At 40.4% G+C, this 72,089-nt stretch overlaps 1 protein-coding gene and 1 long non-coding RNA gene across 2 annotated transcripts; one reads left to right on the forward strand and one right to left on the reverse strand.

The window, feature by feature from the left end:
* Window positions 1-18,859: 18,859 nt before the first annotated feature.
* arglu1b (arginine and glutamate rich 1b) lies at window positions 18,860-60,253 on the reverse strand. The gene is made up of 4 exons (XM_069890629.1): window positions 59,715-60,253; window positions 25,462-25,687; window positions 21,958-22,041; window positions 18,860-19,731 (listed from the first exon to the last, which is right to left on the reverse strand). The coding sequence occupies exons 1-4, from the start codon at window positions 60,017-60,019 to the stop codon at window positions 19,564-19,566; spliced, it is 783 nt and encodes a 260-aa protein (XP_069746730.1). The 5' UTR covers window positions 60,020-60,253; the 3' UTR covers window positions 18,860-19,563.
* Window positions 59,452-60,475, forward strand: LOC138739131 (uncharacterized). The gene is made up of 2 exons (XR_011342024.1): window positions 59,452-59,705; window positions 60,275-60,475. It is a non-coding gene; the product is annotated as an uncharacterized lncRNA (long non-coding RNA).
* The last annotated feature ends 11,614 nt before the right edge of the window (window positions 60,476-72,089 follow it).

Here is a 72,089-nt window from a genome sequence, read left to right on the forward strand (position 1 = left end):
GATAAAGTGCAAGGAATTGTTCAGGTTGACTATGCCTAAAGGAGAAAAGATGCTCAATCTGAACAGGATGCATCTCAAGCTGTTAAAAGAAATGAGAGTGGAGATAGCAGCTGCTCTTCTCCAGATATTAAACACTGTGCTAGAGAATTTGAGGAATCTTCTTAAAAGGAGAAAGGTTCTCAATGAAAAATCTCTCTATATTATTGCTTTTGCACACCCCTCCCCAATGGATGATTATGTTCAATTCTGGATGTTACAGAAAAGGAAGAGAGAACATGGAACAGGTTTAGAGATTTATTAGAATGGTCTGAGGGATATGAAATGTTAGTTACATAGCAGATCGAGAGAAACTGGAACTGTTCCCCTCAGGGCAGAAATAATCAATTGAGATGCTGAAATTGTGAAGGATATTGAAAAAAAATCAAAAATATTTTTAGCAACAATATTGTCAGTCGCCACAATATATAGATTTCAGGTAATTGGAAAATAAATCAGAGATGTGTTGCTTGCCAACAACCGAAGGGTTAATCTGTGTATGTCACATCTGCCAGCCCCCTCTCAATAGGATATATTAAAGCTAAAATACCTGCTGATTAATACCATCAAAATTCCATTTGGTGCATCATCATTTATGTACCTTTACACTGCTACTGAGATTATAACAAAAGGACTACAGAACTTTTTAATGTGAAGTTGCTACCTCAATGGAACTGAAAGGGTCTATACTGACAATGTGGTCAGATGCTTAGCTGTCAAAATCAATAAAGAACCGTTGAATCCTGTTGCGTGCTGAAACCCAAGTGCGAAATATAACAGCACAAGATTACAAGCTGTCATGCCTCCCATGGGAAGGTTTGGTAAGCACACCTTATGGCCTTTAAGTTGCAAAACACAATGATTGCAAGTTATTTTGTTAAATAATTGAGTGTATATATTTTAAAGACAAACTTTTCCCAGATTGTGTTTAGTTGATGGATTGAACACCTCTAATCTATGACCCCACACATATTAGGAGGCACGTGATAGCAAATCTTTGCTAAAAGAGTTCCGTCTTCCATGAGAAAATCAGCTAATTTCACACGGTACCTCTTTATACTTCATATAATAGATTTATAATTTTCAGCATACCAGATTGCTGGTGTAAATCAAGGTCATGTGTTTCCAGGAAATTAAGTCTTTCTCTCATCCATGCACATAAATATTTATTTAATATAAACGATTTGAATATTTCTTAAAACTTGTTTTTGCTGACAAAGCTGACTGTGAAGTATTAGTGGAGAGCCTTCTTGAACTGTTTCAGTTGTGTATTCTAAGTATTTAAACAAATACTTGAACAAATAGGCTGTTCCAAGATGTCGACCAGTGAAAAATAAGTGAACAATGTTGGAATATCACAACTCACACACCTGGAGTCATTTCTTTCTGATCACCTTGAGTAGTTTGACTTGACCTCCATGTGGTCACATCAGAATTAAGATCTGCAATGAGGTTTTGAAGTTTATGGTCCTGGTGGACCTCAAACTCAGAATCAGTGATAGTTATTGATGATATGGTTTATTGTCTCTGGAACACAGGAGGTTGAAGGATGACCTTAATGAAGTTTATAAAATGATGAAAGGCAAAGATATTTTTTTTTTCCCAGGGTAGGGGAGATATAGAACCAGAGGATAAAGGTCTAAAGTAGAACCATGGAACACAACAGTACAGAACAGGCCCTTTGGCCTATCCAGCCCATGTTAAACTGAACCCAGACTGTAGCCTCTATATCCTCCCATCCATGTACCTATCACTTTTCCCTACCACATCTGCTGGCAGATTGTTCCACACTCTCATTTCCTACTGAGTAAAGATGTTTCCTTGAAACATTTCACCTTTCATCCTTAATCTATGTACTCTCATTCCTGTCTCACTCATTCTCATTGGAAAAAAGGCTGCCTGCATTTACTCTATCTATAAACTCATAATTTTGTACATTTCCATCAAATCTCTCCTCATTTTTTGAAGATCTAAGGAATAAAGTACCTACCTATTCAACCTTTCCTTTGGGATGGTGGGAGGGGAGGGGGGGTGGTGTGTGCCACATGATGATGTGGGGCTAAACTTGAATTATCTGGTCTCTCCCAAAAAGTTTTTAAAAAGAGTTAAGAAGCTTAAACTGACTGAAAAAAAATAAAATTGGAAGCTATTGGAAGACCATCGGAACAATAAACAATGCCTCCTAAGAAAGATAAACTGACTGTTACATTTCAAGATCTTGAACAAAAAAAGTTGATAAAGATGAGAGGCCTACCTTGAGAGGATCCTGGAGTTCTCTGGAAGGCAATTTCCCGTGGTGACAGACCTGGAGCTAGGGAGACCTTAGACATTGCTGTACAAGGTCTCCCCCGACAATGGCCGATTGCCACGGGTGAAGAAGTGATACTGTGCATGCGCAAGGTAATTTTTATAAAAGCTCAAGAAGCCTCCAGCTCCAGCGATGACGAGGAGGAGCAGGAAAAAGAAGAAATCTATGTGAACACAGGAGAAAATAAAGGAGTCTTAAATACCTACAACTGAAATGAAGAAGTACATGGATTCTTTCCAGCAAACTTTGTTACAGTTAACAATGGAAGTTTAAAAAGTGTAATGAGGGTATTATTGAAAATAAGGGTTCTACGAAGAAGGTGGAGAGAATGCTGTCACAAATGGAATAAAAATTTAAAATGATGGATGTAAAAATTAAAGGTAATGAATTTGAAATTCAGTATGTTAAAGAGCAAATGAAGAAGATTCAAGCTGAGTGGCTCTAATTGAAGAACAATTAACGAAGGACAAGATATGAAGAGATTTTTACAACATTGGATTCCGCAAAATTTGGGGGTAACTGAATTTCAAGGAGATATTGAGACTGAGAAAGCTCATCGAGCATTATGACCTAAGCCACAGCCAGATCAGAAGCCATGTTCGATTCAGTCAAGTTGCTTCAATGTGAAGTGAGGGAGAAGATCTTGGAGCTGGCTGCAAAGCAAGCGAAGGGGAGATTTATAATGATAATAAGTTTTTTTTTTTACCCTGATGTTTTGATTTGTTGAAAAAAAAAGAAAAGAATTTAATGCTGTTAAAAATGTGCTATGGAAAAAAAGTTACTTTTGTTTTAAGGTACCCAACAGTGTTAAAAGTTTTTGTTTCTGGGGTAAAAATAGATTTTTTACAGAACCCAATGAGGCGAAAGTGTTTGCAGATTTGTTGCCTGACAAAATGAGACAGATCTGGGAGTTATTTGAAAAGAGAGAGGAAGTGGAAAGATTGCAGTTGGGGATGTGTAATGAAATAAGTTTTAGGAGGAGAGAGAATATTAGAGAGATCTGTGTAAAAAATGAATTGATCATTGTAAGTTTGAGTAGATTGCAGGCATAAGAGGTAGTATAATTTTGGGGGAATTGGGTGGGATATGAGCCTGGCCTCCACAGAATCTAGTGGGAGGGTGTGGTTTTCAATTACAACTCCTATAGATCAGGGGTATAAAGTATGCCGGGGGGGGGGGAGTTGTAGGGTTTCTGTTCTTTTCTTTGTTTCCTTTCTTTTTTCTCATTAATACATCTAAATTTAATAATTGTATTATGAAATATTTAGTTAGTATTTTGGATGTGGGTGTGGAGATGGAATGTTAGACTTAGATTTTGAGAATGTAGGTGGCTGATAAATTGAATTTTGTTAGTATTAATATTAATGGGATTCAGAATCAAATAAAACAGAAAAAAAATATTAGTTTATATGAAAAAAATTTAAAGACAGCTTTTTTTTTACAGGAAACACTTTTGACAGAAAAAGAACATCAAAAATTAAAGAGATTGGGTAAGAACAGTAATAGCATCATCTTTTAATTCTAAGGCTAGAAATACAGCAATATTAATTAATAAAAAATACCAGTTAAAACATTGGATTTTAGATATTAAAATATAGATGTAGCAGGGAGATATGTTATGGTGAATTGTCAGATTTATTCAGAACAATGGACCTTAATAAATGTTTATGTACCAAATGTAGATGATGGCAAATTTATGCAAGATGTCTTTATTAATTTATCAAATGCCAAGGGAAAAGTTATATTGGGAGGGGATTCTAATTTTGCTTTAGACCCTAAATTAGGTAAATCACAAGATAGAATTATGAGAAATCAGGTAGCAAAAATGGTAACTGATTTGATGAAAGATGTGGATTTAGTGGATATATGGAGAAAAATCCACCCAAATTCTTTTTGATTTAAAACATATTCATGGATAGATATGTTTTTAACATCTGCACAACTTCAATATAGAGTACAAAGAGTGGAATATCAAGCATGGGTTTTGTCAGATCATTCACCTTTCATTTTGTCTATTTCATTGGAAGAACAAAAGGTAGGTTAAAGATGGAAGTTAAATACTATTTTGTTGGAGAAAAGGAAATTTTGTGATTTTATGAGACAACAGATATTTTTTTTTCTAGGTACTAATAAGGATTCAAAACAGAAAGATTCCCATGGTAGTGGTAGCATTAGATGCAGAGAAAGCATCTGATTGATTCGAATGGGATTTCTTTGAGACACTTAATACTTTTGGGATTCCAAATACTTTTATCAACTGGATAAAGGCATTGTATGATCAACCAAAAGTAAAAGTGATTATGAATAAACATATCTCACAATTTTTTTTGCTTGAAAGATCTTCTAGACAAGGTTGTCCATTATCATCCTTTTTGTTTGCATTAGCGATTTAACCATTGGCAGAAGTAATTAGAAATGATAATGAAATTAAAGGATTTGAAGTAGGTAACAAAGAACATAAAATTAGTTTATTTGCTTATGATGTTATAGTATATTTAATGAGACCAGAAATATCTTTAAATAAGTTGAATGAGAGATTTAAAAAGTATGGGTTAGTATCGGGTTGTAACGTGAATGTTGATAAAAGTGAAGTAATCGATATGGATTATTCTCAATGTAAAAGATTGACAAAATTAAGAAATTAAATACTTAGGAAATAAAATTAGTAGAAATATAAGTAATTTGTTAAAACTAAATTATTTGCCATTGTTAAAAAAATTGGAAGAGGATTTGAAAAGATGGAAAGATTTACCAATAATGTTGATAGGTCGACTGAATTGAATGAACATGAATATTTTTCCAATACAATATTTGTTTCAATCATTGCCCATTCAAGTACCAGAAATTTTCTTTCAAAACTTGAATAAAATAATACATGAATTTTTTTGGAAAGTAAGATGTCAAGAATTGGTTTAGAAAAATTAATATGGAAATTTGATCAGGGTGGACTAAAACTATGAAATTTTAAGAATTATTTTAAAGCAGTTCAAATGAGGTTTTTGTCCTCATCCCTTATCAACGGGATGAAAAAACAGCTTCGATTCAAATAGAAATGAATAAAATTGGTGAACCTATTCTTGAGTTAGCATTGTACAAATAGAATAGTGAGTCATTTAAAGGAACTGAAGATTTTTCTGTATTCAAATATATTTTAAATATATGGAATAGAATTCATATTGAGAGAGGAATTAAAAATTATCAATAAAACAAAATCAACTTCTTCCTCTTACTTTGAATAATTCTTTATTTGATCATTGGTATAGTAAAGGTATACAGAGAAACAACATTTTTCTTAGGAATTTAATTTTTGATCAGTTAAAAGATAAATACAATATACAAAATAATAGTTTTTTGCATATTATCAATTAAAAATATATTTGAGAGACTGGGAGCATATTTGAAATTCCCTTAACAAAGTCAATTTTAAGATATAATAACAGATACATTTGTTGTTAAGAAATTTATTAATTATTGTATATAAAATTATAAAACTATGAAGAAAAATATTTATATATATCAAAAATCCGATGGGAGAAAGGTTTAAACATACAAATTCAAGAGATTTGGTCAAAATTATGTTATGAAAGTGTTACGAATACAGTAAATGTTAGATATCAAAAGTTTTGATATCATTTTCCTCATCAATTGTATTATTCTCCACATGTTAAATGGATTTGATCCTAATTATTCAAATAAGTATTTTCAGTGTGCAAAAGAAATAGGGGCTTTTTTTTTTTGCATTCAGCGTGGTCTTGTGAAAAAGTGGAAAGGTTTTGGAATGAATGGAGTTTATTATTAAGGAAAATAATGAAGCTAAAGATACCAAAGGATCTAATAAAATTTTTAGTTGGAGATATTTATGAAAAGGATAATAAAATTGAAATCAGACAAATACCAAGAATTTTTTTTAAGTATTGCAATAACTGGAAAGAAATGTATAGCAATTTCATGGAAAGATGCAAGAGAAGTGTTATTAAATGGATGGTATAATGAGATGTGAGATTGTATTCCTTTGGGAAAAAAAACATATAGTTTAAGGAATCGAGTTGAAAATTTTTATAATATTTGGAAACCATATATGGATTTTATGGATAATTTTCCATCCACCTCTTCTATCTTATCCACTCCTCTTAATTAATTTTTAACAACAATTAATGATTGTTCAATAATTCAAATAGATATTTGAAGAGATATTTTGATAGGAAAAGCATTCGCCGAGGAAATAGGATTAGCATCAATTGGCACCACAGTTGAAAGTGTCGGGTGTCACTCATGCATTCATCAAAGTTTTTTGGACCAATTTTTCAGCTCACATTTGGGCGGGGGGGGGGGAGGGGGAGGTGTCGACTTTTACACTGGTCATACTTTTAACCGCGATAAGTATCTGTGGTAAGGTGTCAGAAGATTGGATGGCTGGGCAAGGTGGTAAGTCCATGTTCGTGGCTTTAGTAGCGTGGATGGGCAGCTGTTGCCGAGGAGAGAGTCTGTGGCCAGGGTGTTCAGAGCTTGGATGGGTAGGTAGGCGGCTGGGATAAGGGTTCACGGTTGAGAGAGTTGGAAGCTCTAGTGCATGGGCAGCCAGGGCAAGGGTCTGTGGTCAGGGCACTGGGAGCTCCGGTGGGTGGGTGGCCGAGGCAAGGGTCCACTGTCAGGATGTCAAGAGTTTTGAGGGTGTGCAGCCAAGGCAAGGGTCTGCTGTTGGGGTGTTGAGGACTCTGGTGGGAAGGCAGCCAGTGCAAGGATCTGCGGATAGGGTGTCAGATGGTGGATGGTTAGGGTATCAGGAGTTCAGGTGGGCGGGATGTCAGATGTTGGATAGGCAGGCAGTCAGAGCCAAAAAATTGGGGATCAACTTTTACATGGGTCATATAAAAACACTAAATTTTTGGGCAAAAGTGGTGGTCAACTATCACATGATATGATTACATGAAAATATTTGGTAATGCTAGACTTTAAAAAAAGGTGTAACTTAATTTTATTTTGCAAAATTATGGCCCTCATTCAATCTTGTATATCTTTTTAATTTGTTCACATTTGACAATTATTTGTTGACTATATAGCATACCAGGTTACCATAACTTGGCACTTTTAGTTTTTGTCCACTTGACATGACTCTTTTATATAATGGACTTGGGAGAAATACATTTAATGTGTGACACCAACAAAAATTGTATTGTGAAGGATACAATATATGGCTTTAATTACTGTACATGGGTATTTATAGACCAACAATCAGTTTCTACAGCCAAATAACATGAATATGCTTGAGATTGTCTGATCTCAGAAGCTAAGCAGGCACAGGACTGGTCAGTACTTGGAGGGGAGACCATAAAGGAACATCAGGTGCTGTAAGTTTCTGTGAAGGGCACTAGACAAAGTGGTGGCTCTGCCTTATGGTAGACAAGTTTTTTTAAAAGATCATGTAAATTACATTCTAAATGTAGTATGTGACAATAATGGGGCCTTTCTTTCCTCTAATAAAGTGTCTTTTCTTCCCCCCTCCCCCCCCCCATCCACAGTAACACTTTAATCCAAGAAACACAAGAATTTTTAAAAAAATCAGTGGTGAGGTAGACATACTCAGCAAAATCTAATGTTAACACCTGCAGATTATGATTAGCTGCTGATCAAAGTATCTTTTTGCCTTAAAAGAAATACCGAAATATCATTATTTTGCAGAGTAATTACTTTTGATTCTACCATTCATGAGAACTCAATGTGTAAATTAAATCCAATTAGCACAAATAAAGTATTAACTAATAGAAAAGGTGTAGCAGAAGCTACACTGCTCCTGCAATAACATACATAACCAGACGGGTTGAGCACAGTGAGCAGACTCATTTATTGCAGACTGTTGGGCTGCACTTATTCTCCCAGCCCAGACTTGGCTGAGAACTGCGCTGGAGGACGCTGACGTCACTCAGGCATCATGCGGTCCTCCAGTGCGGGTTTTTGAGCCCAGTGCTGGAAGGAAGCAAAACCCCCGATGGTGCCATTATGGCCAGCTGCCCCGCCGTGTGGCCTACAAGCGGGGCCGGTTCGCCTGACTTGTTGTGAGCCGCCACAAAGGCAACATTTTAAAATTTTAGCAAATATCTGTCTTATGAATTTTTGAATTATATGAGAAAACAAGAGACAAACTAATCAAGAGACAGATAAATTAGACTAACTTTATCATACTTCAAAAATATCCTTGAACCAGAAGATCTCACCTACCAAAAACAATCACTTCTCTTCTGCCAAATTTTTGAGTTAACCCGATTTTTGTAACAAAATTTGAATGATTTGCATAATTTGTTATCCTAATAACAATTTTGGTACTTTTCTAACTTCTTGGAATATTGGTTCTTTTGGGAAAAGAAATGCAAATTGTCTAGAGATTTACCTACATCTCATATAACTAATGAAGTCGCTCCAATGAATGTTGAGGATGGAGCAGAGACAATGCTGGTAGAAGCGTTCTAGGAGCCGTAGGTGATGCCGGTAGAGGACCCATGATTCGGAGCTGAACAGGAGTGTGGGTATGACAATGGCTCTGTATACGCTAATCTTTGTGAGGTTTTTCAGTTGGTTGTTTTTCCAGACTCTTTTGTGTAGTCTTCCAAAGGCACTATTTGCCTTGGCGAGTCTGTTGTCTATCTTGTTGTTGATCCTTCCATCCGATGAAATGGTGCAGCCGAGATAGGTAAACTGGTTGACCGTTTTGAGTTTTGTGTGCCCGATGGAGATGTGGGGGTGCTGGTAGTCATGGTGGGGAGCTGGCTGATGGAGAACTAAAGCGGCATTTTCCACAAAACAGGACATCAAGCGCTGAAGAGCTGGCTCTGAATGGGCAACTAAAGCGGCATCGTCTGCAAAGAGTAGTTCACAGACGAGTTGCTCTTGTGTCTTGGTGTGAGCTTGCAGGCGCCTCAGATTGAAGAGACTGCCATCCGTGCGGTACCGGATGTAAACAGCGTCTTCATTGTTGAGGTCTTTCATGGCTTGTTTCAGCATCATGCAGAAGAAGATTGAAAAGAGGGTTGGTGCGAGAACGCAGCCTTGCTTCACGCCATTGTTAATGGAGAAGGGTTCAGAAAGCTCATTGCTGTATCTGACCCGACCTTGTTGGTTTTCGTGCAGTTGGAATTGGAGCGACTTCATCACCAACATCAAAGTGCTCGAGATGGCAGAGGCCGACAGCATCGAATCCACACTGCTGAAGATCCAACTGCGCTGGGTAGGTCACATCTCCAGAATGGAGGATCATCGCCTTCCCAAGATCATGTTATATGGCGAGCTCTCCACTGGCCACCGAGACAGAGGTGCACCAAAGAAGAGATACAAGGACTGTCTAAAGAAATCTCTTGGTGCCTGCCACATTGACCACCGCCAGTGGGCTGATATCGCCTCAAACCATGCATCTAGGCGCCTCACAGTTCGGTGGGCAGCAACCTGCTTTGAAGAAGACTGCAGAGCCCACCTCACTGACAAAAGACAAAGGAGGAAAAACCCAACACCCAACCCCAACCAACCAATTTTCCCTTGCAACCGCTACAACCGTGTCTGCCTGTCCCGCATTGGACTTGTCAGCCACAAACGAGCCTGCAGCTCACGTGGATATTACTCCTCCATAAATCTTCGTCCGCGAAGCCAAGCCAAGCCAAAGAAGAATATAACTAATGCAATAATATGATAGAAACAGAATGATATCAATGTTCTCCAAAGAACATTGTCATTTTTCCATTGTATAGAATTTGACAGTACTCACAGAAGAATGTAATGCATGTAGGTCTGCATTTGTCACTCAACAGGGAGGAAGAGGAGAATCATATTTATGGCCCAAACTTGATCCCTTATCTATATCACATCACAGACCATTTCCAATCACTCATTCTATTTATCATCACACACCATCAGTCTCCCAATTCAACTGCCTCTGTGATTTAGAGTGCCCTCCATTAAGTTTGGGACAAAGATGTATATTTTTTTTGCTTTATTTGCACCTGTGCTTCAGTTTTAAATTTATAATTGAACAATTCATATACAACTAAAGTGCACATTCCAAATTCAATTCAAGGTTATTTGTGTATATTTTGGTTTGACCATGTAGAAATTAGTTTTTTTTTATACATTGTCCCCCTCATTTCTGGGCTCCACAATATTTGGGACAAAGCAACGGTATGTATTTAAAAAAAAACTATTTATTCATTCAAAAAACAAATAATCTATGACATATAGCAATTAAACATGAACTTTATACATATATATATTTAAAAAAAAAGAAAAGACCCCCCCCCTTCAGCCAACTCTCTTAAGGAGAGCCATAAAAAAAAGAAAAAAAGAAAGAATATAAAAAAAAGTTAAATATACATGTTAAAATCTAATCAATAAAAATTGAAATGTAAATATTCTGAGTATAACAGCCACTTATTAATAAAAAAATATATAATTATCATTATTAAACAATATTTAATCTCATTATGCCATCTATTAATATCAATCATATTTGTATCTTTCCAAATACTAGCAATACATTTTTTCACGATGGATAAAGCTAAATATACAAAAGCAAGCTGGAATTGATCTAATCCCAAACCTTTCAGAGGTTGCAAACTACCAAATAAAAATAGTGTTGGATCTAAAACTATTTTAATCTTATACAGATATTCTAAAAACAATTGAATTTTCTTCCAAAAAGACTGTATATGTATACATAACCAAACAGCATGAAAAAAAGTTCCAACCATATCACCACATCTAAAACACAAATCTGATTCATTAAAACCCTATTTTTTTAAATTTTTCAGGTGTCAAATATAATTGATGTAAAAAATTGTAATTAATCATTGCATAATGTGCATTTATCACTCTAGTTACACTATCATAACAGATATCTAACCAATCATCTTCAGAAAAAATAAAACCAATATCCGCTTCCCATTTAATTTTAGACCTATCCCAACCCTTTTTATCCATACCATCCTGTAATATTTGATACATAAATGAAATATAACCCTTCTCTGGTACCTTCATAAGAAAAGTCTCAAATTTAGTAATTTTAGGTAAAATCATATCTCTTCCAAACATACATTTTACCAAAGATCAAATTTGATAATGAAGAAATAAAGAATTCTTATCAATACCAAAATCTTCCCTCATCTGATTAAAAGACAAAAACTTACCCTCTTTAAAACAATCTCCAAAATTTTTCACACCTTTAAATCTCCAACGCAATAAACTTTGATTATGTATTGAAAAAGAAATAAGTTGATTATATGACCGAGTCAAAGCCAATAATTTACTCCTAGAGCCTATCATTTTATTTTTCTTTATCCATAACTTCATTAAATGTTTTAGTATAGGCACATTATATTTTTGTAACAAATTTATATTCCACCAAAACAAAAATTGATGTATTTCAAATTCAGAAATATTTGCCATCTCGATTTTAGCCCAACTAGGAGGCCGTACCAAATCCATCAATGAACTAATAAATTTAAATTGGGCTGCCTCATAATAATTTTGGAAATGTAGTAAATGTAGTCCCCATACTCATATTTCCAAGTTAATTTATTCAAAGCTACTCTCAAAAATTTACCCCTCCATAAAAACTCCCTAACCATTTTATTTAAATCTCGAAATATAATTTTATCAAGTAAATACGGAATAGATTGAAACAAATATTGTATACGCGGAAAGATATTCATCTTAATTGTATTTATCCTTCCCATTAACTTAATAGGTAAATCTTTCCATTTAATCAAATCAGTTTTTTTTTTTCATTAATGGAGCATAATTTAATTTATATAAAGATTGATAATTAACACTCAAAATTATACCCAAATATTTAATTCGATCAGTCCACTTCAAATTAATAATATTCTTATAAACTGAATAATCTCCTTCACTTACCTGTAATATTTCACTTTTTTCCCCAATTAACTTTATATCCAGAAAGACATCCATATTGTATTAAACATTCCTTCATGTGCAAAAGTGACTGAGCTGGGTTTATTAAATAAACCAATACATAATCACCAACTAAATAAATTTTATACTCCTCATCTAAAACTTTCATACCTTGTATCTGTGTATTTTGTCTTATCAACTGTGCTAAAGGTTCAATCACTAACCCAAACAAAGCTGGCGATAAAAGACAACCTTGACGAGTTGATCGAGTTAACTTAAAAGATTCAGAAATCAAACCATTCGTCAATACTCTAGCTACCGTTTACTATATAGAGCCCTAATCCAACCAATAAAAGGACCAAACTTAAATTTCTCCAAAACTTTAAACAAAAAATTTAATTCAACTCTATCAAATGCTTTTTCTGCATCTAAGGATATCATCATCAGATGATCTAAAGTTGTCAAAATCTATTAATCAAACTAATCACATGCAAAATGTTATCTGAAGCATATCTATTCTATATAAAAACTGTTTGATCAATATGAATCAACTTTGGTAAAAATTTAGCCAATCTATTCGCTAATATTTTAGCTATTATTTTATAATCTACATTTAACAATGAAATTGATCTATATGAAGATACTTTCAAAGGATCTCTATATTTTTTTAGGAATTACTGTAATTAAAGCTCTAGAATTAGACTCAGGTAATTCATAACGTTCTCCAACTTGACGTAATACATCCCCAAACACTGTAGATATATCATCATTAAAAAATTTATAAAATTCAACCGAAAATCCATCATCACGAGGCAATTTACCGTTCGGCATTTCCAGCATAGCCATTTTAATTTCCGAATCAGTAAATGGTTCTTCTAACTCCTGTATAACTCCATCCTCTAATATCAGTAAATTCAACTGTGATTAAAAAAAATCAATCGATTCAGTTTCTTGTTTTCCTTCAGATGTATATAGCTTTTTTTTTAAATGAATAAAACTCATTAATCTCACAAGGTTTATAAGTAATAAGAGAATTCCGTCGAACAGCATTAATAGTCCTTGATATCTGTTCTTTCTTTGCCACGCCAATACCTTATGTGCTTTCTCTCCCCACTCATAATACCGTTTAGTCCTATTAATCACACATTCAAATTGATAAGATTGCAAAGTATATTTCAATTTCAGCCAAGATAATTCTATTTTCTGATCTTCTGTATCATCTTTCTGAAATTCCTTTTCTAACTCATCGATCTGTTTCTCTAATTCAAGACTCTGATTTAATCGATTATTTTTTTATTTTAGAAGTATAACTAATTGTTTGACTTCTCAAATAGGCTTTCATAGCATCCCATAATACAAACTTACTTTGAACAGAATTAGAATTTTCTCTCAAAAAATTTTTTTTTCAAAAAATCAATAAATTCCATATTTTTTAACATTGTATGAAATCTCCAATAAGCTATTTGAATTTTCTCAGAAGTCTCATATGTAAAATATAAAAGAGAATGATCTGAAATCACCCTACTTTTATATTCCGCTTGTTGTATTTTCTCTTATAAATGTGCCAATACTAAAAAGAAGTCAATCCTTGAAAACGATTCATGTCTAGATGAATAAAAGGAGAAATCTTTCTCTGTCGGATTAAGACGTCTCCAAATATCTACTAAATTAAGATCTTTCATCAACGCTTGAACCTGAATTGCCATCTTGGATTTTTTAACTTTCTTCGGAGATTTATCTAATAAAGGTTCCAAAATACAATTAAAATCACCACCAACTAAAATATTATCATTAGCCTTACCCAAACATAAAAATGCATCCGAAATAAATACTTCATCATCTGCATTTGGAGCATAAATATTTAAGTAAAGTCCAAAATTCACTAAAAATCTTATAATTCAATTTAAGAATACATCCTGCCTTTTCCTCCATTGATTGTAATTCAAAAGATAAATTTTTATATATCAAAATTGCTACACCTTTAGCTCTAGAATTAAATGAAGAATATACATGCCCAACCCAGTCCCTTTTTAATTTCACGCTTTCCTTCACATTCAAATGTGTTTCTTGTAAAAAGGCAATATCAATTTTCATTTTCTTAATATACACCAAGACTCGCTTGCGCTTAATCGGACTATCCAATCCTCGAACATTAAAAGTAACAAACCTCAACTTTGACATATCTACTATTATTACTAAACACCAACAATATATTTATATGAAAACTCAAATCAACGTATATAGGCCCTCTAATTAAAAAAAATCACAAATTAAAAACTAAAAAAAATAAAGAAAAAAATGAAAACCCCCCCAAAAAAACTACCAAAAGGTAGTAATCCCCTAAACAAAAATTGAGTGTGGGTCACCCACCAGTGGCTGATGACTAGTAAAGAACTTAGAGCAAATCTCTCCCTCCCCAGCCAAACAGTCAATATCATCAAAATATCATAATAACAAAAGAAAAAATAGAATATGAAAATTCTTCTTTTCATCCAGAAGATTCCAATCTCAAAGATCCCATTTCAGAAGGATTTGGACTCTTTCCATTCCCATTTTTCCCATTTCTGACATTTCTTCCGTTTCCAGAGCAACCAGATTTTTCTTTAGGAGATAATGGTGGACTACGTCTTTGTCCTCTTATATCTGGCAATGAATCAGCAAAAATCATTGCTTCACGATCAGTTTCAAAAACCAAAATAGTCTCCATAAAACACCTTCAACACTGCAGGGTAATGAAAGGTAGACTTATAACCTTTACACTACAAAACTTCTTTAACTGGATTGAATCGACGTCGACGTTGAATGACCTCTTGACTCAAATCAGGATTAAAAAAAAGACTCTGCTATTCTGAATCAATAATGGGGTTTGTCGTCTCGCATTTTGTATTGCAAGTCGAAATATTGCTTCTCTGTCCAAATAACTCAAACATCGAATTATTACTGGTCTCGGTGGTTGACCAGCTGAGGGTGTTCTTCTTAAAGCTCTATGGGCTCTTTGCAGTGCCAATCCCCCAGAGAAAAATTCCTGCCGTAATATTTACAGAATCCAGTCTTTAAAGAAACGAAGAGGATCTTGTCCCTCTAAACCTTCTGGCAAACCAACAATTTTCACATTATTCCTTCTGCTTTGATTCTCCAAATAATCTATTTTTTTTTTCTAGCTCCTTCTCACGCACTCCTAATTCTATGACTGATTTCTGTGTTAGAAGTCACTTGTTCTTTACAGTCCAAAAAAGCAGTCTGAAGTTTTTTTTTAAATTCTTCATAAGATGCATCCACACGTGTCTTAACCATATTTAATTCTCAACTTATACCAGCATTCATTTGGACCATTTCATTCGAGATGTCAACAAATCCATTCCAGGTTTTATTACAGCTTGAATAAGAGCATTCCTTTGCATACACTGTGATTCAGTAAAGCTCGGCTCTGCTCTCTGACATAGTGGCATAACAAGGTAACTGCAGCTCCTGCTGCAACTCAACAGAAGGCATTTTAAAAGTTTTACTGCGGGTCTGGACTCCCAGTGACAGCACCCCGACTTCCTCAGGGGGTCGCTGCTGGTCTCCCCCGTATCTCGTTTTTTTCATCAATTCACCAAGAAAAATGATTTCTTCAGATTGAAAGGCTACGTGTTGCATTTCCAAAAATGGAGTTGTCTTCCTGTGAAATCGAAAGGGTTTCCAATTCGGGGTCCACTTCTTGGGAACACGCACCTTCTTTCAGAGAACGGGTAATTCCAGGGCCATCCTTCATTTGGTGAGCAATAGATTTTTTTTTTAGCCCCCACAGGCGATCTTTGGGGTTTAGACAATGGAGAGATGGAGCCTGGGGCTGTATCAAGTCATCTAGGCCCCAAATCTTCAGCACTTCGAAAATGTAACTTCTTATGAACTTGAGGTTAGTCTTTTTACCATTAGTGGCCATAGTAATTCCTTAATACTTTGAACTAAAATTTTAAAAGTTTAAACTTGAAAACAAAGGGTTAAAAAAACAGGTATTTAAAAGTCTGGCCAGAGAGGTCGAGATTGCACATCTAGACTCTACGCCATCTTGCTACGCCCCCAGCAATGGTATGTATATTAAAGTGGTCATGTTCAGTACTTTGTTGCATATTCCTTGCATACAAATGACTGCTTTAAATCCGAGATTCAGATATATATCACTAGATGCTGAGTATCCTCTCTGATGATACTCTGCCAGGCCTCTACTGTTCTGCAGCTGCCTTCAGCTCCTGCTTGTTTTTGGGTCTTGTCCCCATAATTTTTCTCTTCAGCATATGGAAAGTATGCTCAAATGGATTTTGATCAGGTGACTTACTTCCCATTCAAGAATTATCCAGTTTTTAAATTTTGAAAAACCCTTTTTTCCCCACCACTTCTATTCATGAAGTCTTCTGTGGACACATCGTCTGCCTCCTTCAGAGTGTTTCTGATCTGTCGGACAAGTGTTTAGGGAGTTTTCATTATGATGAGAATTCTTCTGTCATCATCAGAGGCCTTCCTTCATCTACTAGTCTCTGTGATAACTGAGCTCACCAGTAAGGTCTTTCTTCTTAATTAGGATTACCAAAAATCAACTGTTTGGAATGTAAGGTTTGGACAACAACTCATATGGTTTTATTCATCTTTTTTTAATCCTCATAATGGCTTCAATTTTATTGGCAGAACTCTGGTCATCAAATTGAAAAATAGCAACTACAGACTCCAAAGATGATGAAAAGCTTAAAAGCAACTTTTAAATTTATTAAAGTGGACCTGAGGTTACTTGAAATCACTTTGAAAAGCATGAGAACTCCATTACAGTGAGAAGCACAGCCACAAACAGCTAATCCCACTCCAAGTTTCCACATGGCTTACAAAAAACTTATACATGCCAACCCCTAGGCTTCTCCAACATTCGAACAGACTGCTCCATACAAGTACATATTTCTTAGAATTCTCTTGGTATTCATTAATCAGGACTATGTCCTTTACCTAATGGTGAATATTCTTTTACTACCTTACGAAATAAGGTAGTTAGTGGATAACAAGAAAGGAATGCAGCTTACTTCTCTTCCAGTCAACATTTTAAAACTTGCATTCTCAGAGTAATCAAAAGTGCTGTGATTTTTACATGGTCAAACCAAAATCTATACAAATAACCTTGAATAGCATCTAGAATGTGGAATTTAATCATATGAATTGTTTGATTACAACTTTAAAACTGTGGAGCACAGTAGTTAAGGAAAACAAATGTCTCTATCCCAAATATTATGAAGGGCACTGTAACCTGAAAGTTTTCCATGATTGCGCTTGAAACATTTAAATTGCAGAACTTATTCGTTTGATCTATTTTGCAACCTCCAATCTATCAAACACCTCATCAAAAGTCATTACTCGCCTATTTTCCTGGCTTATCCAGAATAAAATACTCATCTGTTTTTGGGAATGTGAGGGACCGACTTGGTCATCAAAATCAAATCTGAGTGAACCATAGGCGATGGACTATCTTATACTTAAGGTTGTTTATTATTCTATACTTTTCTCAACTGTCAATCATCTTCAAGGACATACAGATGTTAGATCAATGAAGTCACCTCTTATTCTTCTAAATTCTAGATTATTTATTCACATTCCTTGCAGGATGTGTGAAATGTAAAAAAAAAATTCTGCTCAGGTTCTCTCCTTTTCCATTTGGTATTACTTTCTCCTGTGACACACTTGAAAGTTTCATCACCTTGCTCTCACTTTTATGGGGCCCATTGTAAGAGATTTTCAAGCAAAATTACAACAAATTGGATTAGGCAACTATTCCACTGTAGATTGAGGATTAGTTCATATTGGGAGTCTTAAACTAGCCAATACTGCAAAGATTACTAATGATGGCATTCAAGCTGCTTACAATCAACATCATTGATTTGGGTGACGGAACCAAGTACAATATACCCATTTTGTGCTATTTTTATCGACAGATGTTGTTCGACTCACTAAATTTCTCCTGTGTCTCATTGCACAATAGTTTTTGTTTGCTCATGATGCTTTCCATTGTCAATTATGAGAAGAATGCTGTGAGCAGATTTGTTTTGGCATTAAAAATAAAACTTTTTAAATAGCAAGAGGTTAAAAGTTGCTATATGAGGGATGTGTCCTTGTACAACAGTCACAGATTTAACATGAAAGTACAGAAAAGTAATTAGCAAAGCAAACAGAAGGCGGGGGAATAAAAAGTGTCAGTGTTAACAAGAAACTGGTACATGGATGAATCTGAATGGATGGCAGTGATATTTCCCAGGTTGAGCAATGAGTAAGGTATTCCAAGGAGATTTTTTTGACACAAAACCTGAAAATAGAGAGAACAATGAAAAGTGTAAGACTGATGGTTATGGGCAGGTATGTGTCAGAAGGAAATTAACACAGAAAAGAGTACATGATACCATTTGGTCAGAAAAGGGAAAAGGTACACATCTAAAGGGGGTGCACCAACAGAGGACCTGAATGCATCTAGGCATAAATCTTTCAATAATTTACAAGTTTAGAAAATGCATACCGGTTACTGTACATGAAATAAAACCGTTTTCAGACTTACTGCAATTGCAATATTTTGCTAACTGCTTTGAATTTAAAAAAAATACACCAACTCTACTATGCATTTAAGATCTTATTTTATTTGTGAAGTTTGTACATTTACAATAGGGGAAAAAAGCAGGCTAACTCTTGCTAAATGATGAAAAACAAATCAGAACATTAAGAGGTGTGTGTACTGCAGATCCAGAACAATAATTCTTCTCACCCCAGAAATGTGGTTATTTCCTTACCTGTGAATGACGGGAGCCATTCCATTAACAATAGTATTATATTTGTTACACACCACAGAGACTCCAAAGTTCATTCAGGGTTGGTTGGACAGTCAATTTTGATTACAGATCCAAAAACATTTTTATAATGATATTTTTTCCAATTGGTTTCATTTACAGTTGATATTACTACATCATTCCCAATACTACTTAACATTTACATCACATTGGGTTTGCTAAATTGACTACAGGGGAACCCATTTTTTAGATCATCTCTGCAAAGATCCCCATAATCTTTAAAGTCCCAATTTGCAGCAGCCAATTTGTTATGGAAACTGATGATGATCTCTGCATAATAACATTTTGACATTGGCAAATCAGAGATGCTCTATATAGGGTTCTATAGCTGTTTTAATTTCAGTTTTAAAATCACATTTCTCATTCTGTTAAGAAATGTTGTAGAGCACAGCCCACATCTGATCTTTCGAACTTTGTCTTTCCCAAAAACACTTCAACATGAAGCTACAAGGTTTAAAAAAGAACACAAGCACAAAGTTATCCAACAGAGCTTTTCAGTGAGAAGGACAGCTTTGGCCTGGACTTCCCCTTGCCCAGGATCAGTTTTTGTTCTTCTTTTTGTTGACGCTGTCTTTCTTGCTCAAGCTTCATCCTTTCTTCATGGATTTTTCTTTGCTCTTCAACAATTTTCAATTGCTCCTCAGCCTGTGGATTTCATAAAAAAATGTTTACCAAATACATTATTTCCCCAAACAGTAAATACTTAGTTAAAAATAATTGCTTATTCTCTAGAACTACTTTCATTTCCACAATCACTGCAACAAGAAAATGATTTTATAATCATTTCAAATGTATTCTGAAGGATTAAAACATTTCTGGTACCTTCCATACCCCTGACTTTTGACCCACCATCAATATTGATGGTTACAAATCTTAAATTGGATAATTCCACCACCCCTAAATTTCTTTCAACCTATGTATGGAAAAGTTCCCAACTATTCAATTCTCTTTGATTGCTCCCCACCCCCCACCCCCACCCTCAATTCACTGTATTGGGGCATGTCATATTAAAATTATTACATGAATGTTTATTATTATCAATTAATTAATGTAGAGGAAGTTTAGGGACCACTTGTGCAGCATTCAAGATAGGTTTGTACCACTGAGACATGGAAAAGATGATAGGAAAAGGAAACTGTGGTTGACAAAACAAATGAGTTAAGATGCAGAAGAAAGCATACATTAGATATAGGAAGAAGGAAATAAGAAGGGCCCAAGAGAGGTATAGAGTAGCCTAGAAGGATCTTAAGAAAGAACAGGAGAGCTTTAAGAAGGCTTGAGAAGGCCTTGGCATGTCGGATTAAGATGAACCCCAAGGCATATGTGAAGAACAGAAGGATGATGAGAATAAAGGTGGGCACAATATGTGCCTGGAGGCAGAGGAGATCCTAAATGAATGCTTTGCTTCAGTATTCACAAGAGAAAAGGTCCTTGATCAGGGTGAATTCATAATAGAATAGGCTTGTGTGCTGGACGATGTTGAGATTAAGGAAGAAAAGAGTATTATTGATAAGTCCCAGGGCTAGATGCAATATACCCAAGGTTGCTGTGGGAAGTGAGGGAAGAGATAGCTGGGGCAGTGGTTATGATCGTTGAGTCTTCTCTGGCCACAGGGGATGAGTCAGAGGATCAAAGAATGGCAAATGCGGTCCCCTTGTTTAAAAAAAAAAGGTAATAGGGAAAATCCTAGGAATTATAGACCAGTGAGTCTTGCAGTGTGGTGTGCGAACTATTGGAGGGGATTCTTAAGGATATGATCTATGAGCATTTGGAGAAGTAGTCTACTGAAGGATAGTCCACATGGCTTTGTGAAGGGAAGGTCATGCCTCATGAACCTAATCAAATTTTTTGAGCAAGTAACAAAAGAAATTGATAAGGGTAGGGTGGTAGATGTGGTCTACTCATTCAGAAAGTCGGGAGGCATGGGATCCATGGAACCTTGCCTGTGTAGATGAAAAAAACTGGCTTGCACGTAAAAGGAGAGATTAGTGGAATGAAATTATTCTGCCTGGAGTTCAGTGACTAGTGGTGTTCCCCAAGAATCTTTTCTGGGACCCCTGCTTTTTATAAATGACCTAGATGAAGAACGAAAGGATGGGTCAGTAAGTTTGCAGATGATACGAAGGTTGGAGTGGATTACAAAAGGATATAGACATGATAGAGTTGGGCAGAAAAGTAGCAGATGGAGTTATATCCGGACAAGTGTGAAGGACAAACCATAAAGCTGAGTCTTGGAGTCTAAATCCATACATCCCTCAAGTTTGCTGCAAAGGTTGATAGGATAGTTAAGAAGGCCTATGGAATATTAGGCTTCATTAATATGGGGATTGAGTTCAAAAGTGAAGAGGTCATGTTGCAATTCTACCAATCTCTGGTGAGACAACATCTGGAGAATTGTGTTCAGTTCTTGTCACTTCATTATAGGAAGGACATGGAAGTTATGGAGAAGGCACAGAGGAGATTTACCAGGATGTGGCCTGGATTAGAAAATAAATCTTAAGTGGAAAGGTTATCAGAGCTGGGTATTTTTTCTTTGGAGCATAGAAGGATGAGAGGAGACTGACAACATTTATGCTTCTTCCCCTTCCTCACACTCAACCCACTGTATTGTCCTTTCCACCTTCTGTGCTATTCTTTACCCTCACATTCTGGTAAGCAACTTTTTTTTTCCATACAATGAATGGTAAATATCTGATGAGATGACAGAAAAGTTTGTGGAAGCAGATACAATTACAATGCTTAAAAGGCATTTGGAGAGACACTTAGATAGGGAATCGCAAGAGTCCATCCGCATGGATAAGACAGGCTGAAAAGGCATGTTTCAGTGCTTTATAATTCCATTAAACAAAGTAACCAGTCATTCATACTTACCAATTTAGCCTGAGCTTCTGCTATTTTTCGATTATTTTCCTCCAATATTCGCTCAAGTTCTTCTCGTTTAGCTCGTTCTTCCTCCTAAATAGGAGACAATAGATGTTAATGGAGTGAAGTCATTTTAAGATTGCATCTAGACTAGCTGTTTCTTCCCTTAGTATCCTTTCCTACTTCGCTATGCCCAAGACAGCCACTTTTTATTGCCATTCTGGTGAACTATTTTGCCCCTAGTTACAAATCTTCCTGCACTACATCATTCCCCCCCCAACCCAGCCCTCAAACATCAATGACCCACACCCTTTTCTTCAGTGCTGCTGATATTACTATCTTTAAACCACACATAATACAACTTCTAAAGAAACTTTACCAATTACATTAAAAAATAAAAAAAAACAAATTTTTTCATCAATTACAAATACCTACGTATGCTTTACCTATAACTCCATTAATCAGCATTAAAAGTTGAATATTTACTGTCTCGTCCAGTGTCCTGCAGAGTGTGCTCCTCGGCTGCCATATGCGCCAGCTTCCTCTTTAAACTGATTTGTACTGTTAGCTTGGCAACACCTGCATCAGCAGCTCAGCCAATAACAAGAAACACAACACAACGCAGGCTGAGCTGAGGAATGCAGATGTTTACGGTAAGAAGAAACAATATAAATCACCATTCCTAAGGCAAACAATTAATAAGAAAAATACATTTACTGTTAGTGAAAAATACAAACTTTAATCCATCCTTTTGTGGAACTGAGAGCATCTTTCACAGTGGAAAGAAATGATTTTTTTTCTGTTCTGAGAACAATTTACTTATGATCTACTAACTTTTCAAAATTAAGGTAATGTTTGCTGTTACTAGTCTAATGAATATTGGTTAAAGTCCACTGACTCTCCAATAAAGGAGCTTTATTGCAGACTTTAAATTTCAAGATTATCCTTCAAAATACAACTAAACACTGCAAATAAAGAACTCAAAATTAAAATTTCCAGAACAGAAAAATTACACTTTCAATACTGTGAATGGCCCTGGAAATTTGCCCTTTGTCTGTCGGATGACAATGTAAACATGAAGCCAAGCAAAACTATCAGAGACATGAGAAAGAAAAATAATCTTACTATGAATAGTAACATGCTACAAGCCGATACTCATCAACCCTAGAAATTCAAATAATCTGGATACAAATGAGAAAGTAAATAATACAAAAAGCTATTACTTATGGCATAATGCACTGAACTTTTAAAAATGGAGCATTTTTATAAAATTAAAGCACATTACAATAGGTAGTACCATCATGCAACTTATAATAAAACACTGTTCATAACAAAACCTTGATCTGAAGGCATTTTATAATTTCATTAAAGTACCATGTAAATTTCCTAATAAACCTCCTCTCGTGCCTCTATCAATGCAAAATTGATGGAAATAAATTCTCACTCTGGCAGCTGATATTTTATAATTAAAATTTGTCCAACAGGCTAACTGACATGGTAACAAAAAATGCTAATACTTTTTCACAATGTCAAATATTGCAGGGCGAGTTCATAAATACAAAAAAATGTCAACATCAAATTGTTAGGCACTGTGGCCAAAAACATTGGAGTTTATTTCTGAAACAATTAATCAAACAATACATGCATGATAACAAACTACTAACTAACCTTGTCAAGTCTTCACAGAATTTTAAGATACAGCCACACCTACTTTCAAAGGGTGGCAATCATACTAACTTTGTCAACTCTTGTGTTGACAGATGTAATTCAAAACAAACTATTGTATAAAACTGACAGGCACAGCCTATAACCTTCTTTCAAAAGGAGAAAACTGCTTTGAATCAAAAAAAATCTGCATGGGACACAATATGGCACAATAATACCCAGCCCTAGGTGGCATAATGGAGATATGAGGATCAAATAGCTGACTAGACCTTCCAGAGGATGTAAATGAAAACAATCACAGTGTCAGTTCCACTGTAGAGAAATCTGTAGCTACTTATCTTCATTATTAATGTGGCCTGTGACCTAGCTTGTGTGGAGTGGTGATGGAAAGGACAGAGAGAAGCTTCTTGGTAATGATGAGAAGATGACTACTCAAGGTTTCAACATACCTTGATGAAGGGCTCAAGCCCTAAACTTGGGTTATGTATTTTTAAACTTTGGTATATTCAGGACACTGTTTGACCTGCTGAGTTTCTCCAGCACTGTGCTTGTACTTAGAAATTAATGTAATCATTCTTCATTTTGCATCTAATATTTAGAAACAAATCTGATGGAGAATGCATATAAAATTTAGAAAGGGCCAGTTCACAGTAAGGAAGCATGCAGAAATTATTTTGTTGTTGACATAAACATTAAAGATAACAGAACCATCTTCTTGTCAAAATGCTATGTACTGACATGGGACAGAACTAAAAATATTAAACTTCATTTAATAGTTTTAACTTCTTCAGAGCTTACAATTATTAAAGCACTTTTTTGTGCTACTTTGCTCTTTCCTAATTCCATTTTAAAATACTCAGATAAGCAAATCACTTCAAAGAAACTATGTGCAATAATAAAACTGAAATTATTTCATACAGGATTACAGTTAGATTTTTAAAGTTGTATTGAGAACTAGGCACTACACTGTAAAATATTATTTCATTTCAGAATCCAGAGGTAATGAGTGTCAGCAAATTTCAATCAAGTAGCAATTCACTATTTCACAGGAAGACATTTTTCTGCTTTTGCTACTGTGACCATGTAACACAGAATGTCTAACTTTACATTAAGGAGGGACTCACCAGCTGTTGATAGCTCTCATGCGAAGAAAAAGTACTTACAACTACACTCTGGAGGAGGGTAATAAAGGCCTAGTTCCAGTCCCACAAGAATCCTTCCAATAAAATGGAGGCTGATGTCAGAAACCTAATGGTAAAAGTGCCCCAAGTGAATCTTATTTAAGATAAATAGGCAGCAAACATTTGCTGCATATTCATCTTAATAAAATATAATAGGGGCATTTGCCAAAGTACTGTCGGCTCATCCACTTTGACCTATTTCAGCACTGGAAAGACCAAGTCATGGAGTCAGAATGGAATACAAGTGATTACACAAATGAAGGGCAAATCATTATCTGGAAAGAGCCTTTAAAAAAAAGTGTTTTGCATAGTTAGATAATAAAGTCTGCAGCCATGGCAAAAGTTTCAATAAACAAGTATGAAAAGAGACTTTCAACAGGTACACTAGTACATTAGTAATATTTCTTTCAAAATTCCTGAATTTAAACAGGAAATGCCATGGCAAAATGGTTTGTGTCGCCTAATTATTAAATACTCCATTCAGGATCATAGGTTATAATGCAAAAGAAATTCAACTTAAAAAACAATGTTGTGGTACTGCCGACTCTGGAAAAGGGGTAGATGCATTCTGATTCCATTTACTGATGATGATTAAGTGGTGATCATTGACTGTGACTGAAAGTTTTGCCATGGACTGTCGTTTGCTTTTCCAACGATCGAGCGTTACCTCTCTAGCTTTCTGTGCAGCAAGCTCAGCATGTCGCTGTCGCTCAAGCTCCTCCAACAGTTGCTTTTCCATAATACGCTTGGCCTCCTCGACACGTCGGAGTACCTCACGCTCAATCTCATCCTTACGTTTCTCTAACTCTTCTTCTACTCGTTTAGCCACAAGTTCTTCCACTCTTCTTGCTGTTTCTTCTTCAATCAACTTTTCTTCTATTTCCTGCTGTCGGCTTCATGAAACAAGGGAAAATAATTAGTAAATAAATCTCTACAATGATCACATCAGACAAAAAAACATCTCTTTAAAGAGCTGTGACCTTGAGATAGACTAAGGCAGCACCACGCATGTGGCAAGAATATCACACAAAAGTGGAAGGAAAAATATTTTGGAGCATTATTCAAGTGACAGCAGAGCTTTCCATGCTCTGCAACCAGTAATTATAAATTATCAGGGTTTAAAAAAAACCCTTAGCCAGAAGTTAATAAAACAGTTGATGGGTCTCCATATGTGTTAAGTAACAGCTATTTCATGATATTGCCACATACACTTGAAAAGTACTTTGTTGTTCTAGCTTGGTGTGTCCCCAAAATCACAAGATTTATAAAGATGCACACACAAGCATAGATATTCTCCCAAACAACTTTTTTTGAAAAAAAAAGTTCTTTATCAGTTATTTTCTTCCTTGACATTTGGCTTTAGGGGAACTGGACTTCAGTATGCTTGAGCTAGAATATCTAGAATTGCCCAAAAAAAACTGATGCTGAATTACCAAAACTGTTTGCTGTCATAAATTTTGTTTAGTACTGCTGTTTTCTCCTTCAAGCTCAAACATTCCTCAGAATGGGAAATTAGTTGATAGAGTTGCCAAATAACACAAGGACATATAGCCATTTCCTGACAGATCGGTCAGATCTCAAAATGGTCTCAGGTCGGATGTGTTAGCATGACATGAAGTCCCCATGCCATCAGTCCCCACACTGATCCCACTGCCCTGCGCTCTCTGACAACCCACTGTACCTGTACAGTATTCTTTTATCCTGAGAACGGAGATCTCAGGCCTAGTGTAATGTATGCAAATGATATATGTGTGTGATGTCAATATGTGACATTTTTAGTATGTGTTGAAGGCCCTCCATAGCTGCAAACTCCACACAGTTAGGAGTCTAATAAAGCATTCCCTTTGAACCTTCCGACCAATGAAAGTGAGTTATTGTATATCAACATACTCAACACTGGCGACAAGATTAGGATGGATGCTGCTGGACTGAATTTTTGAATGGGAAGTGAAGTTTGCAGCCGTGTATGGGAGCAAGTTTTGCACCAATCTTTTTTTTCTCTTCACTGTCGTGTCAGCACGCTGCAAAACTAGGTCCGCTCCACACTACATCTCACTTGTTCGTTGGCAGGTGGAGGAAGTACAGGTACACAATCCTTTATCCGGAACCCTAGAATCCTTTATCCGGAACCCTTGGGGGACAATGTGTTCTGAATTTTGGATTTTTACGAATTTCGGAAAGCCAGATTTAAGCCCACCCAAATTGTGCTGCTGTATCCACCCCCAGCCCCTTCTAGTCACATTCCTGTCTTCCCCCCCCCAACCCCTCGCCCGCCCGAGTCTGGCTGCCGTCTCACCCCTCGCCCGCCCGAGTCTGGCTGCCGTCTCACCCCTCGCCCGCCCGAGTCTGGCTGCCGTCTCACCCCTCGCCCGCCCGAGTCTGGCTGCCGTCTCACCCCTCGCCCGCCCGACTCGCGCTGCCGGTCCCTCGCCCGCCCGACTCGCGCTGCCGGTCCCTCGCCCGCCCGACTCGTGCTGCCGGTCCCTCGCCCGCCTAACCCGCGCTGCCGGTCCCTCGCCCGCCCGACTCGCGCTGCCGGTCCCTCGCCCGCTCGACTCGCGCTGCCGGTCCCTCGCCCGCCCAACACGCGCTGCCGATCTCGGTCCCTTGCCCGCCCGACTCGCGTTGCCGGTCCCTTGCCCGCCCGACTCGCGTTGCCGGTCCCTTGCCCGCCTGAGTCTGGCTGCCGTCTCACCCCTTGCCCGCCCGACTTGCGTTGTTGGTCCCTTGCCCGCCCGACTCGCGTTGCCGGTCCCTTGCCCGCCCGACTCGCGTTGCCGGTCCCTTGCCCGCCTGAATCTGGCTGCCGTCTCACCCATGGCCCGCCCGACTCGCGTTGCCGGTCCTTTGCCCGCCCAACTCGCGTTGTTGGTCCCTTGCCCGCCTGACTCGTGTTGCCGGTCTCTCTTCCCATTTGCCGGATTTTGGAGCTTTCCGGATTTTAGATGTCCAGATAAAGGATTGTGTACCAGTATAGAAAAGAAGAAAAGGCAAATTTGTGCATTTTATTTGGGTAAAAGAAACAACCAGAGTAGGCCATTAAGAACGGAACGCGCGACACCCGATGTGAAGATTGCCTGATACTGTGCACTACTGAGATATCAGTCACATGTCAGAACATTAAGAATTGTAATTTTAATCGGACATTGGATACGTGTACGGGATGAAGACAATGTTGATGATGGCTTAGATTTTTGAACAGTTCAAACCTCAAGAAGGGAACATGAACTACTTTGATAGACTAGAGCTGTTTTTTTGTTGCTTTGGACACAGATGATACTGAACACAATGGATCTAAATGTCAAGCCATCTTACTGAGTAGTGTTGAGGACGAGCTGTACCAAACGTTATAAAATTTGGCATTTCCAGCAAACTGACTAATAACTGACTAGCAATGATGTATCTTGCTTAGAGAGGATTATTGACCCAAGAGATTGGCAGTGACTGAGAGACTTGTTTTACAATACATCACAGTGTCCTGGCCAAAGTATATCGCAGTACATTTTGCATTTGAAGAAAATGGCATTGCATTGACAGAGGTGCTGTGGGATTGATTTGTTGGTGGTTTGGCATCTAACAGCATTCAGAAGAAATTTCTGGCAAAGAACTATTCGTTTGCATAAGCTGTAGAAGTGGCACTGGCTGATGAAGCGGTAGTCCTTAACATGGCAATGAATGATGACGAACCAGTTGTCCAAGGGATCAAAAGGCAGGCAGTCTGGTTCTTCAGGATAGGTGAAGAAGAGGTGTGATCGCTGTGGTATGTCAAATCATACACGGGATTTGTGTTGATACAGGAATGCAACCTGTTATCTATCTCAGAAGATGGGCATCCTCAATCAGAATGTCACGCTAACCTGTTGAACAAGTCTAGGGCAAGACCTCTTCAATCAGGATGATGAGGCAAGGTAGCACCAGGGTGACGAAAAGGAAATGGATCCATCAAGCAAGTTGATGAGCGCAGTTTTGTGGAGAATTTGTTTAACATTGATTTGAAGTCATCAGCCATAGCATTCAAGGTGCTGCTGCAAGTGAATGGATAGGACCTGGAGTTGGAACTAGATACAGGGGCAGCAGTATCTATCATCAATTTCAGAGATTATAAGGAGAAATTCAAGCATTGTCCTCTTGAACCAAGGAGAAGTTTACTCCATACCTATAAGGGAAATCAACTGGGAGCATCAGAGAAATTTCAGCCAATGTATGCTATCAGGGACAGAAGAAGGTACTTCCTCTGGTGGCAGTCCAGGCTGATAGAAATGCACCTCCTTTGCTAGGACACTCATGGTTAGCTAAGCTCCAGTTAAGATTGGTCAAAGATCTTTTTACGAGGACAGTATGCTATCAGCATAGATGTTGGATCAGTGCTACAAGTATACTGACATATTCAGGCAAGAGTTGGGTACAGTGAAAGAATTCAAGGCAACACTCTACATTAAGGAGAATGTGGTTCTTGTTTTCCATAAGGCCTGCGATGTAATATATGCTCTACGTCCTGCTGTTGAAAAGGAATTGGATCGCATGCAACAAGAAAGGGTGACTGTTCCAGATGAATTCAGTGAATGGGCAACCCCACTAGTGTGCATTCCTAAAACAGAACGGCGAGTTAGATTGTGTGGTGATTACAAGGTAACCGCCAAGAACATTCATTGTGATTGGTATCCAATTCCCACCCCAACAGAAGTGTTCAGCAAGTTGGTAGGAGGGAAGAAGTTCTCAAAAGATTGATCTCAAGTGTGCCTATCAGCAGATTCTGCTGGATGAGAAATCTCAACAGTTAGTGACCATCAACATGCATCAGGGGTTGATCTGATACACCAGGCTTCCAATTAGGATCTCATCCAGTCCTACAATATGGCAATACTTCATTGAGCAAGTGTTGGTTGGATTGGAGGGTGTTTGCGCAATCTTGGATGATGTGCTCGTCACCCGAGCTGATGATGAGGAGCACAGGCAGAACCTAGACAAGCTCTACACACAATTCTCCAAGTATCATCTTACTGTCAGTGTGAGAAGTGCTCATTCATGCAAGGTGATGTCATCTATATGGGAAGGAAGCTATCAGCAAAGAGGATCCAACCAATGCAGGACAAGGTTGATGCCATTTGTCAGGCTCCTGCACCCAAGAGGTTGAGTTCATGGCTAGGGATGATGAACTTCCAAGTTCCGTTTCTCCCACATATGTCCACAATGCTACACCCACTACTGGGTGATGCACCATGGAAATGGACAGATAAGTGTGAGAAGTTGTTCAATGCTGTGAAGGCGATCAGTTCAGACACACTGCTGACTCACTAGGAACTTTCAAAGGTGATGGAACTGAGTACGGATGCCTCTCCCTATGGCATAGGAGCAGTTATTTGCCATATCGATGACGAAGGAAGATGCCCATCGAATGCCTATGCATCAAGAAGTTTGAACAAACAAGAAAATGGTTATGCACAACTGGATAAGAAGGTGTTGGCTATCATGTTTGGAGTACAATATTTCAGAACTTATTTGTATGGATGAAAATTTGTCATTCGCACACATCATAAACCACTAGAAAGTGGTCCAAAGACATCAAATTCCAGCACTGGCTGCTCAGAGACTGAAGGGCTATTATATTGTCCACTTTTGACTATGAGTTGAAGATTGAGGCTGGGAAGGACAACATAGTGGCAGGTACTCTGTTACGTCTCCTGCTACCTGCTACGTATTATATGGCGAGCTCTCCACTGGCCACTGTGACAGAGGTGCACCAAAGAAAAGGTACAAGGACTGCCTAAAGAAATCTCTTGGTGCCTGCCACATTGACCACCGCCAGTGGGCTGATAACGCCTCAAACCGTGCATCTTGGCGCCTCACAGTTTGGCGGGCAGCAGCCTCCTTTGAAGAAGACCGCAGAGCCCACCTCACTGACAAAAGGCAAAGGAGGAAAAACCCAACACCCAACCCCAACCAACCAATTTTCCCTTGCAACCGCTGCAATCGTGTCTGCCTGTCCCGCATCGGACTGGTCAGCCACAAACGAGCCTGCAGCTGACGTGGACTTTTTACCCCCTCCATAAATCTTCGTCCGCGAAGCCAAGCCAAAGAAAAAAGAAAAAAAAAAAAGAACCTGAGACAGACACAGGAGATGATGCCTTGTACAATATCACGATTCATTGTTTGGAAAATTTACCAGTTACGCGTGATGCTATGAGAAAGTGGACGTGTACAGACCCAATATTGTCACAAGTGCTCGGATGGGTCAAGACCAGGAATTGGCCTAATGATATCCTCAATGACCAGTTGAAGCAAATCATACATTGCCATCATGAGTTAACAATGGAGCAAGATTGCATCCTCTGGGATGCAGGATAATAATTCCCCAACGGCTCCAAGAAGTCATGTTGTTGGAACTACACACATCACATCCAGGAATAATACGGATGAAAGAAATCATGCGGAGTCACGTGTGGTGGCCAAACATTGACAGGGACATTGAGGAACTAGTGAAACAATGTGTAACCCAACAGACTCAATGTCCCAACAGTGACACCATTGATGCAATGGGTCTGGCCAAGAAGCCCATGGAGTCGTATCCACATTGATTTCACCCAAAAAGAGATGCAGGGCTTCCTAGTCATTGCGGCTACACATTCAAGTGGCCAGAAATTGTCATGATGACTCAGTAACACCAAGTGCAACTATCAGAGGGCTGAGGGACTTGTTTGCCAAGTACAGCATACCAAACCAAGTAGTGAGCGACAATGGACCAGAGTTTTGTGGTGAAGAGTTTCAACACTTCCTGAAAAGGAACGGTGTGAAGCAAGTGCTAGTTGTACCCTACCGTGCTGCAAGCAATGGGGCGCCAGAGTGAATGGTCTAATCGTTCAAGCGTTGATTTAGTGCCATCAAAAACACGAGTCACGACACACAGCAGTGTCTGGACAGCTTCCTGCTGTCATATTGATCAATGAAGTGCCTAACCATAGAATAAACACCATCCAGTTTGTTCCTGGGACATAAACCTTGCACGAGATTGTCCGATTAAACCTAGTATGGAAACCACAGTAGAAGTCAAGCAGAATGATCAGAAGCAACACCACAACAAGAGGTATTTGCAAGAATTCTACCCAGGAGATAAAGTACTGGTGGAAGTTACCTGGCAAAGGGGTACAATCGCTGAGCACACGGCGCACTAGCCATATATTGTCAGCATGGATGACGGCCGTGTGTGGAAACGCCCCACTGACCAGATGAGAAGGGCAGATTTCAACTTGTCTTCTGCACGCGATGCGCAGATCACCAAGCATGGAACCATCTACCGCTGAACAAGCACTGTAACAAGATAATCAAGAAGCAGGAGCGCTATCTTCTGAACCCGGAGACAAGGTACGATCGCCACTGTCGCAGCCAGTTGGAGAGGACATGGCAGAATCCGAGAAGCCAGAACCTGAGAGACTTGATATAAATTTGGGAGAGTCTGTGCTCCAGACTACCCAGCTACCAAGATATTCTGGCAGGATAAGGATAAAACTGTGAGGCTTATTGAGGAGATATAATAACCAGCCAAAAATTGTAAATGTAGATAAGTTACTCTTGCAGTGTGATGTTCTAAGTTTTTTAAAAATATATATATAAATAGGTAATGTGCAATACAGGTAGATGGATAGTTAATCTAGTTTCCATTAAAAAGTACGGGGGGGGGGGGGGGAGGAAGAGAAGAAACATTATGGTGGGAAGTTAGATAGTTCTGTCATAGGACAAGAAAGCTTAGGAGGGAGGAGTGTAATGTATATAAATGATGTGTGTGTGACATAATTACATGACCTTTTTAGTACGTGTCAAAGGCCCTCCATGGCTGCAAGCTGCACTGTTAGGAGTCTAATAAAGCATCCTGTTTGAACGTTCCTATGATTGAACATGCAAGTTATTGTATATCATCATACTCAACAAGTACAAAATACCAAGATATCGTCTTACGGTCATTATCGTACGCACGCAGCCATTAATACAGGTGGATGTACGACCAGTGTAATTTTTATATTTACACAATTTTTCTTTATTTTTTTTTTAAATTATACCTTTTTTTGGTTGTATGTACAGACAGTTGTAAATCGCATAGATCATAAGTAGGAGAGAGGCTGTATAACAGGAATTCAATGTGGAACAGTGTCAATCCCAACAGAAATCTTATTCAACTATTTTTGTAAACTTCTCCGACCTTATAACTTTTGGAGAAACCTTGTTCCACCAATTCCGATAATCACACTTAAATTTAGCTGCTCTACAACTTGGCTCCTGGGAAGCCAAGCTTTGGAATTGTCTCCTCACATCTTCTGCATTCCTCTAAAAATGCTTCATTTATCTTAGACATTAGTCCTCACAACACAATTTATAAAACATCTTGATACAAGTTGTTGCTTGTATCAAACAGTACCTTTTCACTTGCATTCAATAGATGAAAAGTACATCGAATTATAGCCTTAACCAGTCTAAGAGAAAGCCTTCATATTTTCACTTTAAAGTATACTAAGTAACATAAATCTATTTTGCAGGTAAATCACATCTCCATCAAGTCCTATCACAGCCAAAAGAATTGAAGTGGTGCAGGTTTTGTATACTTTTATCAGATCCATTCATGCTGATAGTCTGTTTCAATCAGTACAACAAAAAGCTTTACCTGATTCTCCATCCATAAAATTACTATTTTCTTCTTTCTCAAAATAAAAACTTAACTCATACTCAATACTTTTCAGCGATTGCTGTAATCTTATGGAACTGACTTGGGGTCAACTGTATTGCCCAATGCTTTCATTTTCCCCTCGCAAAATCTTTACATTTGCAATCTCATTTAATTTATTTCATGGGGCTGGATTGGAGCCCAGAATTATACTCACCTCAAAGTACCAATTACAATCCAGCAGAATTACATGGTTTATTTTCCTTCATGACTATGAAAGTTTTGAAAGTAAATCACAGCTATATTTTCAGACATTGCCTTCCTTTCTTTGCAATGTCTACAACTAACCTTTTTTATTCAGTCCCATGCAAAACTGTGCAATGTTGAATGGGAATTTAAGACATCAAGCCTGTTTCATATGAATAAGTAACCAGATTAAAGGAAATTGCTATGTTATCTATGTATTTGTTGCTGTGTAAAATGGAGAATGAAGTTTTTTTTGGGTCATATATACAAGTACAATGTATACATGCGCTGTTGGTTCAAAACTGTCAAAGCGGAATATGATGTATTTTTCCTTAACATTCCTTTAGGTTTGGCCTCATCCTGGGCAATGGATGAGGCTGCAAACAGTTATGTTTGTCTGGGAAGGGGCAGGAAAATTAAAATGGAACCACAAAGCACATGCGCTTAGTCTCACTGATGTAAATATTACATTGAATTCAGTAGATTAGGTTGGATGACATGCAGGTAAAAATCCACCTTAAATTCAGTGAACTTGGTACGAAATGTTGGCATTTTCATGCATTAGCATTTTTCAGCAAAACCTAGATCAATGCATCAAATTAAATTAAAAATTAATTGAGAATAGAGAAACAATAGCTTTATATACTTGACTTTTTAAAAGTGGGCATTTGAGCACTAACAGTGGTTTGTCACTCTAGATCTATACTGTATTATGTTCAATGTACCAGTAAATTGGAAAAGACAATGTAGTCTATCAAATATTTATGATCAATCTTAATGCTAGAAAGCATCCTGAAAGAGAATTTTCTAAGAAGTAGGAAAATGTATAAAATACAAAGAAAAACGTAAGGTACCAAAATTAGGTTGTGAGCTCAGTGTCATCAAACACACTCACATTTTCTTTACCTATCTTTAGTTCGCAGTAGTTTCAACCTTAATGCACCTTTTAGACATCGTTTTGAAATACTGAAGGAAATCACTGATAACCTTAGGCTAGATGAACATATGTAATCAGAAAAAAATAGATAATTTCATATTGATATTCAATCACCAATACCACTGCTGAATTTATCTGTATTGACAAGAATGTATCTAAACCAAACACAAATTATAGTATGAACACATCAATAATTCTCCAAAGCCTCTCTCACCAGAAGTTTCAAAGTCAAGGTTCTGTTTATGAAACATTTATTAAATATTTTGATTTTTGCCTGTGCAAGGCAAAGATGCGCCATTAATGTGGGCTGGAGCCCCTTACAGAATGAGGGAAAGAGAAGCAAAAGAGAGTCAATGAGTATCCGTGGATTCGCCTCCAGAGCTCCCTCTGCAGTCCCACAGACTACTATTCAATTTATCAGTAACCCAAGCTCCAAACCAAATCTCAAACATGAGCAGGAAGGCTCCAGCACCTGAGCTCCTTCCTGAATCCTTCATGCCCTCGAATCCCACCTCTGAGATATTTGGTTCCCATAAGCCAGTATCCAGCAGGCTACAGTCTGCTGGCCCCCCAACTGCATCACCCGCAGCCTATGTGGGTCCCTCAGCTGCTGAGCCCCTCACTGGTCTGACGCTGTGCTCACCTTCCCTGTAGGGCCCTTCAATTACTGAGCCACTCACTAGTCCGTTGCCACAGTCACTGCCCTGTAGGATCATCTCCTCTGATTCCATCTCTCAATACAGGGTATTCTTTCTATTTCTGATGTTGTGTGCTGGTCCGCCGCTCCCCCGGAGCCTGCAACCCCTTGTGGCTGCTGTGGAGCACAGCACCACCATCTTGAGCACAGACATCATGTTTGCAGGATCTTACAAACACCGTCAGATCCTTTAATAAGCCATTTAAAGCCAAAATATTGCCATCGTATACATATTAACATAACTAAGAAAGAGAACCAAGCTAGTCTATGTAGAAGAGAAGGTAGGGAAGGGCAAAGTACGGCACAAAAGAATTTCTCTGATAGGATGAAATATATGGCAATTAAGCGTTTGGTTAAACAATGTATGGCTTATGTTTATTTTAAAAAATTTATTACAACATGACAACAGGCCCACACCAGACAAATACGCATGTGATCAACTAACCCCATATGTTTTTGGAATGCTGGAGAAAACCAGTGCAAACATGGGGAGAATGTACAAAAAAATGACAGTGTGGTATTTGAATCAGGGTCACTAGCATTGTAACTGCTACACTATGTTGCCCTTGTTGTGAAATCTGTTTAAAGTTGCAAAGTCTGTTCTACTAGGACATGCTCAGTAGGCCAGAGTATAAAAATGAAAGGAAAAGAGGATTAAGGGGAAAAATGGTCAGTCCTAATGCAAACAAAATTTGCAAATTATCGTGCGTTGGAAAATTCAATGCAACAGACTGTCATGAACTCAATCAAAAGATGAGATGCTGTTCCTCAAATTTGTTATTGGTCTTTTTATAAATGTTCATAATGTGAAAGATACAGATCAGGATGAGATGGTGAATTAAAGTAGCAGGCAAACAGCTCAGAGTCACCCTTAGAGTCAGTGAAGGTTCTCCACAAAGTAATCACCAAAAATTAACTGAGGGGAACGTCTGTTAGATTTTGCTATAGCTGGCTTAAAGTGCAAATGATTATCTGTTGAATGCAGAGGGTAGTGGGGAAGAAGGCAAGACTTCTTTTATCCAGGTGAGATCAGAGGAATGAAAAATAGCTAAAATGCAATCAACTGTCCTTACCACTAGAGTAATGGGATGCAATGATCAAGGAAGGAAAACACTTCAGAGGCACCTGTGTCTCAATAACAAGAACAAGTTCTGTGGAGTTAAAAGAAAAAGAATAATGAAATGGAGTCAATGCAGGAGAGAGTACAATGAAATATAATCAAGGTAGATGTGGGCTTAAAGTGGATATTAGTGACTGACCTATACCTGGAGATGGTGAGGTCCAGAAATAATCATATATGAATCAAGTGGAAACTGGTTGTAAGTGATAAATTTTCACATTATGTATGTGTGTAGGAAAATACCAAGACATTCATCAATATCCTTAAAAAAAAATAACAGAATGGGCAAATCCAGCTAAAAGTTACAACTTCTGAAAACAAAAACTGCAGGTGCTGAAATATTAAGCAATGAGAAGCTAGAGGAACTCAGCAAGTTAGACAGATCCATGTGTAGAAATGGTCAGTTAACAATTCTGATCTAACAGGCAATAATGTGGGCAAATTCAAATGCCTGTAGTTATACCTTTCATCTCGAGAATGACTGGAGTTGAAAGAGAAGCTAGTTGAACAAGAAGTTCAACTAGGTGAAAGAGTTGTTTGAGGAAAATGCAAATAGCTTACAGCACCAAGTTTTTTGGAGTCAACTTAACAAGTGATCCATCGTGGACACACAATATCTCCTCACTTGTCAGGAAGGCACAACAGCAACTGCACTTCCTGAGAAGACTGAAGCGGGCTAGGCTACCAGCCACCATCATGTCAACCTCTGCAGGAGCTCTATTGAGTATGTCCTGGCCAGCTGCATCAGTGTTGTATGGCTGCTGTAGAGGATTGGATCGGAGGACAATCCACAGGACCAACCATAAGAGGGGCAGAGAGGATGACTGGGGTCTCCCTCCCTGCATCGACATGATCTACTAGGAATGTTGTCTGAAGAGGACATGCAAAATCATTGAGGAGCCCTACCACCCTGCACACAGTATCTTTTAGCTACTCCATCAGGAAAGAGATCAAGAGTATCAGAATCACCACCAGGTTGAGAAACAGATTCTTTCTGCTGGCAGTGACAATGCTGAACAGCCAAAGGAACTGCTCACACTAACAATCAGAGTCTCGAACATTCACTGAACTATTTTTTTAATATTTGTGTGTATATGCACGTGCGTGTGTCTGTTTATCTGTCCTGTTTATATATTGTCTGTCTGTATGTCTGGTTACCTTTTGCAGAGGCCAGAGAATGCAGTTTCGTTGAGTTGTACTTGTGTAATTGAATAATAAATTTGAACTTGGGATGGAGAAATTTTACATAATTGGAAAGATAAACTGGTTAGGATCAGGAGATCAGCAATTGTCAACGAGGCAGAAGACATTCAATGTGGGATCAAGGGAGAACAAATGGAGGTCAAGTAGGAATATAAAAGATCGGTTGAAATCTCTCAGGACAGTTCTGCTTATAGATTTTGAGCTGGAAATAATATGTGAAAGGCTGGGGCACCACATAGCTGAAAGCTATGGAGGGAAGATTTCCTGAAGAAATTAAATCTGGTGACTGCATTGGAGATATTCAATAGTGGGTCATGGTACAGAGAAAGTTATGAGGATGTGTCTGAGAGACAGATGGTACTTTGTGTATAGGCAATATATTACGCAAAGGACCTTAAATGCCATGTTATTCACCCAATGAGAAAACTTTCTTTGGTTTCTCTCTTTAACCCCTACCCCCGCTTCTTAGATTAACTTGTTTCATTTTCAGTTCTGTTAAAGGCTCCACACCAAAACATTATTTTTTTTCTATTTACACAGATGCTGCCTAACATGCTGAGCCTTTCCACTATTTTCTGTTCTTATTTCAGATTTTTGATGCCTGTAGTGTTTTTGATTTTCATTTCTGGAAAGATTTTAGAATGGGAGGAAACCAAAGATGAAATTCAATTAATTAGATTCTGCTTTCATAATTTGAAAAAGGAAATAAATGGTTCTTATACAGAAAAGCCAAAAGATTTGAAAGTTTAGGATTCTCCCTGAGAAGCACTGTGGTCTCAACGTGCTTCAAAGCCGCCACCGTTGTCCTCGTGCCGAAGAAGTCGTCTGTGTCCTGTCTCAGTGACTACCTGTTGCACTCACATCCATTGTCATGAAGTGCTCAGAGAGGCTTGTCATGGGGGACATCAAGCTCCTGCTCCCCAAGCACTGTGGTCTCAACGTGCTTCAAAGCCTCCACCGTTGTCCTCGTGCCGAAGAAGTCGTCTGTGTCCTGTCTCAGTGACTACCTGTTGCACTCACATCCATTGTCATGAAGTGCTCAGAGAGGCTTGTCATGGGGGACATCAAGCTCCTGCTCCCCAGTCACTGGGCCCCTGCAGTTCACATACAGATCCAAATGCTCTATGGATACCACCACCCTTCATCCTGCCTTCACCCACCTGGAAAATAAGGACTTGTATGTTCAAATGCTGTTTATTGAGTTCTGTTCAGCATTCAACACAATCATATCTCAGAGCCTGATGAGGAAGTTGAGCCTGCTGGGTCTAAATACCTCCCTCTGCAATTAGATTCTTGACTTCCTGTCAGAGAGACTTCAAGTAGTCCGGATCGGTAACAGCACTTCCAAAACCATGACACTGAGCTCGAGGCCCCCCCCACCCCCCACTGCTGTTCACTTTGCTGACCCTGATTGTGCGACTAAACACAACTCAAACCACATCATCAAGTTCGCTGATAACATGTCCATTATTAGAAAGAATGAGGAGTCAGCATACAGATTATGAAGTGCAGTCACTAATGGACTGGTGCAGAGCCAACAACCTGTATCTGAATGTTAATAAAAAAGAGATGGTTGTTGATTTCACGCTCCATTGACCATTGACAGCTTGATCGTTGAGGTTGCCAAGAGTACAAAGTTCCTTGGTACTTGGTAGGGAGTCTCATCTGGTCCCTTAACACCATCTCCATAGTCAAGAAAGCCCAGCAGCACTTTGACTTCCTGCGAAGGCTGAGAAAAGTTCATCTCCCAGCTTCCATCCTCATTGCATTCTACAGAGGATATATTGATAGCATCCTGTGCAACTGTATCCCTGCCTGGGTTAGAAGCTGTTACCACCTCGGACCACAAGACCCTGCAGAGGACAATGAAGTCAGTGGAAAAGATTATTGGGGACGCTCTTCTACACTCAAAGCAGGCGAAAAGCAATAAACAGTGTGAAGGATTCCTCATATCCCCCATGTAAACTGTTCTACCTTTTGCCATCTGGTAGAAGATATCATAGCACTCAGGACCTTATGTCCAGATTGGACAAAAGTTTTTTTTTCTCCTAAGCCATCAGGCTCCTGAATTCCCAGAACACATGTGGATAGTGTACCGTGGACTTTACTGTATACATCTTAATATTTTAATGTGTTAAACTTCTATTCTAACTTTTATTTACGTAAATATGCTCCGTGGTCCTGGAGAAACACTATCTCATCTTTGCTATATGAGCATGGTATGAACAATAAATAAAGGTAACTGGACATTCTTCCTATAATGAGGTGACAAGAACTGAACACAATACTCTTGTATGGTCTCACCAGAGATTTGTGGAGTTGCAACATGACCTCTCGACTCTGGAACTCAATCTCCCAACTAATGAAGCCCTGCATACAATAGGCCTTCTTCACTATCCTGTCAACCTGTAGTACTTATTCTGTGCATTTTTCATGAGGGTGGTGACATTTATCCGCCAACAAGGACTCTGGAAATGGATCTGTCCCCTACAAAGGAATTATTAAAAAATAAATATCACACTTCTTACATATCTTCACTACAGAAAAAACTACCTAGCCTTTTTAATACATCCTTTCTACACAAGGATGTCTAAAAGATTTGCCTTTAATTTATTTTTGCCATTCTTCTGTGACATGTTTGCCTTCCAATTATATTCCTTCCTGAAGGACTTGACTCGTTTCACATGAAAAGATTAGTTCAAGACACATATTAGGATCAAACTCCAACAAGAGATTGTTCAACATGTACAGCAAACAAAAAAATGTATTATCCAACACAGGAAGAGAACAGATACTGACTCGAATAAACTGAATGATGAGGGTAACTTATAGTGAGAAACAAATTTGTCCAACAAGAATTACTGATCACCAAAAGCATAAAACAAAGTGGGTAGCAGTGGAGTACATGTTCTCCATCGTTCAGAAAACTTCCAGCGCTTCAATGTAGAATACAAATACTGTGAGTGTGCCAATCAAATTCAGGAAAGATGATTTAGTTCCAAAGAACTACATTCATCCTCTTTTCCTGGAACTTTATAGTTTTTTTTTAAAGCTACAGGGGTTACATTGGGTTTTCACTATATAGATAACACATCAACAATTTGGATTTATAATGTACTCCATGGCAATAAAACATGCCAACTTGACCTTACTAAGATAGGAGAAATTTGGTAAAATATGTTTAAAAGACAATATTAATTGTCTCTATAATTAAGAAATAATAGTCTGAGGACATCACATGATGACATAGGGTTAGGTTGCAAAAAAACAAACTCTTCTTGAATTCAAAAGTAATGCACTAGTTAACAAACTCCATTAAACAGCCTCTGAACTAATCTACATACTCATGAACATGGGGAAAGAGGATAAAACTGCTGTTGACTTATCTGTCCTATGCGAAGAAGAAAAGCAAAAACAGACTGTAGGGCCAGATCTGATACCGGGGGACTAGCACTTTGCTGAACTGAGATGAGTGAGCAGCCTCCGCTTCCACAGCGAAATGGACTGCACTAGGTCAAACAGGATGATAGCGCAGGAGGAGGAGGAACCGGAAGTCAGGCCGGAAGTCGAGCGGACCCATCCAAGCCGGTATTGGAGGCAGAGGTTTCATCTTCAGACAGTGAACAGGATGAAGATGATGTACAAGAAGGTACAAGTCAAGCCACTAATTTCCCAATTAAAGCGAGTAATATGGGCATACTTAAAGAAATTAGAAGTATGAGAAACAATATGAAAATAGAAATAAATAAAGTAACAGAGACTATAAGTTGAACAAGCATATGAATGAAATAAATCAAGAAGTTAAAACAGTAAAAGATGTGGAACAAATTAGAGTATCTCAGATGCAAAACAATGTGACTGGTTTGACTGCTAAACCAAAAACTGTCATAAAGTAGATACCTTGTAAAATTATAGAAGAGAGAATATTAAAATAGTGGGTCTGAAAGTGGGGATGGAATAACAAGATATGCCTAGTTTTTTTTTCAAAAATGGATTCCAGAAATACTTGGACGTGAGAACTTTGTTGGAGATATTAAGTTTGAAAGGCCCCTTAGAAGAAAACCAGCTCCAGGACAGAATCCACATTCAGTTCTGATAAAATGTCTGTGTTATCCAGACAGAGGGAAAGTTTTGAGAATTGCTGCTCAAAAAGTTCAACAGAGACAAGGTCATCTTGAATATGAAAGAGGCAAAAGTTTTATTTTACCCTGACATAAGTGAATATTTATTAAAAAGAGTTTTATCCGTGAAAAAGACCTCATGGGAGAAAGGATACCTTTCATTTTTAAGGCACTCTACAACTATAAAAATCTCCTTGCCGAATTGTTAGAACAAACTCTTTTTGAGCAGTCTTGAAGCGGAGGAATTTGTTCAGGGCTTGCTGGGATTACAGACTAGATGAAGACCTTTCATTTAACTTTCTGAATGGAATTTTTTAACTGATAATGGAGTTAATTTGTTTCAGAAATGTCTGATTTAAAAGAAAATATGTGATAAATTTCTGGAAGGCTGGGGAGGTGGAGAAGCATAGTATCCACTGCTGATTCAAATGTGCATATGTGATTTTGGTCACAACCCACACAATGGAGGGTATCAGTGTTGCAGCTATTGGCAACACAAGTCAGTGGGATTCTTTATATTTTTATTATATCGTACTATATTCTGGAATATATCTTACTCTCTCTTTCTGTATTTTTTCCTATCTTTGGATTGTCAGGAGGGTCACAATGCAGCACAATGGATGATGAGTAGTCCAGTTAATGGAGGTGTTTTGTAGGGGAAGGTGATGGAAGTAGAGTACAATAACATTTTTAAATTTTAATTAAAAATTGGATTAATGAAACAAAAATCTTGCACACATTAAAAAATGGGAGTAGATATAGCTTTTCTACAAGTAACACACTTAATAGAAAAAGAACATTTGAAATCAAAAAGAGATTGGGTAGGTCATGTCGTATCTTCATTTAATTCAAAGTCAAGGAGAGTAGCAATATTGATCCAAAAAGATCTTCTAATTGATATTCAACATGTTGAAAAATATCCAGCAGGCAGGTTTGCGATGATACACTATCAAATATTTTCTGAATTATGGACTTTTAAATGTATATGCTCCTAATTCTGATGATTATTCAGGAAATCTTCCTTAATTTGGCAAATGCACATGAGAATGTATTAGTAGGAGGGGATTTTAACTTTTGCTTAAATCCACGAAGTCTACGAGGAGTAGAAGTAAAGCAGCAAAGACAACTTTGACTTTAATGAAAGATTTGAATTTAATAGATATATGGAGGGTACATCCTACAGAAGGAGACTATTCCTTTTAATCAAGCAGGCATGATGTGTATTCTAGAATAGATTTCTTCCTATTATCAGCGCAGCTTCAGGGTATATACTTAATCTGGAGAATAAAGTGAAAAGTTTGTCTGATCATTCACTGTTATTAATCCAGGTTGAAATGCCTGATAAAGAAAATTTGGTTTATAGATGGAGGGTAAATACTTTGCATTTGAAAAGATCAGACTTTTGAGATTTTGTAGAGATAAATTCAATTATTTTGTAATGTAAATTTAAAATCAGTAAATTATAAGCTTGTAATTTGGGATGCATTAAAAGCTTATTTAAGAGAACAAATAATAAGCTTACTTCCAACAAAAATAAAAAAGTATATGAGAGAAATAGATACATTAAAAATAAATAATAAATATGGAAAAAGACTTGGAAATAAGTTGCTGATCAATAAGAAGTTTCAATATAATATTGCAGACTTATAGAACAGAAAAAGCAGTAACAGTAATTAAACAAAGGTATTTATGAACTAGGTGAAAGGTCACATAAGGTGTTAGCATGGCAATTAAAGAAAAAGCAAGCTTCATGAACAGTAAATGCGATTCAGAAAGAATAATACAATCAGTTATAAACCTCAAGATGTACATTATTATTTTAAAAACTTACTCTTAAGTTGTATAGTTTGCAATCTTTAAAAAACAAAAATAAAATTGATAGTGTGAGAGATGAGTAAAACTAATATGAAAATACGTGTAATGAATAAAGCCAGTATGAATAGGATAAGGGTAGATAATAGAATGTAGGAAGTAAGTCTGAATAAGATAAGGGTCTTCTATAGAGAGAGTCAGCAAGTTCCGCATATGTAATTAGTAAGTCGCCTTAGACAGAATTAGCAAGTTCTGCATATAAGGAGTTAGTAAGCCCTGAGGGTTGGGAAGGTGTGAATAAGGACAAAAGGAGGTGAATAAGGACAATGACATGATGGGACACAGACAGGATACCCCCTGGTCCTCCAAGTTCACAGAAACAGCACTTAGGCAGGCAGGATTGCCTAATGCCAAACTTATCCAGGAGGCAGAAGAATGTTAGGGGGAGAGGGTATCTCTACACTGAAATCAACTGTATAAAAGTTGGGTAAGCCCCAGTATGTGTGTGTATTCCCAGGGTAAAGGGAAGCACCCAACTTTGCACTGTTGTATAATAAATGTTCTTTGTTCTCAATTTTTGTCTCGAGCAAATTCTGTGAAGGTACTTCTGTTTCTCACAAATGGGGCCTCGTCCGGGATCCCACTCCCTCCACTGACAAGAGTGCCTGACGACGGGGGTAGGTGCACCCCGGCTGATTCAGTTGGACTCACGGACGACGGGTGACTGGTCAGTGGATGAAGCGAGTGACATCCGAGAAGGGGCATTGAGAACAAACGACGGGAGGACGTTAAGGAAGCGCGCTAAGAATAGCTACTGGATCCCGGTAAGAGGAATTTTATTTACCTGTTAGTATGGGAGATGTGAGTAGCAAGGGAAATAGTCCTAAGGAAGGATGGGACGATCAGATAACTAAGCAAAGCCCGTTAGGATTAATGCTATCTGATTGGGGTGCGGGGAGAACCCGCGGGAAAGACAAACAGACCATGGTCAGGTATTGCTGTCTGGAATGGGTTAAAAACCCAATAAAAGGGAATTCGGTATATTAGTCAAAGTTCGGATCCGATAAGGACTGGATGTGTCAGGCATTGAACATCTGGCTCTATCAAAATCAAAGAGATAATATTGAGAGCAGAGAATATGCAGCCTGCTGGCTCAGTGGATCGGTTGATCAGCTGGCTTTGAATGAAAAGGAATATAAGGACAAGAAGGATGAAGAACCTTTTGTCCCTGAAACACAAGGATGGGATGTGTTACATTCCCTTCCTCCACCTTATGCTCCTCCTATGCCGGCTCATATCTTTTCCCTCTCTCCCATGCTCTACCCTTCTTCACCTTCCCCTCCTCCCCCACAGCTAAAGAAAGGAGAAGAAAGTAGGGGTGGTATGATGACCTGTTCACAAAGTACTAGATTACCACCTCAATTGACAAGAGAGGGAGGAGACTTTGATTCAAAACAGTGTGAGACCCTCCGGGAGGGAAGGGCAGAACCCTTTGATTCATTTCCCGGAGAGCAGGAATCTAGACATTATAAAGGAGAGGATAAGCCAGAAATTAACTGGATGAGACCTTTACGGGAAGTTCCCATGGGAGGGGGTCTTGGTTTCATAAATGTGCCCCTGACTAGTATGGAAGTGAGTAATTTTAAGAGAGAATGCCCAATAAACAGAAAGGAAAGGCTAAGATTTTGATGCAGGCAGTCAAGGAAGTCGTGAAGGGACAGCAAGGAAAGGGTGTGGGCTGTGTGCCAGCTCCTGGACATTGGGAGGAGCTCTGAGAGTAGGAGAGTCGAGACCAGAGCAGGGGCAAGGGTAGAGGGAAATTCCGGGGACGACGACCGTTCCTGGGACCTCGCGTTAATCCCGGTAGGAATTGGGAAACAGGAGCATTAGTTTGCTACCATTGTAAAAAGGAGGGACATTTTAAGAGAGAATGCCCAATGCAAGCCAGGGAGACGTGATCTTACGCACTGATGGAAGCAGATTATGAATAGGGGGGGGGGTCACGGTTCTCAGTCAATACACACCATGGGGCTGCACGGAGAACCATTGGTAAATTTAAGCATAGGACCCCACAGTGACAAGATGACCTTTTTAGTAGATTCTGGGGCAACCCGGTCTAGTATTTTACAACCACCCGAGGGTGTTATGATAGAGGGGACAGTGATGATTTCGGGAGTAGGAGAAAGAGATTTTACGGTCCCTGTATTAAGGGATGCAAGAATACAAATGGGAGAGAAGATAGTAACGGAGGACATTCTACTAGTTCCCCAAGCTGGAGTTTGTTTGTTTGTTAGGACGAGATTTACAGGACCAATTGGCTATCGGCACCAGACCACAGGAATCAGGTATTGGGGTTCAATTGTATGTATTAACCGAGGAGGATCGGGAACTAATAAATCCTGGAGTATGGGCAAAAAGAAGCAATAGAGGAGTGTTCGATATTCCTCCCCTGCAAGTTACTTTAAAAGATCCTGAGCAAGTAATTAAACGAAAGCAGTATCCAATTCTGATGGCTGGCCGAAAGGTGCTGCAGCCAGTAATTGACCAGTTGGTGAAAGACGGTATACTCGAACCTTGTATGTCACCTTTTAATACCCCTACCCCTGAGGCTAACGACCAGTACATATCCAAATATTTAAAGGGACTTTCTGCCTCTCTATACAAATTAAAACGAAAGGGTTTATTAGCTCAAAATCAACCCCTGGAGCATCCTATTCATTTTATTAAATCTGGTGATTGGGTATATGTAAAAGCATGGCAAGATCACCAACTAAAACCTGTCTGGGATGGCCCCTATTGTGTACTTTTGATTACAGACACTGCAGTGCGAACGAAAGAAAAGGGGTGGACTCACATAGAACGAATTAACCAAGCTGCTGATCCACGGACTAAAGACATTGATAATCTACCCTCCACCTGGCGTGCAGTCCTTCATCCTTCTGATCTGAAAGTTACACTACGCCGGGAAAAAGTGTTGTAATGTTTTTACCATTTGCTGTTTTGTTTACTTGTTGGTTCCCAATTTTTGGGAAATCACCAAATTGCTCACAATGTATTAAGTCCTCCTGGAATAGGGGCAGCAGAGGTGACAATTATTTACCTTTAGAATGCAGACAGGGCGCAGGTATAGAGTATAGTCATAGTGGGGTACCTTATTTAGTATGGGTTAATATAGGATCCCAACATGGACCAGGGGAACAGAACTGCCCTAGGGGAGTAGATTTGATTTGTATTTCGGCCTCTACAGGTATTAAAAAGAGGAGTTTTAAAGAGGTAGCACAAAGAAGATGGTGGGACAATGACAGACAGAATGTTAGTCAGGATTGTACATGTAGCAGAGATAGAATGAATACATATGCTAATGTTCACAGACAGGCTGCAACTCACAGGTTCAGTGATACATATGCTAATGTTCGCAGACAAGCCTGCAACTCACAGGTTAAGTGACAAGAAACACCCCTCCCCAACTTGGTCTCCTGTAAAACATCCATTGGGTCACACAGACATTCGGAATGTTAATAACCACCACTGTAAGGGGAGTTCCAGTTGTAAACGATGTAAGCTGCTCCAGAACACCACAGGTGCTTGGCATTTAAATCGTTTAATCAGACTCCAGCCTTGGAGATCATCACCGAACAGTGATGGCCCTGAATTTATGGGCTGAAGAAAGACGACAGATATGAGCCACAGTTCAACAAAACCGCCTGATTACTCGTTGGCTGCTGAAGGTCGCATTTGTGAAAGACTGGTTAATGACAATGCTCACAACGGTCAGGCGGTTAAAGATACTTCTTCAGGAGTTCGAAAATCTTCCCATGCCCAGGTTCAGACTTGGCAACCTTCGTCCGGTCCGGTGTGGGATGGACTAGACTTTTTATTGGTAACTGGAGTCTGATACCCACAGCCCTTACAGCAGCTGGACTCGCTATTCTGGCTATTATGGTGCTCCTCTGCCTAAAGACTTGTGTGCAGTATTTAATTCAACGGACCCCTCGTCAGATCACTATAACCCAAAGGATGTATGTTTCCCAAATTCTGTCTGATGATGCTGAGGCTGCAGTTCGTTTACTGACTTGCTGGGAAAAAGACCAAGTTTACAAGTAATACATTCCAGTTGAGAATTCACGAAGTGTAGCTAAAAGAAAAGTGAGGATTGTGAGAGATGAATAAAACTAATATGAAAATATGTGTAATGAATAAAGCCAGTATGAATAGGATAAGGGTATATAATAGAATGTAGGAAGTAAAGTTAGTCTGAATAAGATAAGGGTCTTCTAGCCTTTTAGAGAGAGTCAGCAAGTTATATGTAATTAGTAGCCGCCTTAGACAGAATTATCTCATTGTCGATCCTTGCATCTGATGAAATGGTGCAGCCGAGATAGGTAAACTGGTTGACCGTTTTGAGTTTTGTGTGCCCGATGGAGATGTGGGGGGGCTGGTAGTCATGGTGGGGAGCTGGCTGATGGAGGACCTCAGTTTTCTTCAGGCTGACTTCCAGGCCAAACATTTTGGCAGTTTCCGCAAAGCAGGATGTCAAGCGCTGAAGAGCTGGCTCTGAATGGGCAACTAAAGCGGCATCATCTGCAAAGAGTAGTTCACGGACAAGTTTCTCTTGTGTCTTGGTGTGAGCTTGCAGGCGCCTCAGATTGAAGAGACTGCCATCCGTGCGGTACCGGATGTAAACAGCGTCTTCATTGTTGGGGTCTTTCATGGCTTGGTTCAGCATCATGCTGAAGAAGATTGAAAAGAGGGTTGGTGCGAGAACACAGCCTTGCTTCACGCCATTGTTAATGGAGAAGGGTTCAGAGAGCTCATTGCTGTATCTGACCCGACCTTGTTGGTTTTCGTGCAGTTGGATAATCATGTTGAGGAACTTTGGGGGACATCCGATGCGCTCTAGTATTTGCCAAAGCCCTTTCCTGCTCACGGTGTCGAAGGCTTTGGTGAGGTCAACAAAGGTGATGTAGAGTCCTTTGTTTTGTTCTCTGCACTTTTCTTGGAGCTGTCTGAGGGCAAAGACCATGTCAGTGGTTCCTCTGTTTGCGCGAAAGCCGCACTGTGATTCTGGGAGAATATTCTCGGCGACACTAGGTATTATTCTGTTTAGTAGAATCCTAGCGAAGATTTTGCCTGCAATGGAGAGCAACGTGATTAGACAACAGACTCGCCAAGGCAAATAGCGCCTTTGGAAGACTACACAAAAGAGTCTGGAAAAACAACCAACTGAAATACCTCACAAAGATAAGCGTATACAGAGCCGTTGTCATACCCACACTCCTGTTCGGCTCCGAATCATGGGTCCTCTACCGGCACCACCTACGGCTCCTAGAACGCTTCCACCAGCGTTGTCTCCGCTCCATCCTCAACATCCATTGGAGCGCTCACACCCCTAACGTCAAGGTACTCGAGATGGCAGAGGTCGACAGCATCGAGTCCACGCTGCTGAAGATCCAGCTGCGCTGGATGGGTCACGTCTCCAGAATGGAGGACCATCGCCTTCCCAAGATCGTATTATATGGCGAGCTCTCCACTGGCCACCGTGACAGAGGTGCACCAAAGAAAAGGTACAAGGACTGCCTAAAGAAATCTCTTGGTGCCTGCCACATTGACCACCGCCAGTGGGCTGATAACGCCTCAAACCGTGCATCTTGGCGCCTCACAGTTTGGCGGGCAGCAGCCTCCTTTGAAGAAGACCGCAGAGCCCACCTCACTGACAAAAGGCAAAGGAGGAAAAACCTAACACCCAACCCCAACCAACCAATTTTTCCTTGCAACCGCTGCAATCGTGTCTGCCTGTCCCGCATCGGACTGGTCAGCCACAAACGAGCCTGCAGCTGACGTGGACTTTTTTACCCCCTCCATAAATCTTCGTCCGCGAAGCCAAGCCAAAGAAAGAAGACAGAATTAGCAAGTTCTGCATTATAAGAGTTACTAAGCCCTGAGGGTTGGGAAGGTGTGAATAAGGACAAAGGCAGGTGAATAAGGACAATGACATGATGGGACACAGACAGGATACGCCCTGGTCCTCCAAGTTCACAGAAACAGCAGGTAGGCAGGCAGGATTGCCTAATGCCAAACTTATCCAAGAGGCAGAAGAATGTTGGGCGGGGGAGCGTACCTCTACACTGAAATGAACTGTATAAAAGTTGGGTGAGCCCCAGTATGTGTGTGTATTCCCTGGGTAAAGGGAAGCACCCGACTTTGCATTGTTGTATAATAAATGTTCTTTGTTCTCAATTTTTGTCTCGAACAAATTCTGTGAAGGTACTTCTGTTTTTCACAATAGGTACCTATCGCAAATGAATTTGCCTCAGTTATCTTTTGAAGGACAGGAAGATTTGAATTCCCCCTCTGTTCATTCAGAAATTAAAGAAGTGATGAGTACATTGCAAAGTAATAAATCGCTGGGGGAGGATGGCTTTCCATTACAAGTTTATGTAACACATATATTACCTGAATCTTTTTTAATTGCAGTAATTACTGTGATACCAAAAATCAGGTTTTGTAAAAAAGAGACTAGCTGCTGACAACATACCGAGAATGCTGAGTATTATTTGCTTTGCACAAAAAAGGAGATTAGATGCAGAAAAAGTATTTGACAGACTTGAATGGAATTTTTTAAGTAAGGCATTGGAAACATTTGAACTTGGACAAACTTTTAGAAATTGGATTAAAGAGCTAGTCCAAAGGCTAAAGTGATAATAGATGGGAAGATATCAGCCCCATTTTATTTACAACAATATAGTAGACATGAATGTCCTTTGTTCAGCATTATTTGTTTTGGCAAATGAACCACTCACAAAAATAACTTGACAAGATGTGAGAATTAAGAGGTTCAGAGTTGGTCAAGAAGAGCATAAAATTAGTTTATTTGCAAATTACATATTGATATATTTAATTGAACCTGAACAATCTTTAAGACAACTACATCTTAGGTTGGAAAACTATGGGAAAGTTTCAGGATATAAAATAAGAGTGCCATTTACAAAAGCGGACTACACGCAATACCAGAGAAACAATTTAAATGGCTGAAAAATGGGATTAACTATTTAGGGATCAAGACGGATGATAATTTAAAGTATCTATATAAATTGAATTATTTACCATTGCTTCATAAAGTTGAGGATCTGACAAAATGAATGACTACTAGTTATTTGAAATAGGGAGGGTTAACTGTATAAAGATGAATATTTTTCCAAGAATTCAATATTTATTTCAAGCACTACACATTTCATTACCTCAAAATATTTTTAATGATCTTAATGTCAGAAAATTTTATGGAAAGGTAAAATGTTGCGAGTGTCATTTGCAAAAATTAACATGAAAATATATAAATAGGGGATTACACTCCCAAACTTTGACAATTATTATAGGGCAGCCAAATGAGATTTATTAAACAAGAAAATATATCAGCCTGGATCAAAATAGAATTAAGCAAAATTATAGAAAACATAGCTGCCTCTTTTATTTATAAATGGAATTCAAAATTAATGATAGGAATTAAAGGCACGCCTCTATTAAAACATCTAGTAGCTATTTGGGGTAGGATAGACAGGGAAATTGGAACAAAAGGAGGTATAGTTTGATTGCCCACGCAACAGGCAAACTGGCTAATGGACAGGTCTGCGGCAGATCTGACTGTGAGAGCTCCAGGTGCGGGGCAAGTCCACAGCCTGGTGGCTGACGTCATAAAGGTCCTGGGAGTCACAAGTGTCGTCAGGTTCTGAGGGATTTAAGTGCATACGAGAGTTCTATTAAAGTGAGTTGTTTCATCTCACTTTTGACTCTGCCTGGTTCTTTCACTTGCTGCTTGCCTAGAGCGTCTACATTGGTGACCCCACACCAAAATGGCATTTGGACCCACACCCATTGATGACCGACCCAAATACACACACTGAAATTGCCGACTTTCTGGATCTCGCAGCCACAGGTCTGGTTGAACAGGCCGAAGCCCAATTCCAGGTCAGGCAAGTTGCCTTGGACACCACAAAGAGGCTACTATGTGGCCAGTTTACTCAACCAGGAAACAGCAGGCTGCATCATCAACTTTCTACACCAGCCACCAGTTGCGAACAGGTATGAAACAATCAAAGCACCCCTGATCCGTACTTTTGGCCTCTCCTGAGTGCGCAGTACGGTTGCTCCACATGGACGGCGTAGGTGATCACACGCCATTGGCCTTAATGAAGGAGATGCTGGCATAAGCAACCTGCCATAAGCTATGTTTACTGTTCGAACAAATCTTTCTCAGATGCCAGAAAATATCCACCTTCTCATCACTGACTACGATTTTGCTGACCCTCGCAAAGTAGCTGCCCATGCAGATATGCTGTGGCACACCAAGCAGCATGGTGGCACCTCCATTGGCCAAGTTGCAGTATCATGCCCCAAGGCCTGGGCCTTCCCCACACCATCAATGAACCCAGTGACACCTGCAGCAGACAGCGACCCCAGTTCGGAACGTTGGTGTTTTTAACCACCAAAAAAGTGACATTGAAGAGCCCACCGTTTTTTCCTGGGAAACCCTGGAGGCTGGCCACCATGATAGCCACCTTTACTTAGGGGATCGACACTCTGGGTGAAAGTTCCTCGTAGACACAGGCGAAGGTTAACGTCTTGCCCCACTCAAGACACGACAACCGCGCTAGGAGGTCAAGACTGGTGTTCATCAATGCCAACAGCAGTATTTGCACATATGACATGCAAACCATCCCACTACAGTTCGATTCCAGCTGTTTCACCTGGTTGTTTACACTGGCAGCAGTGTCGCAGTTCTTTATTGTGTGCTGATTTCTTCTGGGTGGACTGCCTCCTAGTAGACCTCAAGAGATGGTGCCTACTGAATGCCAAGACCTCCCAGACTTTCTCGTTCAGTGAAGCCAAGTTACCAGCCATACATCGGGACTCTGTCTTTGTCAGGCAATGAATTTGCCAGAGCACTAGCAGAGTTCCCAACCATTATTATGCTACAGTTCTTAAGCATGGTGTACAGCACCCCATTCCCACTCCAGGACCACCACTACACACCCGGCCACACAGGTTCCCACCCGACAAATCCACCTCGCCAAGAAGTTCAGGAAAATAGAGGAGATGGGAATTATCCAGCGCTCAAACAGCCTGTGGGCCTCTCCGCTGCACATGGTGCCCAAGTCGGCTGGAGGCCATGCAGCAACTACAGAAGGTTCAACGACGCCACCATGACCCAGTGCCCCACATTCAGGACTATGAAGCCAATTTGCATGGGGCACCCATCGATGGCCCTCATCACCCTGTTTGACCTATTCGATTTCCTGTGGATGCCTTTTGGATTCAAAAATGCTGCACAGACATTCCAGCGGCTCATGGACTCAGTGGGGCGCGGCTTGGATTTCATCTTCATCTACTTAGATGATATCCTGATCACTAGCCGCTTGCACCAAGAGCATCTGACGTGGCTGCACCAACTCTGCCACCACCTGAATGAATACAGCCTGGCCATCAATCCCGCAAAGTGGCAGTTTGAGTTGTCAGCCATTGATTTCCTTGGGCACTACATCGACCGACATGGAACAGTTCCCTTGCCTGCAACAGTCAAGGCCACACGCCAGTTTGCCAAGCCCAGTACAGTCAAGTGCCTGCAGGAGTTTATGAGCATGATCAACTTTTACCACCGATTCAGCTGCCCAAATCATGTGACCCCTGTTCGGCCTTATGTCCGGCAAGGCCAAGGAAATGATCTGGGACACAGAGTCAACGACGGCTTTCAAGCAAGCCAAAGGTACCCTTGCAAATGCCAACCTCCTGATACACCTGTGGGTGGATGTACCCACAGACCTCTCGGTTGATGCTTCCAACTCAGCAGTCGGCGGCATGCTGGAACAACTAATTGAGGGTCAGTGGAAACCACTCACATTCTTCAGCCGGCACCTGTGACCCACAGAGTTGAAATACAGCGCCTTTGACAGGGAGCTGCTAGCCATTTACCTTGCGATCCAGCATTTTCGGTATTTCTTGGAAGAACATCAGTTCATGGATCACAAACCCCTCACCTTCGCATTCACTGAAGTGTTGGATCCAATGGTCAGCACGGCAGGAATGCCACCAGTCATATATCTTGGAGTATACTACCGCTGTCAAACACATCTCTGGGAAAAACAACGTTGTGGCCGACACATTGTCTCACACCTCAATTCATTCGGTGCATTCCCTGTCCCCAGGGTTGGACTACGCGGCATTTGCTGAAGCACAGCAGCTGGATGAAAAAATACCAGCCTACCGTCTCAGGCCTGCAACTTGAGGTCATCTCCATTGGCCCAACAGGCTGCAAGCTTCTCTGTGCAATGTCCAGTAGCCAACCCCTGTCTGTTGTTCCAGCTGTTTGGAGGTGTCGCATTTTCAACGCACTCATGATTTGGCCCACATGTCCATTTGGGTAACCATCCAACTAGTGGCAGAGAGATTTGCTTGATACGGCCTACACAAGCAGGTCGGGCAGTTGGTCAGGGCATGCATATGCTGCCAGTCCTCTAAAATCCAGTCACGTGAAGACATGTTGACATTGTCGGTCTGCTGCTGGTCTCCTGGGGGGGGGGGGGGGGGGGGGGGGGGGAAGGTACATGTTCACCATGATCAGAAGCTGTACCACTTGCCAACATGTCCACGGAGTCCTGCGCCAGAGCGCTCATTGCAAGCTGGGTTGCACATCTTGACCTGCCTGCCAACATCACCTCAGATGGGGAGGGGTGATCACAGTTCACTTCCAGCCTATGGTCAGCACTGGCACAGCTACTTGGGACCCAGCTGCACCACACCACAGCCTAACGACCTGGTAGAACATTTCCACCAGCACCTGAAGTCTCCAAAACCCGGATTGGGTGGACGAGCTCCCATAGGTGCTACTTGGCATTTGCACGGCTCCCAAAGACTTAGCCACATTTTTGCAGAGTTTGTATAGGGCACCCCTCTGATGGTTCCAAGCAAGTTGGAGCCAGCAGCCCGTGCAAGAGGAGACACCCACGGCAGTGCTCACAAGACTCTGAGTGCAGGTAGGAACACTAGCGCCTGTCCCATCCTCATGCCACAGCCCGACACTTTTCTTTGTCCCCAAGGTCCTCGGGACTGAGACAACGTCTTCATCTGCAGAGGAATGCACTGGATTCCACTCCAACGGCCGTATGAAGGCCCATACAAGGTGGTACATCAGAACGGAATCGTGTGTGTCCTTGATGTTAGCAGCCAAGAGGAGACCTTTACCATTGACCGCCTCAAGCCACCCTGTGATTATGACACTCCTAGGTCGATGAGGTCAGCCACCCAAATGGACAAAAGAGGCATTGGCCGTGGACTCCACACCTCCTAATGGTTCTTGGGGGGGGGGTCATGCAGTGTCTCGCCCACGCATTAGATGAACCAGCTCATGGAGTCATGGACAAGGTTGTAGCAGATCTGACAGAGAGTGCTCCACGTGTAGGGCAAGCCTACAGCCCGGCGGCTGACATCATAAAGGACCTGGGAATTGCAAGCATCATCGGGTTCCAAGTGATTTAAACATGTGCGAGAATTCTATTAAAGTCAGTTGGTTCAACTCACTTTCAATTCTGCGTGGTTCTTTTCACTCACTGCATGCCTCAAGTGACAATACCCCTTTCAAAAGACAATCAGTTTCTAAAATTATGGTCAGATAAAGGAATTAAAACTATTGAAGATTGTTATGAACATGGGCAGCTGATGTCTTTTCCACAATTGAGAAATATATACAGAATAACTACAAATACACTTTATTGTTATTTTCAAATAAAAAGAAACTTAAGAGATAAATTGGGGTTGGAGAGGAATTGCCTGCCTCCCTGTAATGAAGTGGAAACCCTTATTAGACAAGGGACTGTACAAAAATTTACTTCTGCAATTTATCTTCTGTTAGAAAGAGCAACCTCTAAATCTGGGCTTTATAAATCAAAACAAAAATGGAAACAGGATTTCAGTTTTACAATAGATGAGCAGGCATGGACAGATTTGTACAGAGATTGTATGACCAATATAATTAATATACAATACAGACTAGAACAATACAATTTCATGCATCAGTTATAGATTATGCTATGTAAATTGCATAAAGTAAAATTGGATTTATCAAATACGTGTTTTAGATGTGGCGAATGAAGGTACTTTTTTTGGTGCATTCTACACAGTTGTGTCGAAAAGTGGGAACTTTCTGGGTAAAAATAGGGAAACAATTAGAGCAAATTAATGGCATTACATACTGAGGAAATCCTGACTTAGACCGAAATTGAAGTTATCATTATTTCAAAAGAAATTTGTTAAAGTAGTACTGGCAGTGGCAAGAAAGTGAATTGCAGTTATTTGGAAATCAGACTCTCATTTAGGAATAGATTGAACATAGAAATTCAAAAATATACTCCATTAGAAAAAATTACATATAATTTGAGGATAAAATTCAATACATTTCTGCAAATTTGTGGTCATATATGCAAAAGGTAGGTACTTTTGTTTAATTCTATTTCTTCCAGTTGCTGGAATATACAATAACCCTCTGCAAGATGAGTAAACAAATTATAGTTTGATAAAATCCTTGGTGCCCTGTGTCCTATCCTGGTACAATCCATTAGCTCTTAGTTTTTTCCTTCTTTTTTTTCTTTATTATATTACTATATAATGAGAATATCTCAGTATTATTTTATTATTATTACTGTTTTAGGGGTTAGGGAGGGATTATTAAGGGGAAGGGGTACAATTATTTCTTGTATAAATTGTCAGAATCAATTTGATTAAATATAAAAATGTACAAAGCTGTTTTCATACAGATAGAATTTTTAAAATAAAGTATTAAAAAAGAAATAATAGACTTTAAAAATTAATTATGTGATTAACAAGCTCAGTTGGCATAGCAGTTAGTACAATGCTATTTTACAGCACCCGCAACCCAGGTTCGAATCTCTAAGAATTTATACATTCTACCGGTGTCTGTCAGATAACCATCTACCCTACAAAAATGTACCTGGGTTGTACATCAATGGGTGTAATTGGGCACCACAGATTTGGTGCGGGCTGAAAGGGCCTGTTACCTTGCTAATGTCTAAATTTGAAAAAAAAGTTAAATTTAACTTTAAGAATTCAATTAACAATTATGGTGTAGAACTTAATAATAAAAATTTTTAAAAACTGGACTTCTAGTAATAAAAACAAAATGCTAGAAAAATTCATCAAATCAAGCAAGATCTGTGGAAAAAGAAATAAACTTTCAGCTTGATAACCTTTCAATGGTTGATCTAGAATTTAATGCTTGTTTGTCTGATGGAAATAATCAATCAATACTTTAAAAAAGGGAATTGGATAGCACTTAAAAATAATTTGTAAAGCCTTAGGAATGAGCAGGGAAAGAGAACTAATGCGACTATTTCACTTGGAACTGGCAAGTACCCAATGAGCTAAACAGGTATCTCCTATGTTATATGGTATACTTATTTCGCTTTTTTGAAATGTGGATGACACAAGCAAGGACAGCATTTGTAGCTGAAACATACCTATTCTCAAGATGGCAGTGAGCTGTTGCTCTCCCAGTAAAGATGTAATGTTGCGTGGTTGGAATTTCCAAGATTTAGACACAATAATAATGAAGGAATGACTATATATCTCTAGGCCAGTGGTTCTCATCCCTTTTCTTTCCACTCACATAATCCCTAAGCCTCTGTGATTAGTAAGGGATTGCTTAAGGTGGTACGTGAGTGGGAAGGGAAGGTTGAAAATCATTGTTATTGAAATATTTTGCTTGAGAAAATGTCATTGGCTCATTTCCTTTGGAGTTATGACACCATGCACATAATGAGTTAATTAGGTATGATTAAAACAATGGTTTTCAAACTTTTTCTTAAAATGGTATGAGTGGAAATAAAAAGGTTGAGAACCACTGCTCCAGGCTAATATATAAGCTGCAATGTAACTTCCCAATATGGCTGATTCTCCTTGTATTGGTGGCAGAGATTACTAGTACAGACAAGGTGCTGTACAGAATCCATTCGGCAAGTATTAGCAGTGCATTTTGTACTCCAGGGCACCAATCAAGTTTGTGTTTTGAATGGTGTATCTTTGTGGCTGTTATTGGAGCTGCACTCATTTAGAACAATGGTGGGTATTGTTTCACACTCTTGACTTAGCATGGCAAAGGTGGCATTTGGCACAGATAGATGGGGTATTTGGCATGCTCGTCTTCATCGAACAGCACGCAGCACAAGAATTAGGATTGGAATTTGTTGGGGAGAGCAGAGAGTACTGTGCAGTTCTGGTTGTCCAGCTATTGGAAGAATGTCATAAAGCTAGCAAGGGTACAAAACAATTCAAGAATTTTTACCAGGATGAGAGGGCTTAACTTAAATTAAGAGAGTCTGGATAGGATGTTACTTCTTTTTCCCTCTTTAAAGCATTGAAGGCTATGGGGTGACTTTACAGAGATATACAAAATCATGTGGGGCATAGATAAGGTAAATAATTATGGTTCTTTTGCCAGGGCATGAGAGTGTAAAAAATATGGGCCATAGATAAAAGACGATGGTTTTCAAACCTTTTCTTTCCACTCACACACCACTTTAAGTAATCACTATGCCATAGGTGCTATGATTAGTAAGGGATTACTTAAGATGGTATGTGAATGGAAAGAAAACGTTTGAAAACCACTGATTTAAGATGAAAGGACAAAGATTTAAAAGAATGCTGAGGGCCAATTTTTCCCTCCACAATGAGTGGTAAGTACGTGTAACAAGCTACCAGAATAATAGTAGAAGCAGGCACAATTATAATGTTTAAAGGACAATGGGTAAATGGATAGGCAAGTTTAGAGAGATATGGACCAAGCACAAAAATAACAGTTCAGCTATGCAACTTTGCTCCTATTGACGAGTTGGGCCGAAGGGGCTGTTTCCATGCCATGCAACTTTACAACTTAACCTTACAGTAAGTTAAGAGTTTGGGCTCTCAATTGGTGATTCACTCAACATAGCTTATCAACCTGACCTACTTGTGCAGTCACTGTACATTTTAGTGCAGATCATTTTCTGATTAATAACCCACACGCTGTTGACAGTGGGATACTGAGTAATGGTAGTCCCTTCGAAAATAAAAATTGGTCATTGGACTCCTGCCAAAGTTGGTCATTGCCTGGCCCACTGAAATGAATGAGATTTCCAATCCATCACTTGGGCACACATAATAGTGAGGAATACAATCAAAACTAGCCTCTGCTGTCTGACACCACGTGGAAAATGTCCTAGTCTCTATAGACAGGTGCAGGAGCACCTGTAACTTAACAACTTCCAGATTTATAGCAGGTCTGCAGATCATTTTGTCCAATGTGAATTCTCTGCCAATTTATTGTCAGGGCTGATATACTCCCTCAATTTCATCTTCTCATATACACCATTTTCTTTGTCTTCATGCTGAATGCCTAGGATTGAAAATCTCACCATTCACAGTTCAAATGAAGGTTTTTTTTTTAATCTCATCTTGGGTCAAAAGAATAAATTATGACAATAACACCACCCCAAATAAGTGAAGACATTTACCCTCAATTCCTTATCAAGATTCAGATTTAAGTTTCGATTTGATCCCTTTCTCACCATTTGTTGTTCCCAATAGAGTGAAATTCATTGTGGATCTGCTTAAGACGTTGCATGAATTTCAATCATAGCAGTTGGTCTACAATAGATTTTTGTTAGACATCTTTTTGAGTGGTGGCTCACAAAGTTATCAAGGCATTTGTTTCAGTGACCCTATTTCCTGCCTGAAATCTCAATTATTCATATGAATCTGCAATTGCTTTAAAAAAGCTGTTGTTCGGGACAACAGAATCTAAACTCATTTTCGTTAATCAAATTAAACAGACGGACACAGGCTGCCATTTTATCTGGGCAACCGAATCAAGTTACCTCCCGCTTTAGCGACAGAGACATTCCGCCGCTATCCTGAACCAAGAACATCCCTCCAAAACATCTCTCCCAGAGGAAATCCTCGGGAAACCTTCCCTGCCGGACCCGGCACTATTGAAGAAGGAACGTCAAGGCCCCCGGCCGAGAAGCCATGGAGCCTAGGCCGCGACGAGCGGAACCTGGGCCTCGGCGCCTTGCCTCCCGTTCTCAGGTCACTCACATCTTGCGCTGTCGCTCCAACTCGGCCTTTTTCTCCTCCTCCTCGCGCTTCTGCTTCTCGTCCAGGCTGCTGCGTTTGCTCAGGTTCCGGCCGAAGATGTCAATGCGCTCGGGGGTGGTGCGGCAGCGGGAGCGGGAGCGCGACTCGCGGTTGGTGCCGTGCCGCCGGCTCTTCTTCTCCCGGGACTTGGAGCGTTTCCGCGGCCTCTCCTTGTCCCGCGAGTGCGAGCGCGTCCGCCGCTTGCCGTGCTTGCTGCTCTTGGCGTGTTTGGAGCGCGACGAGCTGCGGCTCCGAGATCTCCCCATGGCCGCCGACGCGGCCCGAGCTCACCCCAGGTTACGCTGTGGAGAAGGGAGGCAACCGTGTTCTGGACTGCCTCCCCTTTGACCACCGACAATAGTCCACCTTCTCCAGCAACTCCTTTTGACAGCTTTAAATTCACAGCGTCTCCCAACGCCCGGAGACACCGCAGAAACAGACACAAAATGGCGGCTTGTGTAAATATGGAGGACCACCGGCTCCTGCACCCACAATGCATCGCACTCCCTCTCTCACTGCAGACTCCTTTCGGTCCGGAGATCGCCGAATGGGTCCGGAGATCGCCGAATGGGTCCGGAGATCGCCGAATGGGTCCGGAGATCACCGAATGGGTCCGGAGATCGCCGAATGGGTCCGGAGATCGCCGAATGGGTCCGAAATCCGGCCTATCCTGAATGAAATTCGACAAGAATGTAAAATTTACAATGAAACCTCAAATTCCATTTATTGTGGAAATTTTAAAATTTGTTTGCCCGATCTATCCTTGTTTGGGAATCCCACCTTCTCTAAAAATAGTATTCTTTGTGGCAGATAGATCTTTATATAAGCCAGGAGTCCAAAATGGCACATGGTATTCCAGATGCAATCCGACCAAATTCCTGTATCATTGTAATAAGGTTTGTCAGACTTGATTACAGTAGTTGATGGTGTTAGAAATAGAAGTACCTTCACAGAAATTGCTCGAGACAAAAATTGAGAACAAAGAACATTTATTATACAACAATGCAAAGTTGGGTGCTTCCCCTTACCCTGGGAATACACACATACACTGGGGCTCACCCAACTTTTATACAGTTTATTTCAGTATAGAAGTACCCTCCCCCTTACATTCTTCTGCCTCCTGGATGAGTTTGGCATTAGGCAATCCTGTCTGCCTACGTGCTGTTTCTGTGAACTTGGAGGACCAGGGGGTATCCTGTCGGTGTCCCATCATGTCATTGTCCTTATTCACACCTTCCTGACTCTCAGGGCTGACTAACTAACTTCTTACATGCAGAACTTGCTAATTCTGTCTAAGGCTAGAAGACCCTTATCTTATTCAGACTAACTTTACTTCCTACATTCTATTATCTATTATCTATCCTTATCTTATTCATACTGGTGAACTTGCTGATTCTGTCTAAAAGGCTAGAAGACCCTTATCTTATTCAGACTAACTTTACTTCCTGCATTCTAATATCTATTCTTATCCTATTCATACTGGCTTTATTCATTACACATAGATCTATACTAGTTTCCTCATCTTCATATTTTTATATCAGTTTTACTCATCTCTCACAATCCTCACTTTTCTTTTAGATCAGTGTTACTCATCTCTCACAATCCTCACTTTTCTTTTAGCTACGCTTCATGACTTCTCAACTGGAATGTATTACTTGTAAACTTGGTCTTTTTCCCAGCTGGTCAGTAAACGAACTGCAGTTTCAGCATCATCAGACAGAATTAGGGAAACATACATCCTTTGGGTTATAGTGATCTGACGAGGGGTTCAATTAATTAAATACTGCACGCAAGTCTTTAGGCAGGGGAGCACCATAATGGCCAGAATAGCGAGTCCAGCTGCTGTAAGGGCTGTGGGTATCAGACTCCAGTTACCAATAAAAAGTCTAGTCCATCCCACACCGGACCAAGGTTGCCAAGTCTGAACCTGGGCATGGGAAAATTTTCAAACTCCTGAAGAAGTGTCTTTAATTGCCTGACCATTGTGAGCATTGTCATTAACCAGTCTTTCACAAACGCTGCCTTCAGCAGCCAACGAGTAATCGAGAGCCAAGCGGTTTTGTTGAACTGTGGCTCGTATCTGTCGTCTTTCTTCAGCCCATAAATTCAGGGCCATCACTGTCTGTTCGGTGATGATCTCCAAGGCTGGAGTCTGATTAAACGATTTAAATGCCAAGCAGCTGTGGTGTTCTGGAGCAGCTTACGTCGTTTACAACTGGAACTCCCCTTACAGTGGTGGTTCTTAACATTCCGAAGGTCTGTGTGACCCAAAGGATGATTTACAGGAGACCAAGTTGGGGAGGGGTGTTTCTTGTCACTTAACCTGTGAGTTGCAGCTTGTCTGCGAACATTAGCATAAGTATCACTGAACCTGTGAGCTGCCGCCTGTCTGTGAACATTAGTATATGTATTCATTCTATCTCTGCTACATGTACAATCCTGACTAACATTCTGTCTGTCATTGTCCCACCCTTTTCTTTATGCTATCCCTTTAAAACTCCTCTTTTTTAATACCTGTAGAGGCCAAAAACAAATCAAATCTACTCCTCTAGAGTCGTTCTGTTCCCCTGGTCCATGTTGGGATCCTATATTAACTCATACCCCACTCTGACTATACTTTATATCTATGCCCTGTCTACATTCTAAAGGTAAATAATTGTCACCTCTGCTGCCCCTATTCCAGGAGGACTTAATACATTGTGAGTAATTTAGTGTTGTCCCAAAAATTGGGAACCAACAAGTAAACAATACAGTAAATGGTAAAAACAACATTACAGCACTTTTTCCCGGCGTAGTGTAACTTTCAAATCAGAAGGATGAAGGACTGCACGCCAGGTGGAGGGTAGATTATCAATGTCGTTAGTCTGTGGTTCAGCAGCTCGTTTAATTAGTTGGATGTGGCTCCATCCCTTTTCTTTCGTTCGCACGGCAGTGTCTGTAATCAAAAGTACACAATAGGGGCCATCCCAGACAGGTTTTAGTTGGTGATCTTGCCATGCTTTTACATATACCCAATCACCAGGTTTAATAGAATGAATAGGATACTCCAAAGGTGGGCAGTAACAGCTGCATGTCTATTTTCTCCGTGAGCGCAGCCTGTTTGGCAGCTGCATCTGCCTGTCTGTTCCCCTGTGCTTCAGGACTGTCACCACTTTGATGGCTTCGTACATGAACTACAGCTATTTCCTCAGGTAATGTAAGAGCATCTAGAGATTGGACAATTAAGTTTTCATGGATCAACTTTTGTCCTTTTCCAGTTATCATTCCCCACTCTTTCCAGATCTTCCCAAAGGTGTGCCCTACACCAAAAACGTACTTTGAGTCTGTGTAGATCGTGCCCACCTTGTTCTCTAGACCCTGGAGAGCTCTACAGAGGGCATACAATTCACAAGATTGTGCTGACCAATAACCGGGAAGGCAACCGGCTTCAATCACCACTCCTTCTTTCCCATCCACTACACTATACCTGCTATAGTGAGTGCCCATCAATGCAACGGGAAGATCCATCAATAAACCACCTTTCACCCTCCTGTAAAGGCTCATTGCTTAAATCCTCTCTAATTTTGGTCTGTAAATCTATTACCTCTAAACATACATGCTCTAACTCATTTATGGTATTGTCAGAATTTGGAGAAACCAAGAAAGCTGCTGGATTGTGTTCTTTATTCGTAATCAGGGTCAAATCATCCCTATCCATTAGGATCGCTTCATATTTTAAAATTCTAGAGTCTGTGAGCCACCTTCCAGCACGTTGTAAGAGAGTATTGCGGACTGTGTGAGGGGTGTGAACTATCATTGGGGCACCAAACGTAATCTTTCGTCCTTCCTCAACTAAAATAGCAGTGGCTGCGATGGCTTGCACACACTCTGGCCAACCACGACAAACAGGGTCTAAAACTTTTGTCAGAAAAGCAACTGGCTGTCTACAACCTGCCCTCTCTTGTGTTAGTACTCCGGTGGCTACACCTCCTTTCGCATTGGTATATAGGTCAAATGGCTTATTTAGGTTGGGTAAAGCCAATACTGGGGCATTAATAAGGCGCTGTTTCACCAAGTTAAAATCTTTAATCTCTTCCGCTGTCCAGACAACAGCTTCGCCCCCTAGAATCGTGAGTTTATCATAGAGAAATCTGACCAGGCTAGAATCATTTTTAATCCAGATTCTACAGTATCCCACTAAACCAAGGAATTTCCCAAGTTCTTGGGCATTCTTGGGAGGTGGGATCTGTAGAATACCACGTATCCTCTCTGGACTTATTTTCCTAGTTCCTTGACTTACCAGATGACCTAAGTATTTAACTTCTGATTGAACAAATTGTAATTTGGACTCGCTCACCCTGAGACCCTTATTCTCCAGAAAATTCAAAAGTTCAACAGTATACTGTTTAACTAATTCATACGTTTTTTCCGTAATTAACAAATCATCAACATATTGTATCAACTGGCAATTCTCTCTCCGAGGAGCCTCATCTAATATTTGTTCTAAGACCTGGCCGAATAAATTTGGTGATTCTGTAAAGCCCTGGGGAAGGACAGTCCACCGATATTGATTCTTGCGTCCAGTAAAAGGATTTTCCCATTCAAAGGCAAACATGTCTCTGCTCTCTGTTGCTAATGGACAGGTCCAGAAAGCATCTTTGAGGTCACTCATACTAAACCATTTACTATGGGGATTGATTTTACCCATTATTGTATAGGGATTAGGTACAACCGGGTGACGGGTGAGAATAATTTTGTTCAGCTCCCTCAAGTCCTGCACTAATCGATAGGTACCGCCTGGTTTTTGGACAGGTAAAATTGGGGTATTAAAAGGTGACGTACAAAGTTTGAGTATACCATCTTTCACCAACTGGTCAATTACTGGCTGCAACCCCTTTCGGCCAGCCATAGGAATTGGGTACGGTTTTCGTCTAATTACTTGCTCAGGATCTTTTAAAGTAACTTGCAGGGGAAGAATATCTAACACTCCTCTATTGCCTCTTTCTGCCCATACTCCAGGATTTATTAGTTCCCGATCTTCCTCGCTTAATACATACAATTGAACCCCGATACCCGATTCCTGTGGTCTGGTGCCGATAGCCAATTGGTCCTGTAAATCTCGTCCTAATAAACAAACTCCAGCTTGGGGAACTAGTAGAATGTCCTCCGTTACTATCTTCTCTCCCATTTGTATTCTTGCATCCCTTAATACAGGGACCGTAAAATCTCTTTCTCCTACTCCCGAAATCATCACTGTCCCCTCTATCATAACACCCTCGGGTGGTTGTAAAATACTAGACCGGGCTGCCCCAGAATCTACTAAAAAGGTCATCTTGTCACTGTGGGGTCCTATGCTTAAATTTACCGATGGTTCTCCGTGCAACCCCACAGTGTGTATTGACTAAGAACCATGACCCCCCCTATTCATAATCTACTTCCATCTGTCGGACTCTGGCTTTACCCTACCCTTAATTTAGTCTATGTATCATCTGAGTCCAGTGTGTTTGTTAAAAGAAGTGATAGGAGAATAAATTTATTACACAGCATAAGAATAAAGCTTAACAGAGCTCTGGTTCAGTCGTTACTTCATAGGTCACCTGCACAGTGAGCTATTCCCCAAGACTGACCTCTACTGTCCAGTCTCGACAGTTTATATAGCTCAACCTTATCATACAGAACAAAAGTTGGCTTCCTTGCTAGATTTCTTGCATAAGATTTATCACATAATTTCCTGCTCTGCAGTTATCTGGGGTGTAGAGCTCCCATCTTAATCCTCAAGGTCAGAATATCCTGTTGTTTTGATCAGAAATCAATTCATACCCCAGATATTTCTAATTATTTCTTTGTTCTCATCTGGCCATATTCTTCTGTTCTACTCAACACCTCCTTCTGTCTTAGCTTCTTTTTTCCATTCTCTTTGTTTCTGACAGTCTCTGTCAGGTTCTTTTTGTTTGTGCTAATCAACACCTCGTTGGATAATCATGTTGAGGAACCAACAAGGTCGGGTCAGATACAGCAATGAGCTCTCTGAACCCTTCTCCATTAACAATGGCGTGAAGCAAGGCTGAGTTCTCGCACCAACCCTCTTTTCAATCTTCTTCAGCATGATGCTGAACCAAGCCATGAAAGACCCCAACAATGAAGACGCTGTTTACATCCGGTACCGCACGGATGGCAGTCTCTTCAACCTGAGGCGCCTGCAAGCTCACACCAAGACACAAGAGAAACTTGTCCGTGAACTACTCTTTGCAGATGATGCCGCTTTAGTTGCCCATTCAGAGCCAGCTCTTCAGCGCTTGACGTCCTGCTTTGCGGAAACTGCCAAAATGTTTGGCCTGGAAGTCAGCCTGAAGAAAACTGAGGTCCTCCATCAGCCAGCTCCCCACCATGACTACCAGTCCCCCCACATCTCCATCGGGCACACAAAACTCAAAACGGTCAACCAGTTTACCTATCTCGGCTGCACCATTTCATCAGATGCAAGGATCGACAATGAGATAGACAACAGACTCGCCAAGGCAACTAGCGCCTTTGGAAGACTACACAAAAGAGTCTGGAAAAACAACCAACTGAAAAACCTCACAAAGATAAGCGTATACAGAGCCGTTGTCATACCCACACTCCTGTTCGGCTCCAAATCATGGGTCCTCTACTGGCACCACCTACGGCTCCTAGAACGCTTCCACCAGCGTTGTCTCCGCTCCATCCTCAACATCCATTGGAGCGCTTACATCCCTAACGTCGAAGTACTCGAGATGGCAGAGGTCGACAGCATCGAGTCCACGCTGCTGAAGATCCAGCTGCGCTGGATGGGTCACATCTCCAGAATGGAGGACCATCGCCTTCCCAAGATCGTGTTATATGGCGAGCTCTCCACTGGCCACCGTGACAGAGGTGCACCAAAGAAAAGGTACAAGGACTGCCTAAAGAAATCTCTTGGTGCCTGCCACATTGACCACCGCCAGTGGGCTGATAACGCCTCAAACCGTGCATCTTGGCGCCTCACAGTTTGGCGGGCAGCAACCTCCTTTGAAGAAGACCACAGAGCCTACCTCACTGACAAAAGGCAAAGGAGGAAAAACCCAACACCCAACCCCAACCAACCAATTTTCCCTTGCAACCGCTGCAATCGTGTCTGCCTGTCCCGCATCGGACTGGTCAGCCACAAACGAGCCTGCAGCTGACGTGGACTTTTTTACCCCCTCCATAAATCTTCGTCCGCGAAGCCAAGCCAAAGAAGAACTCAACACCTCCTTCTGTCTTAGCTTCTTTTTTCCATTCTCTTTGTTTCTGACAGTCTCTGTCAGGTTCTTTTTGTTTGTGCTAATCAACACCTCCTTTGCCTTAACATTCCTTCTAAATTGTTTCATACATATCCTCTCTTTCGTATTTTGGGAGCAGGCAATTCTAAACCTACTGTAATCAGCCAACTTTGCTACATACTGTGGCTGCCCCTTACTTACATTACTCTTTCCCTTCACCCTGAGGTAAATATTAAATTGTTACATAGTACTGGATTCATGTATACAAACTGAATAGTACATAAGCATATATTCTACATATTTTCTATGATTAATTAACCCCTATATTCCAACACATCAGTGTGTAAGGTCGCGTCTCCCTGGCTTGCATTGGGCATTCTCTCTTAAAATGTCCCTCCTTTTACAATGGTAGCAAACTAATGTTCCAGTTTCCCAATTCCTACCGGGATTACCACGAGGTCCCGGGAACAGTCGTTGTCCCCGGAATTCCCCTCTACCCTTGCCCCTGCTCTGGTCTCTACTCTCCCACTCCTGGAGCTCCTCCCAATGTCCAGGAGCTGGCACACAGCCCCTACCCTTTCCTTGCTGTCCCTCCATGACTTCCTTGACAGCCTGCATCAAAATCTTAGCCTTTCCTTTCTGTTTATTGGGCATTCTCTCTTAAAATTACGCACCTCCGTACTAGTCAGGGGCACATTTACAAAACCGAGACCCCCTCCCATGGGAACTTCCCGTAAAGGTCTCATCCAGTTAATTTCTGGCTTATCCTCTCCTTTATAATGTCTAGATTCCTGCTCTCCGGGAAATGAATCAAAGGGTTCTGCCCTTCCCTCCCGGAGGGTCTCACACTGTTTTGAATCAAAGTCTCCTCCCTCTCTTGTCAATTGAGGTGGTAATCTAGTACTTTGTGAACAGGTCATCATACCACCCCTACTTTCTTCTCCTTTCTTTAGCTGTGGGGGAGGAGGGCAAGGTGCAGAAGGGTAGAGCATAGGAGAGAGGGGAAAGATAGGAGCCAGCATAGGAGGAGCATAAGGTGGAGGAAGGGAATGTAACACATCCCATCATTGTGTTTCAGGGACAAAAGGTTCCTCATCCTTCTTGTCCTTACATTCCTTTTCATTCAAAACCAGTTGATCAACCGATCCACTGAGCCAGCAGGCTGCAAATTCCCTGCTCTCAATATTATCTCTTTGGTTTTGATAGAGCCAGATGTTCAATGCCTGACACATCCAGTCATCCTCGGATCCGAGCTTTGGCCAATATACCGAACTCCCTTTTATCGGACTTTTAACCCATTCCAGACAGCAATACCTGACCATGGTCAGTTTGTCTTTCCCACGGGTTCTCCCCGCACCCCAATCAGATAGCATTAATCCTAACGGACTTTGCTTGGTTATCTGATCTTCCCATCCTTCCTTAGGACTCTCTTCCTTACTACTCACACCTCCCATACTAACAGGTAAGTAAAATTTCTCTTACCAGGATCCAGTAGCTATTTCTAGCGCGCTTCCTTAACGTCCTCTCGTTGTTTGTTCTCAATGCCTCTTCTCGGATATCACTCGCTTCATCCACTGACCAGTCACCCTTCGTCTGTGAGTCCTGCTGAATCATCTGGGGTGCACCTACCCCCGTCGTCGGGCACTCTGTTAGTGGAAGGAGTGGGATCCCGGACGAGACCCCATTTGTTAGAAACAGAAGTACCTTCACAGAAATTGCTCGAGACAAAAATTGAGAACAAAGAACATTTATTATACAACAATGCAAAGTTGGGTGCTTCCCCTTACCCTGGGAATACACACATACACTGGGGCTCACCCAACTTTTATACAGTTTATTTCAGTATAGAAGTACCCTCCCCCTTACATTCTTCTGCCTCCTGGATGAGTTTGGCATTAGGCAATCCTGTCTGCCTACGTGCTGTTTCTGTGAACTTGGAGGACCAGGGGGTATCCTGTCGGTGTCCCATCATGTCATTGTCCTTATTCACACCTTCCTGACTCTCAGGGCTGACTAACTAACTTCTTACATGCAGAACTTGCTAATTCTGTCTAAGGCTAGAAGACCCTTATCTTATTCAGACTAACTTTACTTCCTACATTCTATTATCTATTATCTATCCTTATCTTATTCATACTGGTGAACTTGCTGATTCTGTCTAAAAGGCTAGAAGACCCTTATCTTATTCAGACTAACTTTACTTCCTACATTCTAATATCTATTCTTATCCTATTCATACTGGCTTTATTCATTACACATAGATCTATACTAGTTTCTTCATCTTCATATTTTTATATCAGTTTTACTCATCTCTCACAATCCTCACTTTTCTTTTAGATCAGTGTTACTCATCTCTCACAATGGTGTCCCAGGTTAAGTACTATTTAAAAATCTTAAATCCTTCGAACAGTGAAAGCGACAAAGTCATCTATGTGGAAAACATCCAATTTCCAGTTGTAGCATCTGTTTGCCTTATTATTCAGGTATCTATCTATTTTTCCTAATTTATAAAGAATTGCTTTATGCTTTGTGTGGACAATGTGTTTCGCCTGTACTTTTGTGTATTGCAGGATGGCATCCTACTTAAGCCCCCTTTACACTTGCGAGTTGTCTCAGGAATTAATGGCCAATCAGCCTAAAAAGGGTCTAGTGTGAAAGGAAAATCTTCTCAATGACATCATCTCGCACTGAGGATCAACGGCCTTGACTCCTAGTACGATCCCAGGCATTTGCGGGAGAGAGAGAGAGGGGAAATTAATAGCAATAACGGACAATTTTTAAAAAGCGTGGGAAAGTTGGTAGCGCTATAGCCCACAATTTATAGAGGCTGTGGGGGAAAAGCAATGGCAGATTTGACTTCCCAGAATGCTGTGCGGCAGAAAAACCCCTCCATGAGTGCTTCGTGCATGCAGCCATGCATACAGCCACACGGAATATGGGAATCACTTATTCCCATATTGTTACCATTTTTCCCACACTGTTTAAATTGTGTGCAACAGTGCTACCAACTTTCCCACTGTGCTGTACATAAAGCTTAATTATGTTATAATTAGGCATGATTAATTTTGTTCATATAGAAGATCATAATACATTGATCAGGATTTAGTGCAAGTCTACTATCGCTCAATACGTCATGACGTCACCAGTAGAAGGTATAACAGTCCTAACTCTGGGGATGGCTCCTTGTAAGTGTTAACGCATGCAGTATCCCAGTTAAGAATGGTCAAGTGTGAACAGTAAAAATGCCGTTCCTATCCTGGAACACTGAATGGCTGATTTAGTGGGATGCAAGTGTTAAAGGGGTTACAGTGAACTGGAATTCACTGTCTGTGTGTTGCTCTGATGGCTGGCTTCACTCTTGGCTCCCCCTCACCTACCCCAATATAAACCCTGGTTTTCCTGCCTTACTTCAGACTCACCTGAGGACTATTGTATCTACTGGCCATTGATTGTAAGCTAGTAAAAGTGTGTTTATACTTCTTGCTTGTCGGTCACGTTACAATTTTAATAGCTTATCTTTGAAGCAGAATGGAAGCCCTGTTGAAGCCAGGCATACTCCAGGTCGACCCTCTCTCTCCTGAGGCCTTGGAGGAATTCGGCTCCTGGCTGGAGTGCTTCCAATTCGACCTGATGGCCACACAAGACGACTTCAACTCTGATAGTCTCCGGACATCTGCACTTCTCTCTCGAGTTGGCCCCAAAAGGTTCGCTGTCATTAGAGACTGTGCTACTTATGAGTTGGCCACAGAAGGCTTGAAGGCCCACTACATGAGGCTCCAGAATGACGTGCTGGTGAGGCACCAGTTCTCTCAATGTTGGCAGCACCCGGGTGAGTCGCTGGAGGATTATGTTCTTGAATTGTGGGCCCCGAGTAGAAAATGCCATTACGAAGTGGTCACGGTCTGGATGAAAGAGAAGGAACAAATCCAGGACACCCTCGTAGAAGGAGTGAGGTCGAGATACTGCTGGAGTTGGGGAAGAAAGACTTGGCCAGCACCCAGGAGCTGGCAAAAGTACTCAAACAGTCCCAACTGGGAGCTAATGGGTGAAAGCAGTGCCTTTCCAGAGGACCAGGTCATTGGGGTGCCAGCAACCCCCACAGCCCCAACATCGAATGTTGGAGCTACATGTGACTGGGGATGCTGCTTCACCCCTGTGCCGATGCCCCGTGAAGGTCTCCATGTGCTCAGGATGTGGTAAACGAGGGTACTGGGTGAAGGACTGCAGGGCTAAAGGGAACCCAAAGAGGGTGACTGTGTGTGCAAGCCCCAAATCATTGTTTGACCTGTGCCCGAGTCCTTAAGGTCCGTTCCCAGCTCTCTGTGCTGCTCACCACCAGCATCTTGCTGCACCTTGTAGCGAGACTCGCCACTGGAAGTAAAGCGTCATGGGAAGCAACAGTGGCCATTCTTCCATGCCTCGTAGTCAATGCCACCTATTCCTCCCTTAGATCAGGAAGGAGGGAGGGCCAACTTGCTGTACCTTGTGGTCAACGCCATCATGTCTGCCCACAGACCAAGGGGAGAGAGTCAACATTGGCATGGGGAGCGACGGGGTTTCCGGAGTACTGGCATCGGTTGTCCTGGATCAGGAAATACCTCACTAATTGAATAATTTGACGATAGAGGTGAGGGTAAATAGACGCTTGACTGATTGCTTGGTAGATACTGGCTCCAATGAGAGCTTTATAAGCTCTGTGACTGCTCTGCAGTACAACTTAAAAGTGTATCCAACAGACTATCGTATTTTCCCAGCTTCGCACTTGCACTCTGTGACGATCCAGTACATCTAACTGTAAAAGTGGTGGGGGGGGGGGGGAAGGTGAGTTTTGTTAGTTCCGATTTTATGTACTGCAAGATTTGTGTGTTTCTGTGTTGCTGGGCGTGGACTTCCTGTGTCACCTTAAAAGTGTGACCATGGAGTACTCTAGCCCCCTGTTTCCGAACCTGACTCCCGATTCAGAAGGGTTCTGGGTTTAGGCGGGAAACCAGGAGGCGGTGCCAGCCATCGGTACAATACACTACCAATGAGTCCCAGTTCACTGCAATGGTAAAATCAGGGTTTATATTACGGTGGAGCCAAGGGAGGAGGTAGT

Source organism: Narcine bancroftii, chromosome 7, assembly GCF_036971445.1.
Source record: "Narcine bancroftii isolate sNarBan1 chromosome 7, sNarBan1.hap1, whole genome shotgun sequence".
NCBI classification, from domain to species: domain Eukaryota; kingdom Metazoa; phylum Chordata; class Chondrichthyes; order Torpediniformes; family Narcinidae; genus Narcine; species Narcine bancroftii.

Coding starts and splice junctions, on each gene's coding strand:
- arglu1b (XM_069890629.1), bottom strand. CDS start 60,019: ATGGGGAGATCTCGGAGCCGCAGCTCGTCGCGCTCCAAACACGCCAAG. Junction 25,688..59,714: donor TTGGAGCGACAGCGCAAGAT/GTGAGTGACCTG, acceptor TGTTTCATGAAG/CCGACAGCAGGAAATAGAAG. Junction 19,732..21,957: donor CAGAAGCTCAGGCTAAATTG/GTAAGTATGAAT, acceptor TGAAATCCACAG/GCTGAGGAGCAATTGAAAAT.